The sequence below is a fragment of the Engystomops pustulosus genome, chromosome 2 (genome assembly GCF_040894005.1).
Source record: "Engystomops pustulosus chromosome 2, aEngPut4.maternal, whole genome shotgun sequence".
Classification (NCBI taxonomy): domain Eukaryota; kingdom Metazoa; phylum Chordata; class Amphibia; order Anura; family Leptodactylidae; genus Engystomops; species Engystomops pustulosus.
The window spans coordinates 69,644,451-69,716,539 of record NC_092412.1 but is presented as its reverse complement, the minus strand read 5'-3'; the positions used below and the strand labels follow the sequence as shown (position 1 = coordinate 69,716,539).

Sequence of the window (72,089 nt, the reverse complement as noted above, 5' to 3'; positions counted from 1 at the left end):
AGGCCACAAACAATGGGCTTTGTCCCATTGTCTACAACCCATCTGATAACGGTGGGGTGAGTGGTACTCATCTCGTAAATGTCCAGAGTAAGTGACTGTGCGGGATACAAAGACGGCAGGTCTTTCTCCTGTCGTCTTTGCATGTATGAGGAAGTTCTACAGCAGCTGAGGCTTGTGTGTAACAGTGTCTGTCCATGCTGTACTAGGCCACCACTGGACCACAACAATAAATAAAAACTAGATAATTTACATTGGAGCTTGGCATGCAGGACATCTCGCCCAGCACTCTGGCTTCTTCCTTCTTCTGTGCAGGCCTGAAAGCTGCATCTCTCATCATCAGGTGGGAAGGAGCCAGATCCAGGCAGCACATTAAAAAGAAGCCAGAGTGCTGGACAAGATGTTATGGATTGCATGCTTGCATGTAAATTATCTAGTTTTTATTTTACAGCTAATTACCATTGTTTCGGTCCAGTTGGGGCTTAGTACAGTGTCCCTTTAAACATATTGTACGGCTCTCGCCGAATTATGTTTTAAAATATGTGGCGCTTATGGCTCTCTCAGCCAAAAAGGTTCCTGACCCCTGCTCTACACCCTTTGTTGCACCTCTCTCACCTGAAGTAGAAGATGAACGCACAATTCCAACTATTGTGCAAATCATCTCCCTGTTGACAAAGAGAAGCCTTTTGAATAATTGGCTTGAGTCTCTCATGTCGACGACCCAATAGGTGCTGGCGCAAACTAAAGTATATCTAGAAATGGACAGGCTAGAAGGTTTTTTTAAGGGGGCTCTGCTGTGGACATTTCTTTAAAGGAAGGCTCTGCTGGGGAAATTTCATTAAAGGTGGGCTCTGCTCTGGAAATTTCATTGAAGAGGGACTCTGCTGTGGACATTTCAGTAAAGGAAACATAGCCACAAAAGCATACTTCTGCAAATGGTGGAGCTTCATTACTATTAAACTGATACAGCGCTGCAGACCTTCATGATGAGATACCACAATACGATATGGTATCACACAGAAAACATTAGAGGTACACTGCGGAGACTATGGGGCAGATTTACTTACCTGGTCCATTTGCGATCCAGCGGGGATCCACTAGGTGTTGCTGCTGCGCTGAAGTCCGCCGGAATTAACATTCTTCGCCCGGTGTATGTGAGTGCTTTTCTTGCGGCACAATTTTTTTTTAAATTCCGCAGTTTTTCTAAATCTGTGGGATTTTCTGATGGCCACGCCCCCCTGATTTTCACTACTATCAGATAGTATTTTTGCATCATATCTTATTTCATGTATAATGCCTTGAAATGCAAAACATATCTGTTATTCCTTGTGCATGTATTTCCCGTGGCTAATAAAAAAAATCATGTAGTGCGTGCAATGACCCCTGCTCATGACTGCACCTGTCCAGGTTCATTTGAAGTTACCCACTGACCATCTAGATCAGTGGTGGCGGACCTATGGCACGGGTGCCAGAGGTGGCACTCGGAGCACTCTGTGTGGGCACCCAGGCCATCACCCCAGCAAAGAGTTTCCACACAGAACTAAAAACCTCCTCCTGCCTTCCCTGGCCACCCAGGAAGTGCTGTGATAAGTGCAATTGTAAAGCATCCCAAGCTGCCTCGGACTACAGGAGGAGTAAGGAGGTGCAGACAAGGCTACGTTATTATTGGAGATCCTGCTCTGGGCTCCACCGTTTTTCCTGTTCAGGGGACCCTGGAAGGAAGCTACAATGATAATCTGAATATCTCCTCTTTCTTTCTTCAATTGCCATGTTGGCACTTTGCATTTAAATGAGCTTTGTTATAGTGTGGGCACTCGGTCTCTAAAAGGTTTGCCATCACTGATCTAGATGATACAGAGGAGGCATGAGATATGGTCATGTGACTAGATGAGACCATAATAGAACTTTTTAGTATCAACTCCACTTGCTGGGTTTGGAGGAAGAAGTTGGATGAGTACAGCCCTAAGAACACTGTCCCAAACGTGAAGCATGGGGGTGGAAATATGATACTTTGGGGGTGGTTTTCTGCAAAGGGTACAGGACGAGCGCATCGTATTCGTATTCCCTCTCTAAGTAGGAGTATTGAACATGGGTTGTGCTTGGGTCTTCCAGTATGACAATGTCTCAAAACACACATTAGGGCAACTAAGTAGCAGCTCAGTATGAAGCATTTCAAGGTCCAGTAGTTTTCTCCAGACCTGAACCCAATCAGAGATCTTTGGAGGGAGCTCAAACTCAATGTTGCCCAGATGTGGAGAAGATTTGTTTGGAGGACTGGGCCAAAATCCCTGCTGCAGTGTGTGCAAATTTGGTCATGAAATACAGGAAACATTTAACATCTGTAATTTGATTCTGTAGAAAATATTACTTTAAGGTTTTCTGTGGTATAAAATACTTATTTTGTGAAATAAATGCCTTTCTTTTTTCCCTTCTTGGTTAATTTATCAATGTTACTCTTTACTTGTGTTAAAAATTTTTCTCTTCAGACCTCTTTTATACACATTTGTTACAAAAGTTGCTAAAATTCGCCAAAAATGTCTCAAAAAAGTCTCTGTCTGTTTTGGTTAGTTTTTCTGTCTGCTTCTTTGGTACTTTATCAATGTACTAGTCTGTGCCTGTGGAGTGACTGATCTATGTCAAAATCTATGACAAATGTCATAAAAATGTTGCAAGTAACTTCTTTCCATTTTCTACGTTTTCCTTAAGTATGGTTTCGTCTGGCGTTTTTTGCGCCAAAAAATGTTGCTAATTTTAGACAATTTGAAATGATTAATGTCATTTGCGACATTCAGCACATCTGGAATAGACGAAAAACAAATGTCATTTCAAAATATCCCCAAAAAGGAGCAATTCACCAAAAAATGTATGAAAAAAGACAGAAAAAAACAGGAAGAAAAATGAATATACAGTACTGTGAGGAGAAAGGAAGAAGTAGAGCTGGCACTCACTGTTAAAATTCAAATCTTTATTCCACCATTTCCATAAAAACAGCGCTGCACGAGGGAAAACATGTAGCAGGAGCCCATTTATTGGACTTTTTTGAGCGTGTGTTTCGGATTGACGGATATAATCTGTTTGAGTTACACAGGTATAGTGCCCCGCTACCGTTCTTCTTTTCCGTTGGATAAATATACAGTAAATGACCCCCATAGACAGTCTTTGCAGCAGAAATTTTTAAAATTCCATTGTGGGCCAGACCAGAGATATAATATAATAAAATTCTAATTACCTTGCTCTAACTCTTGCATCACTACAGTAGTTCTGGTACAGGATCTAAAAATAATCCAGAAGAACACTATGGGGATTATTTACTAAGGGTCCGAGGATTGCATTTCTGTCGGACTTCCCAACGTTTTCGTGATTTTTGCCACTTTGACAGGTATGTAGAAGGACATTGTGTCGCACGCGATCAGATTTTGGCGCATCGGCTTCGGCTTTCATGCGACAGAAATAAGAGGAAGTGCCGTCGGACGATCAGACTGATTCGGACTGAGCGCGGGATTTAGGATTAAAATTGTGTTGCAAGACATGCACTTACATACACCGGGAAGAAGATGGTGAACTCCGTCAGACCTGAGTGGGGAAGCGACAGATGCAGGATGCACGATGTTAGTGATTCGCGGCACAGTGCATTGTTGTCGGACAATGCACTTTCGGTGAGCTCCTCCAGACGGATAAGTAAATGTGCCCCTATGTGTTGCAAAGACTTTTCCATGTATGATATACATATATTAAAAATCAGGATGATACATCTCGGTTATGACTGCTTGTACAATTTCTGGCAGTGAGTTGTCCTGTATATCAGCAATATAATAAAGCTGATGTTTCTAAAATATCTCTGGCCTCCTAGTATGTTGCAATAAAAACATCCTGATTAACGTAAAAAAATAACAGGAAGTCGGCAAAATCATGTATGTACAAATCTATGAGGAAAGTTAGTTTTTTCTTTCTTTATTTTTTTTACACAGTTAAACAGGGGAAATTATAAATATTCTATGGCACATTGTAATAATGTTTTAACAAGATATGCTAGGGTACAGTGTTCTTACCAGCTATTTCATGTGTGCCATAGGAAATAGTTAATAGACAATAGTTTCCTTGGTGTATTGTAGAATGCAGAGTTATTAAAGGGGTTACCTTTAATAATACCTATACTATTAAACATAACTGGTAGAGTGGAAGTCTAGTCTTTCTACAGATCCTGAAATACTGATGTTAAAGGGGTTGTTTTTAAAATTATGCAGAGGGGCTGGGGAGGGATTTAAAAAAAAAAACCCAAAGCTGTAGTCACTTCCTCTATCACTTCCGGTGTCCCGTCTGTTTGTTTACGCGGGCACAGAAGTGGCGCTGTGCCACGCCCCCCTGTCCCCATATCTCTGCTCCCGATACAGCGCTAGGTATAGGGAAAGATGGGTGTTTCCGGCCACCTCGGCTAAAAGCTGAACAGTTTCCGTGAACAGGGGCACGGAACGGCATGACGGTGATGTGGGACACCAGTACGTCTTTGTTTTTTAAATCCCTCCCCAGCCCGCCTGCAGAATTTTAAAAACAACCCCTTTAACACCACTATTTCAGGATCTGTAGAAAGACTAGACTTCCACTCTACCAGTTATGTTTAACCGGTTAAGGACCGAGCCCTTTCATGTTTTTTCATTTCCATTTTTCACTCCCCACCTTCAAAAATCTATAACTTTTTTATTTTTACACGTAAAGAGCTGTGTGATGGCTTGTTTTCTGCATAACAAATTGCACTTCATATTGATGGTATTAAATATTCCCTGCCATGTACTGAGAAGCAGGAAAAAAATTCCAAATACAGTGAAAAAAGTTAAAAAAACGCATTTGCTCCATGAAGCCCCGAGGCTACCATGGAGACTGATCGCCTGTGATCGTTGCCTAGACGATCCTAGGCAACATGGCAGCGCCCGTGCGCCGCCATCTTTTTGAGGCTGCCAGCAGCTTTGCCGGCAGCGATCGCTGTGATAACTCCCGCAATATGCAGCAAAGACTTAATGGCTATGGAGAGGGCTCAGCCCGTGAACGAGTTAATAGTAGGTAGGTGATTTTTTTTACTTTTTTGATTGCAAACACTCATTATGTAATTTATCCAGTGGTAATTCTGCAGCATGCAATAGAAACCAGCCAAAATTACTGTTACTCTATTACACTGCTAATTTTCATTATGCATACTATGCTTGGGCATCCTCAGCTTTTTTTTACAAGCGGCAAAATGTGCCCCCCTTCCACTCTGGAGATCAATACCTTTTAATGTCAATGGGGCACACTTTATAAAGGGTCCGCGGACTACATTTCCGTCGGGTGTCCTGACTATTTCCGATTTGCTCCGCAATTAACAGGGTTTTTGGCGCACGCGATCGGATTTTGGCGCAATCGCACTGTGCTTCATGCAACAGAAATCGGGGGGCATAGCTATCGGACCACCCGACTGATTCGGACTAAGCACGGAATTTATAATTCAAATTGTGTCGCAAGACATGCACTCACATACTGTACACCGGGAAGAAGATGGTGAACTCCGGCGGACCTCAGTGGGGAATCGACACATGCAGGATATTGGGCTCATGATCTTAGTGAATCACACCGGACTTAATCCTCGTCAGACAGACCGGATCGGGGATCGCGACAGGACCGGGTAAGTAAATGTGCCCCAATATGTCAGTATATAGTCAAGTAACTGAGGCTATAGATTTAGGGTTACTCCATTCAGACAAGACTAGATATTACTGGAGTGTAATCGCTTATCTGTGTATCTTTACAGTATAACAGCTATGTATGAACTGAGCTTCTGTATCTTAGCTTGTTAGAAAAGATGTATTATTGATATTCTATTTCCAAAATAGATATAGACTTTTATGGTGGGCAGGGGGTTTCTTTAGGCCTATTGCCCTCATTTTTTACAATCTTGGCATTTATCTATAGTACAAAAGAGATAGTATTTTAGACATGTGCTAACTGTAGAAAAAAATTTCCTCTTCACCCCTCAATAGCTGGTCAACGCTCACCTTCTGATTTTTCTCTCACAAAATCCAGCACTAGCAGCTGGTGCTATCATGGGTACAAGGAAATCTAGTTACCCGTATTTTCCGGACTATAAGGCGCACTTAAAAGCCTTGGATTTCCTTGGAAATCCAAAGTGCGCCTTATAGTCCGGTGCGCCCTATGTATGGCGCTGGGCAGTGGACCATACTTACATAGGTCCCCGCTACCGGAGACCGGAGACAGCAGATCTCCAGCGGGAACTGCAGACCACGCGGCACGAACAACTTCTGCCGCATGGTCTGCAGTTCCCGCTGGAGATCTGCTGTCTCCGGTAGCGGGGACATATGTAAGTATGGTCCGCTGCCCTCCTCCACCTCCCCCTCACCTTCCCCGCGTTGCCGCGTCTCTTCTCCGCGTCGCGTCCCGTCGGGTCTCCGCTCCGCCCCCGGACCTCCGCCACGCCCCCGGACCCCGCGCCTTATAGTCCGATGCGCCTTATATATGGAATTATTACATATATAAGGCGCATCGGACTAATGCGCCTTATATTCCGGTGCGCCTAATGACCCGGAAAATACGGTACTTGTTTAAACATGTCTCACCCATGTCTAAAATTTAGGTTAGGCGCAGGTCTTCTGGAGCTTACTACTTACCATTAGAAGACATGTAGATGTCATTAGTGTCCAATCATATCACTATTGGCTAATGTCAATAATAAAGTTATTTAAAAAAAATCTAGCCCCTTCCACTCCTTAGTAGCCGGCCATCTCACACCTTCTTCCCCAAACTTATGACAGCATTGTCATGGACTTGAGGAAGTTACCGGTAAAGCAGGGGCGTTGCTAGGGTCATAAAAAGTCCAGGGCAATGGGCCCTTATACATACAATAGGTACCAAATTCTCAGTAATGTCTACTTCTGTACAACCCCCACCCACATGTACTTCCTGCAATAGAAACAGTACTTATTATACACAGCTATAGGAAACACAGGCAAAATCCCTACCTATTGACTGAAAGTTACCCGCCCTGTACACATTTTGTAATAGCCCCCACACACAGTAATTGCCCCTACACACTTAGTTATACCCCCTCACACACTTTTAATAGTCCCCTTACACACTTGGTAATAGCCCCCACAGACGTATTAATAGCTCCCACACACTAAGTAAAAGACCCCACACAGACTTAGTAATTATCCCCCACACTTATATTAGTAGCCCCCACACACTTATAATGATAGACCACACATACTTATAGTAATAGCCCCCACATACTTATAGTAATAGCCCCCACACACTAGTAAGGTTCCCACAAACTCATAATAAAACCCCCTCCCACACACTTAGGTACAGCCCACACACACACTCATTCATAGCCTTAGGAATGTCCCAAGACCCCCATACATACACTGTATAATTAAAAAAATTAATTAATACTCTCCTCTCTTCACTCAACATCATCCTCTTCTTCTGTCTGCAGGACGAGGCGCAGTGATGTTATAACATTGTGCCTCCTGCTCTCGGCAGCTTAAAGCAGGAGACGTGATGTTGGGATGTCATTGCCTCCTGTTGATCTTACATCCACGCTGTATATAGCTGCCTAGTGAAGCACAGAGCTTTCATCTTCATGCGGCCCTACAGTAAGCATCCCATTAGGATGATGCGGTGCAGCAGGATGAGTGACCCCCCTGTCACTTGACATTCAGGGCTTAGGCAAAAGATTAGGAGCATGGACCCCAGATGATTTGACCTAAAGACGCCCCTGCTGTAAAGTATCATATACTATAGCCAGAGTATCAGTCTATCTATTGTACAATAAAGATGGTATTATAGACGGTACTAGTGTTAAAAAAAATCTGGCCTTCTCTTCACCCCTTTATAGCTGTTTTATCACTCATACAACACAGCACTAGCACCTGCTGCTATCATGGATACAAGGAAATCTAGTTACCGGTATAAAAAAAAAATGTCTCACCCAATGTCTCTCTATTTTATAGGGCAGCATGGTGGCTCAGTGGTTAGCACTACAGCTTTGTAGAGCTGGGGTCCTGGGTTTGAAGAGTAACTGTAAAGGTTTTTTTTCACAAATCAATAGCTCTTGGGATGTAAAACAAGTTTTCCTATTATTGTTGTTACCTAAATGCAGCAGTTTCTTTGCTATCCCCCTCAGATTACCTCAGTGCTGCAATGGCTGCCTCCTTTCCATGTGCCAATAAGCCCTATGAGTCCGTAGTTTCTTTACTATAAGTTTCCCCGAATGGTTTTATGGGAGAGAAAGAGCTGCTGTGCACAGAGGAGGAGTCCATACATTATAGTTATGGGAATTACGGCTCTTCTTAGTGAGCTGGCTCAATAGGCTCCGCTCACTAAGAGGAAATGGCTCTTCTGGATCCTGAACAGCTCCCTATTAAATATATAATAGAGAGTCGCAGGCCAGTCAAACGCCCCACACCACTCTACTTTTAACCTGATTGTATGTAAAAATAAAGGGAAAAAATAAAGGAATTTTTGGGTCAATACAATTCAGTTATGTTATTGTAACGGGTGCCACTGCGATCCCTGTCTCGGGTCACAGGCGCACCCATGTACATCTGTGTGGCCCGCTGCGCTACTCATCTCCCCGGGTTCGTCTCTCGGGGCTGCAAGGCAGTGAGGACGCGCGCGTGCCAGTTCTATTATATTTAAAGGGCAAGCGCACCTGCTCCGTCCCAGACCCTGAACCATTGCCGCCTGTATTGACCTATCGCCTGTCCCCGACCATGAGATTGCCTGCTGATTCTGTACCTCAATCTTGGCTGCCACCGCGGACAAGTCACGCCTGTGGAACGACCTGGTGGCACCACGCCGCAGCAAGTCTAACCCACTTTGCGGCGGGCTCTGGTGAAAACCGGGTGCCATTTAGACTATGGTCCCAGGTGTCGGCTTGTGTCATCGTCCGCGTTGGTCCAGGGGTTTTCACTACCCCAAAAGCCTGACAGTGATTATACCATAAAAATACAAAAGCATTCCACAAAAAAGCCTTACCTTTCCATATTCTGACAACAGTATCTTTTTTATATATATAGACCTGGGTATGGTGCTTTCATTGGTACAATTTTGACAACGATATGATCTTTTGATAACATTTTCTTAAATTTTTATGTGTGACAAAATCATTTTTTTGATTTTGATTTTTTTTTGGAGTTCCTCTTTATAATATGCCCAGTCCCTCACTTTGTCTAAAACCGGACCTGCTCTCATGAACATAGGTAAATACCTATACTAATAATGTCAACATGGGTTTTTGGAGATGTATGAATGCTATAAACTTGTGATAAAAATTAAAGTATTAAATCAGATTGTATTTTTTCTCCTTAGTTATAGAACCTCCGTGTTCCAACCAACAAGCTGTTACATACCTTTTCCTCTAAAAATCCTGTTCTGGCCAGTGAGACACACAATTAAACCTTTAAAATTTACTAAGGGACACTGCTACCTGTTTCTGACATATTTTATGTCACATCTATTTATCTAATGTAACGGTCACACAGACAACTGGAAGGTACCTGGGAGTAGCCGGGAGAAAAGTCTCTATGGGAAGAGTCCAGAGGGAGGAGTCTGTGGACCAGTGGACCCTTTGGACCACCATGGGAGATGGTATGAGGCCCGCGGTAGCAGCCAAGGTAGAGGGTATGCAGGAAACAGTCCAAGCCTGGGATGACAGCAGGAACACAGAGGAACACTGGTAACGCTGGCACCGACTGAAGACACCGCTGGACTGGAGCCCTGGAAGGCACAGAAGGAAGCGTATGGGAATGCTGGAGACAGGAGACACGGATGCGTCTGGAAACGCTGGAAGACAGGATACATTAGTAGCGTATGGGAACCCTGGAGACAGGAGACGTGGAGGTGTCTGGAAACGCTGGAAGAACACGGCGACGTCTGGAAACGCTGGAAGACAGGAGCATCTGGGAAGGCTGGTGGGCAATCACTTCAACAGGAACCACTGTGGGAAGCGAGGTGTGCAAACCTTGGAATTTCCAATAGAATGCTGAAGATCCAGCCAGGAAAGAAGGGAGGTTCCGGATTAAAAAGGCTGAGCCGGATTAGCCAGCGCCAATCAGGAGGACGCTGGCCCTTTAAGTCCTGAGAAGTCGGGGCTTGCGTGCCCTATCAGCGGGAATACACAGCCAGGAGCCAGGAGAGGTAAGTCCGGGCAGGGGGACGGGGACAGGCATAAAGCGGAGCATGGGTGTACCCGCGATCCGCGACATGGATCGCGGGAGCACCCGTGACATCTATATTCAAATGAGAAAAGAGTTCCTACTCAGATAAATTTTCTGTGTTTGTTACACCCAATACTTTCAAAAGTCTAATTTTAACCCATTAAGAGGACAGCTATTTTGTGGCTTAAAGGGAACCTGTCACCAGGAGACCCATTTTTAGCACTCCCCCAGTCCCCACAGAGCATAGTACATACGCTGCCAAAGTGTTTTTGTATTAAAAATTGGTTTTACAGAAAAAAAAGATATGTTATATAGTACTTTTCATTAGCATCTGCTGTGTGACTAGGCAGTTGGGCTGGAAAGGAGCAGTTTCCCCCCACCCTTGGGAAATTGCTTCTCCATGTGACCTTTTCAAATATATGAAAACACCCATCACTGGGCTTAGCAAAGCCCCCTGCTCCTCTACAGCCAATCCCGAGTGTTGGGAGTTATTCATATATTTGAAAAGGTCACATGTTTCCCAAGGGTGGGGGGGGACTGCTCCTTTCCAACCCCTCCTAATTGGCAACTGCCTAGTCACACAGCAGATGCTAATGAAAGGTACAATATAACATATCTTTTTTTCTGTAAAGCCTATTTTTTATACAAAAACACTTTGGCAGTGTATGTACTATGCTCTGTGGGTGCTTGGAGATGTAGGGGTTTCACACTCGTTGTCGGAGAATGTCCGATTAGTGTGTGGTGGTGGGAGAGAAGAGAAGAAACAGCGCTACCTCGTGAAGAAAGTAATGCCACGGGGGAAAGGGTATGGGTGGATAGGTCACTCACCTATTCACATATGCAATTAGCACATGTAGGATGCAATTCCAGCAGCCAGTGGTCTCCAGTGGATCGACAGTGCCCGGGCCAGATCCCGGGGCTGAAGAGAATCAATGTGCAAAACCCAGGGGAGGACAGGAGTATCGGCGCTCAGAAAATCCTCACGAATCCAATGGAGTTAGCTCATTCAGAGTGATGAATTTATTTCTTACAAATTTAAAAAACAAAAAACAGTTAAAATGCTACGCGTTCCTGCTCCATACCGGAGCATTCGTCAGGCATGACCTGCATTAGTGAGAGGCTTCTTTATATAGTGACTACTTAACAGATACGCCCGGTATGACCCGGAACACAAATAGATGTCATTCGTTGCTAAAAGACAATTAAATTAAAGAATGATTAATATAACACTATTTCATATCAAATACATCCACTTTATAAAAACCTTGGAGGAATATATAAATAAGTAAAAACAGATAAAATAGAGAATAATCCATACGCTAAAAACCGGAAAACCCGGAAGTATATACATGTCTTGTGACGGGGAAATTTATGAATGACCGGCGGCAGACCGGCTCACGGTGTGTGAGGTTGCATAACAGGGTTGTGAGTGTGTGGTTGCTAGGAGATGGACTCACGCTGATCGCTCAAGAAGAAAACTACGGAAGCCTAAGAGGGACAAAATAGTAGCTTGATCAACCTCGTTGTTTGAGTTGCTTGCAAGAGATGTAGGCGGAGGGTTGCAAGGAGATGAGAGAAGCTGACCGCTATGGCTAAAAACTACAGGAACCTGGACGAGAACAAAGCTGGGCTTTGTGGGTAATTATATGCCGGGCATCGGAGGGTAATGCATATAGACGTGAAAAAACCTTGGTTATGTGAGTAATTATATGCTGGGCATCGGAGGATAATAATACATATCAAGAGATACCACAGTAGGCACGATAAGCACACAGAGTCGGCGAAATGAGAAATAAATGTGAAGGGTTTTAGTTAGATGGATTCTAGAACAGCATTGAGATCGTTTGGGTGCAATGTTCCCAGCTTGAAAATCCAATAGGATTCACGTCTATTGAGGGTTTTTACCCTATTATTACTATTTTCAGGGATTTGTTCTATTGGCGTAAGCGTGAGGTTTTCAAAGGTACAGTTTTTCTCGATGGTAAGGTGCTTCGAAAGGCTCTGCTTCAAAAACCCGTTTTTTGCCTTATGTGTATGGCCATTCATTCTGACTCTAAGTGTTTGGATCGTACGTCCCACATATTGTAGTCCACAAGAACAATTAATTAGACATACAACAAAATCGGAGGCGCACGATAGTTCTTGCTTTATTCGAAATGTTTCCCCTGTACTAGAGGATTTAAAAGATGAGCAGCCAGGATTCAGCATTTTGCAACAAAGGCATTTCTTGTGGGCACATCTCCTAATTCCTTTTTTCTGAATAGTGTTTTTATTCGGGGGGTCGAGCGAGGATGTTTTTAAGAGTTGTCGCTCTCTGAAAAGTTATTTTAATTTTTTTGGGGATAATTCCTTTAAGATGAGGGTCCTTTAGAAGGATACCCCAATGCTTATTCAGAGCTTCCCGAATCTCCTTGTTGCCTTTATCAAATGTGGTGATAAAGCTAAGTGTGTAATCTTTTCTTGGCGTTGGCAATTCGTTATTTCCACTTGTTTTCTCGGTTCTTTCGTCTCTATTTCTCAAACAATCATTCTGTTCCCGTCCCAAGTTTCTCTTAAAGGCTTCTTCAATTAAAGTCTTGGGATACTTTTTGTCTAGGAATCGTTTCTTTAGGATGGTAGATTGTTCTATATAATCTTGAGAGGTAGTGCAGTTCTTTCTAATTCTGTGATATTGGCTAAATGGGATGTTTCTCAGACATTTTTGATAGTGTGCGCTACGGTAATCCAAAAAACTGTTGCTGTCGACCAGTTTGAAGTGAGTTTTAGTGATGATTTGGTTGTCATTATTGTGAGAGAGCAACAGATCCAGAAACATGATGCTTGTTTTTTCTAGATTCATCGTAAATGAAATTCCCCAGTCATTACTATTAAGATAGTCAACAAATTTAAGGGCTTCCTATTCTTCTCCGTCCCATTTAAGGAACAGGTTGTCTATGTACCTTTTATAGTATTTAATATTAGAAGACCAGTTATGTTGAGATGAAATGTATAGGTACTCGAACCTCCCCATAAACAAGTTTGCGTAACTTGGGGCGGCCCGAGTCCCCATAGCCGTACCCCTTGTTTGGAGGTAAAGCTCTTCATTAAAAGTGAACAAATTATGTTCTAAAATGAATTTCATACTTTCAACTAGAAATTAAGTTTGGGAAAGTGGTTTGGTTTGTTAAATACCAGTGTATCGCTTCAAGGCCAAGGCAGTGCTGGATATTTGAATATAACGATGTGATATCCAAGGTGAGAAACCAAAAACTTTCTTTCCATTGGAAGCATTGTAAATCCTTAATAAGGGCCGTAGAGACACGTAGATAGGATGGTAACTCAGTGACTAATGGCTGAAGGTATAAATCCACGAAATGTGATAAGTTACAGGTAAGTGAATTTCGCCGACTCTGTGTGCTTATCGTGCCTTCTGTGGTATCTCTTGATATGTATCATTATCCCCTGATGCCCGTTTTTTGGATTCTGACTTGAGGTGCTTTATATGGTTAGAACATTTGAACACAAAATTTGCCATTTTCGAAATTTAAAATCATTTCCCACATGTCTACTTTACATTTTCATAATTTTTGAAATGTCTTGATAATTTATTTTGATGTCACGTGGCTTACAAATCAAATATCGCTTTTCCGGATTTTCAGAATTGACTATTTTGGGGATATACATAGTTTTGGAGGAAATTTTACATATTTAACATCAAAACCTCCTATATAACCAACCCATTTTCCAATCTGCACCCCTTAAACTATCAGAAACAGCATTTAGGAAGATTGTTAACCTCTTGAGATCTTCATAGTAATTGAATCAAAATGGAGGTGAAATTTAGAAAAATTTTGACGGTTATACGTTCATTTAGCCCTAAAATGTATACATTTCCAAAAGATAAAAAGAGAAAACCCATCTTACAATTTGTTCTGCAATTTCTCACAAGTAACAGAGACCCCCCACATGTGGCCGTTACTTGTTTTATGGGCCCCTTTTGTCGTCTATAAAATTTTTGCTTTTTCGTTATTGGGGCCATGTGACAGATTTTTTTTTTTTTCCGGGATGAGATCCTTTTTCCAGTGTTACCATTTTGGGGTTGGTATCCCCTATTGTTTGAGTGCAGGTGTAGAAAAGCATTAATTCTGTACTGGATTTTTTAACTTTTTATTTTTGGTGTTCACCGTATAGCCTAATAATTTTACTAAATTTGTCAAATAAAAATGTGGGAAAAATCTATCATTTTTGCATTGCTGTCTTCCAAGTGGCATAACATTGTTACTTTTTTGGCTACGGAGCTTGTTGATGGCTTGTTTTTTTGTGGGACATGTTGTACTTTGCACTAGTATCATTCTGGAGTACAATGTTTTTTTGATCACTTTTTATAGCATTTTTTGTGGGATTGAATAGGTAAAAATATTTTGGAGGGTTTATAGCAGTTTTTTTTATCAAATTCATCGTATGGGTTCAATAATTATTTACTGTTATTCTACGGGCTGTTACGGACGTGGTGATACTGTACATGTGGGGTTTGTGTTATGATTTAGACTTTTTTTGTGTCATATGTCTCTTTTTATTGATTTCTTACATTATTTTTTATTGAATAACCTTTTTTTTTTAACTTTTTTACTGTTTCCACCATGAGACATGAACAAGCAATCATCTGATTGTATTGCAGGGTATTACACAGGCACTGACACTGTGCCTTTAAGATGACGTCAAAGACGCTATGTTTCAGGCAGTTCTTACAGGCAGCTCTGGGGTCCAAGGGGGGGGGCGATCGTGGGGAAAAGACACCCCAAAGGCAAGTCAAATGCCGTGGTCGCACTGACCGCGGCATTTAACAGGTTAAACACTGGATTGTCGGCTGTCAGTCACAGCCGACACCCCATGTTTCCCAATGTTGGTTCAGCTCAGATCTTGAGCTGAACCGGCATCAGCTCTGTGTCTGATATATCGGATGCTGAGTGCTAAGTCACTGCGCTCAGCGTCCAATATATCGGACACAGAGCGCTAAGGGGTTAAGCTCAATTGTTCGTGCATCTGTGCTTCTGATTTCTGCGATTTTGTCTCTTGAAAACTATCTCTGTTGTGAACTGTTCTACTGACCTTCATTTTGTGTTATTTGTTTGTTTGTGTTATTTTGTGTCTTCAATTAGGATGGTGTAGAAAGGGACTATCATTGTGGTTGACCCATATTGAGGCAGAACTGTTGGGGGCAGAAGTTTTAGGGTTCACTGTCTGGTCTTGCGCCCCTGAGTCCAGTGTTTCTATTACATTGTTACACAGAAAACAACCCCTAATACTGCTCTCTACAAAGAAAAGTTATGGCGTTTTGATGAAAAATGGAAACACAAAAACAAAGCACAGGTAATTAAGGGGTTAATAATCCCAGCACTGTTACACACAAGCTGGAATTACTAAGAGATGTTGGTCTCTTAGTAATTCTGGCATGTGATTGTGATTGCGTATCCAACCTGTCCTCCATCCATTTTTTCAAAAATGTAGCGTACTGGGTATAAAACTGGAAAAAGTCACCATTACTAGTTGTACACCAGGAATTGTGACTTTTTCCACTTTGTATACCAGAAGACTTGCATACAAGCCATGATAAATGCCCCTCATTGTGCACAGACGGCCTTGAGATATTCAAAACAGACCTAGAATCAACCTTTACCCTTTATCTAATTCAATATGCAAAGTAACAACCATTATTGTTGTGTTGATCAGAAAAATTATATTCCTCTTGTGTTTAATGCTCTGGAACCTCATTCTGTACGAATACAAAATTGAAAAAAAGAAATGTATGAGCTTGTCAGACAGCTCCAACACAAAGATGATATTGATAGTTACATGAAGTAATATGTAATAATTAAACAATTATTTAGGTTTTTTCTTGACAGATCGGATCCTTGACCTGCCCCTACACCTGCTGCAAGTAGATTACACAGTGATGATTATCCATTACACTGGGACAACATGAACAGGTTGAGCTGTAACCAGGGACCACACAAGTATGCTATCTCTGAGCAAACACACAATGTAGAGTTAATGTACAATGGATCTGGTGACTTTCCATCAAAGAGACACCATAAGCACTGACTAGAAAGTGTCCTTCCTACCATCACCTGCCACCAGAATTTACCTTTGATGACATTATTACAAAATGAGATCATCACTATGCAAGCAAAGTAAGTGATTTCTTAAGGAAGCAAACACTTAACTAAACATCTAAACTGCACTACAAGATTGTGAAATACAACATTGCTAGTCTAAAGCAAAAAACACAAGACAAGGTTTCCAATCTGGTATTGTGGTCTCCTAACCTGCCTACAGGGACATAACTACAGAGGTGCAGGGCTGGATTAAGGGTGGAGGTCCCTGGGGGCAAATTGGTGGGAGCCCTCCCCACAATTTTTTTCACTAAAGTAAATGTTGCTAGTAATAAATATATACAGCCGCCCCAGTAATACATACATTCACATTTCGCCCTGTAATAAATATATATACAGCCCACTGTGATAAATATATCCAGCAAGTATCTGTAATATGGGACTGTAGGAGAATTCTGTTGGAGATAGACAGATGATAGGTAGATTGATGATAGAAGATAAATATAAAAGATAATATAGATTTATAGATAAATGTATAGATGCATTAATCTAAAGTAGATCACATGCAGGGGGCCCCTTTAGGACATCGGACAACCTGATTGATTCGGACAAACCGCGGAATTTAAAAATCAGATTGTGTCGCAAGATCAGCACTCACATGCATCGGGAAGAAGAAGGTGAACTCCGGCGGACCTCAGCGGGGAAGCGACAAATGCAGGAATTTGGACGCACGATCTTAGTGAATCGCAGCAGCTCCAAATCCTTGTCGGACATTCCGGATTGGCGCCGTCAACGGGACGGGTAAGTAAATGTGCCCCAATGTTTTCTCCTCATGTTGCATCTATTTTGTAAAGTGCACCAGTCCCTTCAGCTGCAAAACAACCCCACAACATGATGCTGCCCCCCCCCCTCACAGTTGGGATGGTGATTTAAGGCATGCAAACTTCTCCATTTTTCCTCCTAGCATAATGATAGTCATTACGGCCAAATAGTTCAATTTTAGGACTCTTTCACATTGGCGTTGTTTTTCACAGTTTTCAGTGTTGTGAAACTAAATCCCTCTCCCTGCCATAGAACTTCTGATCAACTCACAAGTGGTCTCAAGTGCTGGGTAATGGTAATGCAGCTGATAATTCTCTGCATGTGAAGGAATACTAATAAAGTAGTCCAATAAAATGTGTTGTAAGATTTGTTATGCCAGGAGAGAGCTGGTTGGATAAGAGAGCTCGCCACCTCGCAAGGGTTTATAAAACCCTTTGTAGCTGGACAATTCCAGGAGAATCCTCCCTAGGAGGAGAAGAATTCAGTGCAAAGGTCTTTTGCTACAGAGGTCAGTCCAGGAGGAGGAGAGCACCAGGCCCCAAGCAGACCTCCACCACCGCCTTACATTGCTGCTGAAGCAGCCAAGGATTCCCTCCAGCCTGAAGCTACCTTACCAGGCTGAGAGTGCTACTGCTTTGCTGCTGTTGTGGCTGATGCCCAGTTCCTATAAAGGAATGTAAGTTGAATGTTTTACCAACGTTGCCTCTGAGTGATCCCTGAGCCAGAATGCATACCACCAGAGGCGCACCATCCTCCATCATCAGGGATCTCCATGAGCGCCCCAAGAAAAAACCTACACCTTCAGCCTCTCCCTCCGTTTTCTTGTACATACCACCTGCCTGAGACCTTCTGTGGACATTGCCTCTGCTCCCTGATACCAAGCACCATGACCACCGACAAGCACTAGGCCGTGCTAGTCAGCCACGCAGGTATTCAGGGCCCAGGCTTCCTCCTGCCATGAAATGGATAGGCTCTGGTGAGGGATGCTGCACTTTAACCACCCCCAAATATCACAAAGTCAACATAGTCATCAGCATCATCACTCTGCACTACCCGGCACACGTAGCTGTTTGGCTCTGCTCGGCACATGGAACACAGCCTGATCTTGAGATATCACACTGTGCTCCAACCCGAAACCGGCAGAGTGTGAGTTGTGCCTCAATAAACCCCCTGCAATGAGCATTGTGTGCACCAGTAAGCATTGTGTTCTTCAGTAACCCAGACCCCCTGACAACGAGCACGGTGTGCCTCGGTAACCCCAATGGTAATGAGCCTTGTTTGCCCCCAATAACCCCAATGGCAAAGAGACTTTTGTGCCTCCCAACCCCCTTGCCGATGAGCCTTCTTTTCCTCAGTAGCCCCCAACCTCCCTGGCAATAAGCAAAATTAGGCATATAAATAAATGAGTGTAAGTGACCCCAAAGAGCTCACACCTTCATCTCTTAGAGTTCGGTGAGAGCTGAAATGAAAAAGGGGGGAGGGGATATGAGGTAGTGAGGGATACTCGTCCTCAGTCGGGTAGGATGAGTAAAAGAGAGTTAGAGCTTATTGAGCAAAAAAGACTGTCCAGGAGCCGACAGGAGCTCTGTATGTTATCGTCTTACCGCTAAAGTCCTGGCTTTATGTGGTGAATAACAAAAGAGAAAAAATTGTAGGTGAGTATAATCTAGTGGGGGAGAGGGGGATATTAACTTGAGGAGTTAGTGAAAGAATAAGTTGTGGAATACTAAATATCTGAAAACGTGTATTAAATTAAAATTAAAATTAAATTTATTAGACAACTGAAGCTTCTTGGAACTGACCGGAGGGGAAGGGGGCCGGGGGGTGGAAGCCAAGTGCACACTTAAAGGGACATGATATCTTAAGGCATATTTGAAATCGGGTTTAAAGGGAACCTGTCATAAGAACGGGAGAAACCTTCAAAATAAAGACTTTCATCAACTGTGCATCAGACTTCGTATTCTCCCTTCTCCAGTGTCCATGCTCTTTACAATATGTGGGCCGCACTTCATAGACCCTCCGTGACCGAAAGAATACCCATTGCAGTAAAACAAAACCTGGGTATCTACTACACAGCATCTAGCGGCACTTCAGTTCCCACCATGACTGTGATTTTGGAAGAGTATCATCTGTCCCTATAGAACAGATCTCGAGGTCACAACCCAATAGACTCAAACAGTTAATCAAAAGAGAGAACTATTGAAAATTTTAGTTAAACACCAGGAACTAAACTATAGAACGAGTCTAAACACAGGAGTGCATTTATCATTCACACTAGCTCCCCCACCTCTCATTCCCCTTATACCCTTATTTCTTTTGTTTAAACCCAATTTCCCATATCTCTCCAAGAAGCTTCAGCTGTCTAATAGATATAACCCATCCAACAAGCGTTTTCAGATACAGACGGTCCCCTACTTTAGGACACTCGACTTACAGACAACCCATAGTTAAAGACGGACCCCTCTGCCCCCTGTGACCTCCAGTGAAGCTCTCTGGAAGCTTTACTATAGTCCCAGACTGCAATGATCAGCTGTAAGGTGTCTGTAATGAAGCTTTATTGATAATCCTTGGTCCAATTACTGCAAAGAATTTTGAAACTCCAATTGTCACTGGGGCAAAAAAAAATTTGGTCTGGATCTACAATTATAAAATATACAGTTTCGACTTACATACAAATTCAACTTAAGTACAAACCTACGGACCCTATCTTGTATGTAACCCGGGGACTGCCTGTATATAGTTCAGTATTCGACAACTTATTCTTTCACTACTCCTCTATAATTATGATTCCTCAAGTTACTATTCCCCTTACCCATTTGACTGGTACTACTCAATCCCCCCCTCTCCCCCACTATATTATACTCAGTATTATATACTTACACTTATTTATTTTTGTGCCTAATTCTGTATGTACCTATACCAACATTTAAAAAAAAAGACTTTATTGAGAGACTTTTTTACTGTATTTAACCTGATTTTTGATATCATTATGTGACGAACAATCTATTTATACAGGCAGTCCCCGGGTTACATACAAGATAGGGTATTTAGGTTTGTTCTTAAGTTGAATTTGTATGTAAGTCGGAACTGTATATTTTATCATTGTAATCCCAGCCAGAACTTTTTTGGTAACAAAACACATGGAGCGTGTTGCTCACTCACGTGAACCTTGCTGAGCCGCAGGAAACACTAGTGTAGTCCGGTGCACGAATCCAAAGGACTTGTCGGAACGTCCCAACGTAGTAGAGAAAACGAAAATAAAGGTGAGGATCGGCACTCCAGGCTGTCTAAAACATGGTACTTCTTTATTCAAAATTCCTTAAAATCCATAAAGAGGTCATAGTGCATAGTCCATAGTCTATGGACTATGCACTATGACCTCTTTATGGATTTTAAGGAATTTTGAATAAAGAAGTACCATGTTTTAGACAGCCTGGAGTGCCGATCCTCACCTTTATTTTCGTTTTCAGAACTTTTTTGGTGCCTGTGACAATTGGATTTAAAAAATGTTGGGTTGTCATAAGAATCAGGATTAACAATAAATCTTCATTTCAGACACAGTTGATAACTGTAACAGCTGTTTATTGTAGCCTAGGACTAAAGTACAATAAATTACCAATATCCAGTGGTCCGTTTGTAACTAGGGGTCGTATGTAAGTCGGGTGTTCTTAAGTCGGGGACCGCCTGTATCTCTATTTATATTTATCCATTTTAAACATTACTGTTGTATTTATTTTATGATCATGAACTTCTGGCAACTGCTATTATTAACCCCTTAAATATTTATTTATTTATGTTAATGACTTTTATTATTTGTATGAATACTGATCATGGTTCCTCATCTCAAATGTTTACATATGTTTATTTATAATCCATAGTATATCCCCATCCCTGTTTCTATCCATTGGACCTGACGAAGGGGGCGATCCGTCCCAAAAGCGCGTTGTCCTATTTTGAAAACCCTAATTAAAAGAATTCAATTTACTCCTATGAATCCTTCTTGTTGGTAACAGCGCATACCTGAATTTTTTTTTATACTTCCTCAATTTGCAATAAAATCTAATCATTCTTGTTCTATACTACATGTATGGTGTCCCCATTTCTTTGCTTTAGACCATCCTGCTTTCTGCTTTCCCTGGAGGATGTTTCTACCGTCATCTTCTATTCAATTCATTCAGTTCAGAATCCAGGTCTAGGCCCCCATCTCTGTAGTTTTGCTATATTACATCTAGCAGAGAGTTAATGGATTTGCTGAACAGTGCACATAACATGCTGTGTTGCAAAATGTGTGAAGGCAAATAGTGGTGTCATAGAGCAGATAAAGAACAGTGTGTACCTGGCTTATTAAGAGGTAAAAGGCAGGAAAGAAGACTACATCATATCAACATCATGAGTGATGCAAGTGAAATTCAGGTACTGTATTACCGAATGATCAGCATCTGCTGCAAGGACTCCAAATTAGAATTCTCACATGGAATAGCAGTGGAACAGTCCAATGACTGTTTTCAAGTTCAATGACTACATGGAAGAATAGACTTTTGGGGGGACATTTTTTGGCGTACAAGCCCTGAAATAATCGCAAATTACTAGCGAAATACCAGTAATTATGATTATTTTGTTCATCACGCCAACTCCACGGCAAGAGTTCACTGGTGAATGTTTGCAGGTTTTTGCGCAAATCCTATTCCTCCGAAGGTCGAAGCCTCCTGATTTAACTACCGCGGCAGGGAAGACGGGTACAGCTGGTGCACAGAGTGCTGGCATATAAATTCCCTACACTATCGCTATGATTCTCATAGCCCTGCCATGGACACAATGATTGAGCCTCATATTTCAAGACAGAAAAGAAAAATATTAATTCCAACAAGGACATTTACACTGCACAGGTCCCTGGATGTAGGTGTCACCAGCCTCATTGAAACCCATATGACAAAGCACATCCAAAAGAGAAAGGATGAACGTACTACTTGTCGAAACAAAACAGTGCTGTCTACAGTTGGGAGTCTGTTCCTTATGGAATAGATATACTGGTTTGGCTTAATCCCACATCATGTTTTTAGACTTCTTGTAGGTCATACTTGATGTTAAGGGGGCTGCCTTTCAAGGTAGCAAAAGGAGGTATTGTTTTCCATTTAACACCTTGGAAAACTTATTTGCATTCTTCTGAGGGTGGTATGACACAGTCAGTGATTAAGTTATTGCAACTGCATGCATTTTTTACCATATGCCCAAGCAGAAGCAGCTGGGCTATCGCCAGCACCTGAAAATTACTTATTTTAGCTTATAGCAGAATTAAGCAAAAGGTTTTATACTTTACAGTTGTGCTTTAAACAGCTTCGGACAGCCCATTTGATGATGTTATGTCTCTGGAGACTAATGTTTATTGGCAACAGTTAGAGATACACCTGTGGATTATTTTAAGGCATTCCTGAAAAACACTGGTGGAGATTTATCAGTGCTTGAAGCGCTGAAATTCTTGCGCATTTCAAGAGTTTGTGATTATTATCGCGACTACGCCACCTCCACGCTATGTGGGTGTGGAGAGAGTGTGAATGGGCGTGGCTTCCAGCAGTGTGGGCCCCAAAGACTCAATTAAAATACATGATGTTTATCAAGTTTCAGAATTTATCTATTGATATGGTCGCAACACAATTGTGGCACAAACACATAAACACAAACGTAAACTTAGACAAAAAACTGGCACAGACAGTTACTAAGGCTTGTGGTGTGCACTTTAGTCGGACTGTGCACCTTTTTCGGGGATTGCACGTCTTGGACAGGTATTACAGGTGTCTGTGCTGGGATTGTGTCACACATCAGCTGCGTTGGCTTCCATGCGACACAAATTGGAGGGTATGCCGTCAGACGATCAGACTGATTCGGACTGAGCGCAGGATTTAATTTTAAAATTGTGTCGCAGGCCAAGCACTTAGATGCACCACAAAAAAGAAGGTGAACTCTGCTGGACCTGAGTGGGGAAGCAAAACATGCACAATATTGGGTGTACAATCTCAGTGAAACATGCGACAGTGCATTGCAGTCAGACAATGCACTTTCTGGGAACTCCGGGGACGGGGTAAGTAAATGTGCCCCAATATCTGGGCCATAGTATAAACCAGCACCAAACTAAAAAAGGGGGATATTGCACATATGCCCACAAGATGGCAATATAACATTAGTTAAACAGAAACACAAGCAAAAAACAAGAAAATAGAAACCACTTGATGTCTGATAGCTAAATGGGCAGCATCTCGTATAAAAGGTTTAGAGCAAAAAAAGAGTGGGCTATTGCACAAATTAAAGTAAAAACTTTTGCCTATCTCTGCACTAAGCAAAAATAAGCAATTCTGTAATGTACTATAATGAACTATCTTCAGGTGTTTAGCAGCCAGCTGAGGTTTAACCTTGCCCCCCAGGATAATCTCCATTTGCCATGTTTTCTGGTTGCCATGGGTATGGTATAGCCAGAGGCTTGTTGATAAAAGCTGTAGGACCGTTAGTGATGTCACAAGCATGTGACTCATCACATGCTTCAAGTTGTCCAATTAAAAATAAGTTGTCCTGCAGCAATTGAAAGTACTTAATGTGATGGCAAGGATTTTATGTGTAGATCAGCCAATTACAAACTTGTTCTGGTTTGGCTTCATAGCCCTGAGCTGATGTCTCAACCTAGAAGTGCTCACCCATATCAGTAATAGCTGAATCTAAGGTTTTCCCACAAACAAAAGTTAGGCACTATCCACAAGATAGGGCCTAACTTGCCGATCAATTGGGGTCTCAGACAGCCGTGCATGACCCTTCTGCTCCATTAACCCCTTAACGCCGCAGCCCTTTTTCGTTTTTGCGCTTTCATTTTTCATTCCCCACCTTCAAAAATCTGTAACTTTTTTATTTTTCCATGTACAGAGCTGTGTGACAGGTTATTTTCTGCGGAACAAATAACACTTCAAAATGTTGGTATTTAATATTCCATGCCGTCTACTGGGAAGCGGGAAAATAATTCCAAATGCAGTGAAATTGGTAAAAAAAACGCATTTGTGCCGTATTCTTGTCGGCTTGGATTTTACGGATTTCACTATATGCCCCAAATGACATGTCTACTTTATTCTTTGGGTTGGTAAGATTACGGGGATAACAAATTTATATAGGTTTTATAATGTTTTCATACATTTAAAAAAAATTAAAACCTCCTGCACAAAATTTTTTTGGGGGGATTTTGCCATCTTCTGCCACTAATAACTTTTTTATACTTTGGTGTATCAGCAGGAAAACACCCACGATCGGTGCTGGAACCGATCGCGGGTGTTACCGGTAAGCCTTTGCCTCTCCATGCAACGGGACCCGGTATGTGACGTAATACTATGTGACATGTTGGTAAGGGGTTAATCTCGGTCAGCTCCATAGATATTAATGGAGCAGAACAGTCATGCGCGGCTGTCTGCTCCATTAGTCTGACGGAGCGACGCCGGCTCTAGTGTGGATCTGTACCCTGTGCCTCGAAGCACATTTCTCTTCATCCTTGGGTACATTTTCCAGATACTTGATGGCGCTTTGTTCATCTGTACAAACAATTATACACAAGTACAAACAAGATGGGAATGTCCAGCCATCATACAATGAGCGTCCTATAATCCGAAATGTGCATATCAACCCAAGAACAAAAGCAAAACACCTTGTGAAAATGCTTTGGGGCCCAGCCTCTTCTAGTTAGGCACCTGATCAGATGTCCCTCAATTCTCTATAGAAAACTCCCACATTTAACCTCAGCGTCTACTGGACTTTGCAGCCATGTACTTTACTAAAAGCAACATATTTTGCTATTTTGTTACTATTCCTTATGAAGCGAAACACATACTAGAGAAGTATGTCCTCATGTGTATTCCACATTAGCCACTTTTGCAAAAATTTGTAATTGTGATCAGCTTTAAGCCCCTTCTACACTGGCGTTTTTCACGCGCGAGTTCTGTGCGTGCATTTGACGCGCAGAACTTGCATTGCACTCTGTCCCATTGTATTCAATGGCTCTTTCTTCATTAGCGTTGTTTTTCACGCGCGTCAAAATCGCGGCGTGCTCTATTTTTGCGTTTCACGCATATTTTTCACGCCCCATTCAAGTCTATGGGGACGTATCAAAAACGCATTGCACTCGCGAACATTGCAAGTGCAATGCGAGTGCAATGCGTTTTAAACGTAAGGGTTGCTAGGTGACCAGAATAACAGTATTTCCCCTGCTCGCGAACGATCATTTAATTAAAAAAACACAATGAAGAACAGTGAAGAATAGAATAAAAACAGTGAACACAGTGAACACAGGATCATTTAAGAGAAAAACACAGTGCAGAACACAGTGCAGAATAGATTACAGATGTTCGGCACATGTGCTTACTTGTCGGGAGATACGGCCGGAACGGTGCGCCCAAAATAGCATGTGAAGAACAATATATATGTGTGAAGAACACATTGCAGATGTATTTAAACATCTGCAATTTGTTCTTCACACACATATATATTGTTCTTCACATGCTATTTTGGGTGCACCGTTCTGCGCGTATCTCCCGACAAGTAAGCAGATGTGCCGAACATCTGTAATCTATTCTGCACTGTGTTCTGCACTGTGTTTTTCTCTTAAATGATCCTGTGTTCACTGTGTTCACTGTTTTTATTCTATTCTTCACTGTTCTACACATCTGCTAACTTGTCGGGAGATAATATACACGGGGAACAGTGAAGAATAGATCGCAGATGTTTGCAACTTATCAGAAGACATTATTTTTCAATTAAATAACCCATTTTAATCCCAAACCATGGTCCCTTTGAAAAATGCTCGATTCTCCCATTGACTCGCGCTTGAAAAATGCGCCGAAAACGCGAAAAAAACACTAACAACACGCGCGTGAAAAACGCAAAAACGCTAATTACTCCAAGGAAAAATGGAACAAAAACGCAGCCAAAAACGTCAGTTTTTCACGCATTGCACCCTGACGTGAAACGCAACGCTAGTGTGGAAGAGGCCTTAGGTTTGTTCTACCCAACTGGAAATGAGGATGTGATTACTCCGTTCCCGCTGAGGTCCTTTTTCCATATAAAGAGCTGTAAGAGAAAAGTAGTGATGGTATTTAATATTCCAAATGCAGTGAAATAGGTAAAAAACTCATTTGCACCATTTTCTTTTGGGCTTGGTTTTTACAGTATTCACTGTGCAACCCAAATGACATGTCTCCTTTATTATTTATGGGTTGGTACAATCACAGAGATACTACATTTATATTAATGTGTTCAGATATTTGGTCACAATTTTCTGTTATGGGGTTAAACACCAGTAATAATTGTTATTATATTTTCATAGACTGGACATTTTGGGATGCAGCGATACTTCACATGTTTATGATTTTTACAGCATATTTTTATCAGTTCTAGGGAAATGGGGGTGATTTAAATTTTTATAAATTTATTTATTATATTGCATCACAAATCGCAACTTGGGCCTGATGATGTCATGGGGAGCAATGATCTAAGCCAAGATGGTGGCGCATGGCTATTTCCTGAACCAAGGGGTAACAATCCATTCTCAACGCAGCAGCCAGGCTTGCAGCCTCCAGTCTGTGCTAGTCACTGCACTGGTTGCATGTCTCCGTCCGAATACAGTTTAAAATAATAACCCTCATCCACAAAGTTCTGCATAATGCTGCACCTCCTTACCTCTCCTTTCTTATCTCAGTCCAGTGCTCTTCGATCCACCAGCGATGTTAGATTATTCTGTCTTTAATTCAAACCTCCCATTCACATCTCCAGGACTCAAGACTCTGGAATGCCCTACCCCGATCTATCAGACTAATACTCAACCCCAATGATTCATACATACTCTTAAAACCTATTTATTTAGGCAGGCCTTTCACACTCACTGCATGCAACTTTCTGGGAAAATACCAGGTACCAAGCTCCAGGCTTCTCTGCATTCCCACTGACTTTGGTCGTGGTATATAGGATGGCTGGTTCAAGTAGCATAATTTTTATTTATTAAATTATGTTATACTGTTCCCTTATAAAATGGCTGGACCATTATAAAAACTATTTTACTTCTTGTGTCACCCCCTACCTTATGCTCTTGCCCTCCCTCCTATTGTTTCATATGACTCTGCTCTGTAATGTCTTATTTTATTTGTATACGTAATTTGATGGCCCTATATAAATAAAGATTATTAGTATTGTTAGATTATTTTGCATTAGGAAGCCTAGATCTCCCAGTTTCTGTTGTGCTGACAAAAAACTACAAAAATATTTATATAATATAGATTCGTTTCTTATAAATCAACATCTGTCTACATCAGGGGTGCACAACCTTTATCAGTTCAAGGGCCAAATTGTCTTACCGCTCAACTTCTAGGGGCCGCACCAGCAACCCAGATGCACCAAAAACACAGTACTAATGTCATCCTAGATACCAAATATTGCATATGTAAGAAAAACTAATACACCCTATAGCAGACTAAAAAATACAGTGCTCAAACCATATAATAATATTTCTAGAGGCTACCCCTGAGCAGATGTATATGCAACACCCTCCAACGCAGTGCAAACCTAGTATTGCAAAATCAACTTAGGGAGACCTCCAGTGTCTGGAAATGGTATTGCAGCTGGTAAATATATGCCTAAGAAGGAAGCTGTAATTCTTTCCAGCAATGAGATGTACTGTTATTGTTAAATTGTACAGCGGCGCTGTTCGATGGTCCACCTGAGGTGGACACTCCCAAAGGTTATGTTACTGCTGTTGTGGCCAATGCCGAGCTCCAAATAAACAAACTATAAGTTGAATGCTTTACATTCACTGCCTCCAAGTGATCCCTGTGTAAGGCTGTTACCACCATTGGCGCCCCATTCACCACCACCAGGGATCCCTACATCTACATTGGGGTTGCCTGAGGGAGAAACATTCGATTCTTTCAGCCTCTCACTCCTTTTGTGTGCTTCCACCTGCCAGAGAGCTACCAGGCAGTGGACAAGGCATCTGGATGATCATAATAACTACATTTCTCTATAGCTGTAAATATATGGTTATGAAAGGACAAACATTCAGAGTATATTTTTCATTTCCTATGTACACTTGGCATAAATGAACAAAAGTTCCCCTCTATCCATGGAGATTTATTCCTGTTGTGTCTAATATTAATCATTTGCATTGCACCAACTTTATTTTTGTAAGGTTTACCATTTGCAAGGAACCAAAAAAATAATATATTTAATATTTTATTGAATAAATAATGCATAGAAACACATTTATGAAAACTATCCTAAGAGAAAAACTGGGCTTGTTGTCTGTATTAACCCCATGATGGATATGTAACTATGTAACCAATCCCAGCTCAGTTTTAATTTCAGTAGTTGCTTCGGAAAAATAAAAAATCCTACAGTGATTAGTTAACTATAACAATAATCTTTATATAGAGTCATCATTTTGCGTAGCACTTTAAAATTAATAGGGGATTTATACAAATAAAATACAACATTTCAGAGTACAAACAGTCATATGGAACAATATGAGTGAGGGCCCTGCTCACAAGAGCTTATAGGGAGCTTACATAACACATTTTTTGTGCTGAAAAACTTGGCTTATATCCGAGTATATACGGTACATTAATTTTACGTGATTTGTCCCAGAATTGTGTCTCTTTGTGTTCTTCAATCTCCAATGTGGATCTAACCAGTTTTACCAGATGGTCTGTGTCTTCCACAGGTAACAAGGGTCTTTCTGCATCCTCTTGTTCTGAATCTGACAAAGAACTACCAGTAGAGACATTCAAATCACTTTAGAAGTTCCAGGAGAGGAAAAACTAGATGACTTCCTTGACATTGTCATAGAACTAAGGACCTCATCTCTCATAAAGGTATGCATGGATTCAAACATAGCTAAAGATTCCTGTGCAATTAAACCCTGAACACATTATTCACAAGCAGATTTCTCATCACGAGAGTGGTAAGAGTAATTCTCAGGCCTTATTTTTAGACTTTCTAGTAAGTTTTCTACTAGTAGCCCCTCTCTCAAATGTTCATCGCCAGAATCCACCGGATTTCTCTTATCCGCTCCTTCTGAACTCATCTTGCAGAAAAGTGGAATAAATCAGCGACCCAATAACGTCTCTCAACGGAGAAAGCCGGAGTAGCAATCCCGAGATCTGCTAGGAACGTGGACAGCCCACAAAACTGTGAGCTAAGCCTTAAAAGATTCAAAATTTGCCGGTTTCTGCCGGAAGTGGGGCATTGACGCGGCCGCCGGGTCCGAGCAGAGCTTTGCTCATAAAAGCATAGAGGTAGAGCGCAGTATAGAAGAGGACCTCCCCAGCTCCCAATCCAGCACAATTTGAGTGCCCATCCGGCTCGGCTCCCAACAGCCCCCCAATTGGTGGGGCACACAACCATGATCAGGGAACTGAAGCCCTCAGCTCTGGGTCCCCTAAATGGTTCTGCCACACGCACCATGACGTCAGCAAGCAGCTGATGTCATGAGCAGGGGGCGTTGGAAGGCGAGTAGACATTTTGTTTTTTGTGTTTTAGACTCGAGTTAGGTTTTTCAGCACATTTTGTGTGCTTAAACACTTGGCTTATACTCTAGTATTTACGGTACACTTAATATTCCCATGTAGCAGTAGGTAGCCCCCCCCCCCTAAAATCAAGATCACTGGTGGGTCCTTGGTCCCCCAGTCCGACCCTGCCTTTGACTTTGTTTTGAGTGGAAAATGTCACTCTGCACTTTCCAAAATACACTTTGTAACCTGTCGACAAAATACAGGAGTCATTGCCTGTTGTGGCAGTTAGCCTGGATAGCAACCAATCACAGCTCAGCTTATATTGTTGGTTGCTATAGGCAACAAAAGGATATTCCTAATCCACAGCTGCAGTCTCATCCTTACACTTTGCCATAATTGTTTTAGAGGCATTCGAGCATCTCTGATGCCCCAGTCCCATTCTGAGATGCAATAATCTATCTAGTGTTATAGGATCTCAAGATGACTGCAGCTATGGAGGTCAATTTTTCTGGATGCCGTCACATTCAGAACTGCAGTCTTATCCTTTCCATCATAACATCCGATTCTCCAGTAACATACAGAGCAGCAGTATTATATCGGCCATTAGATCATCTCTGATACTCTAGTCACATCCAGAGTTGCAATCATCTATTGTTATATAGTCTAAGATGACTGTAGCTCTGTATGTGACTGGAGTATCAATCTGCCATTAGATCTAACACTCCAGTCACATCCAGAGCTGCAGTCTGATATCTGCAAGTACTTGAATTCTCTACCAAAAACCCTTCTTCTAAGTGATGAGAAGATGGTTTTTTTGAATTCTATTTTCTTATAGCTAACGCCGGGGGCTACAGCTGGTATATAATATAGACACAATGGGTCACATTTACTTACAGGGTCACCAGAGTTCACTGAGAGTGCATTGTCCGTCCAGAATGCAGCGATCAGCGATTCACCTGCAATCATGAATGTGTCACTTCCCCGCTCAGGTCTGACAGAGTTCACCATCTTTTTTGTGGGGCATCTTTAACATAGGGCGTGCAGAACAATTTAAAAAGTTAAATACCATGCGAATTAGACAGATTGTCCAATGCCCCCCCCCCCCTAATTTGCGTTGCATGGAAGCCAGAGCAGCTGCTCTACAAAAGGGTCATGTGCGACACAATGGCAGCTCACACGCTTCTTAAAGGGAACCTGTCACCAGGAGACCCATTTTTAGCACTCCCCCAGTCCCCACAGAGCATAGTACATACGCTGCCAAAGTGTTTTTGTATTAAAAATTGTTTTTTTACAGAAAAAAAAAAGATATGTTATATTGTACCTTTCATTAGCATCTGCTGTGTGACTAGGCAGTTGCCTATTGGGAGTGGCTGGAAAGGAGCAGTCCCCCCCCCACCCTTGGGAAACAGCTTCTCCATGTGTCCTTTTCAAATATATGAACACACCCATCACTGGGCTTAGCGACGCCCCCTGCTTCTCTCCAGACAATCCCGAGTGTGGGGAGTTATTCATATATTTGAAAAGGTCACATGTTTCCCAAGGATGGGGGGGAATTGCTCCTTTCCAGCCCCTCCCAATTGGCAACTGCCTAGTCACACAGCAGATGCTAATGAAAGGTACAATATAACATAACATATCTTTTTTTCTGTAAAACCTATTTTTTTAATACAAAAACACTTTGTCAGTGTATGTACTATGCTCTGTGGGGACTGGGGGAGTGCTAAAAATGGGTCTCCTGGTGACAGGTTCCCTTTAAATACCTGTGCAAGCTGTTTTAGCCTCGAAAAAGGTGCACAGTCTGACAAAAGTGTGTGTGCAACCCTTAAAAGAGCCCAATTATAAATGAGGCAAAAGAGAATAATCCAGATATATCTAGATTGCCATAACTTTCCAAAAAAAAAAGATCACAACTTTTGCATCATTCTCAAGTGCCAGAATGACTGTTGCTACGTGTTATTGTCCTAAATGAGCACCCACTTTATTCCAAATCAGAGTGACAAGTATGCTACCTAATAAAATAACAGCTTCTCCTCTAAATCTGATGACAATGGCTCCCTCTTGTGGTGACCCAAGATACAGCTTCCAGGGTGGTCAAATCCAGCCCAAGGCCTTGTGTTATTTGGCCTGGCTTGTGTCCCTGCCTCTATGCTGCACTCGTCAAGGGCGCAGAATAGAGACAGGACCCAATACTCACCTTTAATTGCCCCCCCCCCCCCCCCGAAGCAGCGATCCCTGCTGTATGCATCAGCTCTGATGCTGGCACGTACAGCAGGGAGTGCTGAAGCAAGATGACCGTTGCTGGCCCTGCTTTTTGAAAGTTATGAAAGTAGAGTAAAACCTCCCCCCCCCCCCCAATTGGAGAGTGTTATGCCTCTGCCCTAAACTATCTACAATGTACAGTGTCAAATAATGTTAGCTGGGTGATTATATGTAAGGCGTTTAATCCCTTTTACACATTGACTTCTAAGCCTGTACTCGATCTTGCAGTAATATAAGTACGACTCCTAAAATCACTGAACAGGACCTCCCATATCAGAAAAACTCAGCAGTAATACCAATCATATAGAGATTCTTAGAAATTAAAAATTTTACATATCACAGACAGGCAAAGCATATTCTAAATACGTTTGATTAATAAAAGAGAACATCCATAAGTTGAACATTTTATTAAAGATTTAACTTCTTTATAATACTGGAAACTTATGTAAACAGTTGTATGAACATTCCCTGTTAAGGTTTCTGTTCGTTGACAGTAAAATTCAAATTGTTTAAAAAAACAAACAAAAAAAAAAAACACACGAAATGTTAAAAAACAATTGCATAATTACAATAAAAAACAGGGTTTTCTTTAAACTCTGTTATAACACTTTTGGTGAAAAGTTAAAAATCAGATGATTGCACGTCGCTCCATATTTATAATATCAGTCACTAAAACAATGACGCAAACCTTTAAGAGCTGCGTCATGCTGTTCCCCCAGGCCATCAGGACATTGCTTTAAGTTAAGGCACAAAATCTATTGACAAACTAAGTAAACCTTAAAAAAAAACTAAAGCATTTAATAAAATGCTTCCTGGTAATTTTACATTCAATAAAACTTTACAAGATCAAAGCAAATCTACATGCTAATAAATAGAACACTGCAATACAAAAATGTACAAGGTAAAATTTACAGATCGCTCATTCTTGCACTTGGGATGTTGAGCTCGAATCCTCTTCACAACTGGATGTGAATTCAAGGTCATTGTACAGGGCTTCCCTCGCCTTGATCCTCAAGCATTTGGGACAGTCAGTCTTGAAGCATTCCTTGTGATAGCAGGCTTTACAGGCTAGGACGTAGAGGAAACAGTAGGATATATTACCCAGTGACCAGAACAAGAGCAGAATATTTGTACCCCACTTTACCCTAATCTACAATGCATGCTTAGATAAAACTGAACCCCAGCCCAATGCATTACATAACATCGTAGGCATTTAATAGGGAAAGTCTGAATACATCCCTAGAGCTACACAACGTCAAAATAAACCTTCAGCACTTCTCAATCCAATGGTATCAGAACCAAGACCAGAGCATTATTTACTATACATACCTTCACATCTTCTACAAAGGTCAGTCTGGAACGGAAAGATCACACTGGAATTCTGGCAAAATTCACAGATAAAACCTTTGGCTATGCACAACTAAAGGAAAAAAAAGCAAAATTATAAAGGTTTTTCTTTAATTTCATAGTGTTTAAAATAATATATATACATTTAGATATTATCAAGAGAGTCATTTGTTACAGCCACCGCCAGGTGGCACAATTCCTTACTAGCCTAACTGTACATCTGCTGCGGTAAAGACAGTAAAATATATACCTTCTCATATACAGGCAGTCCCCGGGTTACATACAAGAAAGGTTCTGCAAGTTTGTTCTTAAGTTGAATTTGTATGCAAGTTGGAACCAAATACTTTATCACTGTAACCCCAGTCAAAATATTTTTGGCCTCTGACAGTTGGATTTTGAAAAAGTTGGGTTGTCACAAGAACAAGGATTATCAATAAATCTTAGTTACAGACACCTGTTATGGCTGATCATTCTGGCCTAGGGCTCAAAATGCAGAGGTCCGTTTGTAACTAGGGGTCGTCTAAGTCGGGGGTCCTTAAGTAGGGGGCCACCTGTATAGCAATCACTATAAGTAATCAGATTTCTCACACTACAAAATAGTTAGCAGCTAATACCATTTTACAAAATGAAAAAAAGTATGGTATTTAAATCCAACATATGAAGCACTGGATAATAAATTATTTATATAATGCACACAGATTCTGCAGCGCTGCACAAAGTTTGCCAAATCAGTCCAAACTGGTGCTGGTTCGTAAGATAAAAATATAAAAATACCAATTTCTCTCTATTTTTGTATTTTTACTGTAATATGTACCATCTTAATCCACATCCCTTTTCATCCAAGACTTGTTGAGCTAGTTGGAAAATTTGGTTGAAACTAGAAATGTCATTTTGCACCATAAATATGCACACAATACCAGAAAATGAAAACGCTACTAGACATCCCACTGGTGCATGAATACAGTCAGTCTGAGACACTGTAAGTTACAAGCTGCCTCAGGCTCCGATAGTCTTATGAAATTACAGTTAGCTGAAAACTAAGGCCACGGTATAAGGGAAGTGAAGGAAAGTGTCATGTATTACTGCAGTCATGTGATATTAATAAACAGGGAGACAGCAGAATAAGGAAACCTCCACACACATTTTCTTGTGCTTATATTTGGATGCAAAGCTGACAAAAAAAAAAAAAATCTTCAAGTTTGAAAATCTAAAAATAACAAATCTATTTTTGGTGCTGAAGTCATATGACCAACATGTCTGAGTCACGGCACTCTCTCTCCTTCACCCTCCCCCTCATTCCCCCTTTTAGAGGTTTAACCTTTACCCTACTAAGGTTAGTTCCTACTTTTAGTGCTGTTGGTCAAAATAAATAACTAATTATTAGACAGACAGACGGATACTCAGTGGTGAATAATGCACTGGAGGTTCTATCAAATAAACATTTTTGTGGAGCAAAATTGTCATACACACACACACAATTGCAGGTGGTGCTTGTGTAGGATTCATGGCACACACCGTTGGATACATTTTCTTTTATTTGCATAAATATTTCCATGAATGAAAAATTATGCACCTTCACCGCAGTACATGAACAAATAGTATCACATAGAAAGCAGATCAATGCAGAGCTATTGATGAAAAATGTTCAGAGCCATTAACCAACATTACCCGGTACAAAAGAACTGCCTCATTTGGATAGACATGGATTATAGTCATTAATCTAAAAAGTCCCTACAACACCCACAAAACCACATTGCTTTAAAGTGGACATTGATCCTACAGATGCAACTCATGATAGACCAAATATAATATAGACTAAATAATATCTATGTATCATTCTCATCCCTCTGTGGCCATAGTTGGTTCCAGTCATACACATGGCCCGTACATCCCTACTAAAAGACAAGATGAAAAGTCTTCATACCTCACATTGTTCCACATGGTCCACAGCCTGCACCAGGAGCTCCCGGAGACAGGGCAAAAGGGTCTTCTGCTTGACTTTATACAAATCATCACATGTGAAAAGATGCAGCTCCTGGGTCAGGTGGTCAGGAACATCTTCAAAGGCTTTTATTATTCTGTAATTGAAAAAGGAGATTCTGCTTAGATCACATCACTTCTTGTACACATTAAGTTTCAAAGCCTTGTTTTAATATAAAGATTTTTTTTCATGGAGAACATGATGTCATATATCCGGTCCGGATGATATAATCAATTAATCCCCTGGAATTAGTGTGCATAGCGCTGTGACACAGTTGATCCTGTACTGTGACAGTGGGCTCCTATCAGTGTGACAGCCTGATCCTGCCCATGACACCACACAGGTGTTTCTAGGATATTTGGTTCACAGAGGCTTACAATGAGGCACACACACGGACATCGGCAAGGTGAATGCCGCTCATAAACACATGGAATACATATGAGACACGGATACTGCAGACAGAAAAACACACATACACAGTACTGCTCTCTGTGCTGTATCCAGGCAGACATGAGATAGAGCCCCTCCCCTATCCTCACACAGTCGGCAGCTGCAGGAGAGGGTGAGACACAGCTCCAGCAGCTTGTGAGGCTCCTTACCGGCTGACTTTAAGACAAGTTGGCTTCTCTACTTTCCAGTTGGTTAGCTAAAGCTATGGCCAACCTCATCAGTAGCAGAATTATCCATGTGATGATTGTCCATTCAAGATAAGTTTACTTTGGAACAGGCCCTCCTCTACCCACCTAGAATCAGGAGTCATATGCATAAATGACACCAAGACTCACTAGAAACAAAGAGTGCAGCCAACAAGGAGCGTTAGGGGTATGGCCACAAAAAGAGCATAATGGAACAAACGAAGGATATATATTTTTAACCACAGATTAAAGTGACAAACAGACCCACGTCTACACTGGTCAGGGTTCTGGTTTCTAGACGAGTAAGAAAATGCTTAATTTAAGTTCCCTTTTTGCAATTAGAATATGATTTAAATAAAAAGTGGAAGTGAAACACAAAAAGGGAACAATCCTTTAACTGCAAATGATAAATACACTGAATGTTTGTGCTCATAGCATTAGATCATTTTATTGTGGAACATCAACACTATGTTCCATCAACTGATTTTAAAGGATGATCTTTGTTCTTTGTTAGTGGGTCGATTACCGAAGGAAGTGGTCAGTGGTGCACACACCCTAAAGCATAACATGTGGCTAATGAGAAAAGTAATCTGTGCACAAGGGGAGTTGCCACCAGGCTGATATTCTACTGGTCTGACCATTAGAAGACTGTATTTTTTCTATATACCTAGTCAATTATTCAGATATTTTTCCTGTTCTTATAATACACACTGGACTCACACGTCACAGATTTGCAATAAAGAGGAAACCATCTCATCACTCTACATGCTACAAACCAAGAAGTGATCCTTACCCGTCAGCAAAACGACAAGTGGTCACCAGCGTCCTGATGTGAATTAGCTGTTGCTGCACTTCCTAGAAGAAAAATAAAAAATAATAATAATAAAGATTTTTTTTACAAAGACTCTTCTATCTTATCTTGTAAAGGCCAGGGTTACAGATAATTGTAATGCTGCAGTCATATAACATTACTTTCAGGAACCATAAGCAAGGGTATTCTGTGTGAGACTTTGCAGGCTTTTTTTTAAGAAGAGCAGAAAAAGGTGTGTGTTCCCTTCTGCCTAATACACTGCTTTGGGAACCAGATCACCACAACAACAAGTATTCAGTTAAAAGATTACAACTATTTTGATAGACCATTACTACAATTCTCTCTTTATGCAGTTTGCCTCTTCTCCCCAGAAATACAAGTACTCGTATTAACAGCCATGTTTTTCCAGATACAAGGTCTTCAAAACGTACTAAATCCAATGGAACATGGCACATTTCTATGGATTTCGATAAGCTTTATTCAAGAGTTTACTTTCAGAGGGTTAGTCCCCAAATTCTAAGGACAATAAGGTATGAGGACATTACTAACCTTGACTCTGTTCAGATCCTTTACTTTTTTGTACAGATCTGGGTTTTCACTCTCTATGTTGAACGTATGGCTGTCCCATATTTTATCCAGAATGTTTTTAGAGAAGTTACTGACGTAATATTTACTGAAGTTCCATTTCAAGAGAATGCGGCCAGGAATGGAGCTCTCCGAGTAATGGTGACAGCAATCGCAGAAGTACTTGCCGAGGTAATCACAGTAGCGCAGTCTGCTGGAGTACCCTGTATACAGAACAATGCATGTGGTTTCATTCATAAAATAGACCATGTTCCACCAGAGCAGCTCAAGAATGAACACAGGAATGTATAAAAGCGATTCATTCGCCTGTCATAGCTATGCGCCATTGATTTTATCATACAGAATACAGGGATTTAGCATTTCTAGTCAATAGCATATGAGGTTAAAAGGAAATCTCAAAATCATACAGAATTTATGTATGCACTTATGTTTTCTCTGTGCCTGTCTTTATATTCCTTTCTTATGCCTTCTTTTGTCCAAAGGTCAACTTTTAATATTATATAAAATGAGGCTGAATGGCGTCCTGGAGCACTTCTTACCCACCTCCTTCATCCTCAGGAACATTCTCACAGCACAAGATGTCAGCAATTCAAATTTCAGACATCTGCAATGCCATCTTCAATTTGCAGCCTCACTGAAGCCGGAAGTGGCTTCAGACAAAGAGCAGACAGCCTACAAAATGAAGATAGTATCGCGCATGCCCAAGATTTGGATAGCTGAGCCTGACATCACAGGTTCTTGGGAGATTCCAGAGGAAGCCGGGGGGCAGATATGAAGTGCACCGATGACCAGGTTTTAGCCTGTGAGATTGGAGGGGCTCTGGTGACACCCCATAGCCCATCAGCTTCATTTACATATTTGTAAAAGTTGATTTTTGGACAAATGCATGAGAAAGTTATATAAAGACAGATACTTGGTGCTCAGAGGGACACACAAGTGACAATGCTTTATCAGGTATGATCATTATGAACGATTTACTTTAACGATGCATGGGAGGCAATAACCTATACTATAATCCAAAGCATCATAAAACCAAGTAACGAAACCCATAGTTATATGAGTGCATATTTAAATGAAGAGAAGAAGTACTACTGAGAAATTTTCAAATCTGTCCATCTGCCATTTTGGATTATTGAATACCAGGTTAAAGAAAAAATTACTGTAAAGAGTCAAAACACAGTTTTCTCAAATTTTCAACACTTGTATGTGAAAATAAACAAAAATAACTCATTTACTTACTTGACTCTACTTTCGTTCCACAGCCAACACATAAATAATTTTGTGATGCCATAATTTTATCCCTCCTGGAAGACAAAATGACAACTTTTTAAAAGAAAAATACTACAGTAATTTAGAATACCAAATCATATTAGAGTTATATGGACAGTATCCTTCATACAGAGGTCACACTGGATAAGTGCTGAATAGGGAAAGGAGGTTTGTGTCACCTAATGAAAATTCCCACACATTCTAGATAACAGAATTAGAGTATAGCTCTGTTATGTGACTAGGTAGGACTACATGGACAATATCAGCAGACATCATTGATAAGGGACACTGTTCACACAGTGACTCGGTCATTCATTTGCAGCACCCACTCCCCTATATAATCTACATATCTTATCTCACTCAGCATTCACTTTTCTAAGAAAACTTGTCCCTAGAAAAGTCAATATAACACATGACTGCAGGAGACAAAAATGTGCCAATTTTGCAGTACGTGTACATGTATCCTCTGACTTGTTTCTCACCATGTCAAAACAATGCCATAAAGCGTCCCATATCACAAATTCAATAAGTGCAAAGTGCACAGCCGCTATTTGGGAAAGTTTGTTTCTCATAAAAGTTATAGTTCCAAGAACAACACAGAACAAGGTAGAGAAGTTTCTCTTTACTGCATACAGCCCCGTATGCAACGTTGTAAAGCAATGTCTCTTCGGTAGAAAACCAAGATAATAGGGTGTCGAATAAAGTAAACATATTATTAACCTGCAGATTCATGGAGGTCAGACCCATCCCTTAAAAAGAAATTACCATCAGGATGAAGGATTGTAAGCCAAGCACACTTAGATGCTGGTGTGTAGCCCCTCTGGAAGGATCCACTTTTCTTTAAAATTCTAATGCCCTTGTTTTTAGAATAAAATATTTAAATAAAATAAAAAATTTGCAAATTAGCCTCAAGGGCTCCATTAAAAACTGTGGAGCCTGGAGCCCCTCAGGCTCATTTGCATATTGAAATTTTAAAATCCTTTTTAAAATAAAACAAAAAATAAAAACAGGGAATAAGAAGCTTAAAAGAAGAGCATAACCTGCTAGAGGAGGCACACTCCAGTATGTCAGTGTGCTTGGTTTACAATACTTCATCCTGGTGGTAGATGTCCTTTAAGAATGGAGCCCTACGTCACTTTATTGCATTAATACTCCTTTCATCTGTATTTGGACTGCTTGAGATCCCATAGTAATTTGCTGGCCTATGGTTTGTGAAAACTTGTTTACCTAGTCTGCCCAATTTTCTTTATAATTTACACAAAATGTATAAAAAAAGATTAAAAATTGTCTGGGGTGCACAAATCTAAATTATATTACAGTGTTTTGCTGTAATATCGGTAAAGTGCAGTAGCTCAAGCACAGAGCTCAAGGACGTTAGATCATATAGCACTGTATCTATCGCCATTTCATGGATGAGACCGCTGCCTTAAAGGGCGTAGAGATTGGCCTAACAGTATTTGTACAGTACCATAAACGTTGCAATGAACTTGCTTATTGTAGCTTTCATCACGACTTTGCCAATTTAACACTATGTGGCTCAATTCGTTAAAGGGCCGGACAATAAAAAGGGGTGTATGAAAGCGTCTAGTGTACCACGTTCTTTTACCAGTGCAGGAATAGGTATGAGTAATTGCTATGGCCAAAGTTGCATAAGCCAATGAAGCACCAACTTTGGTTCATTTTAAAGCGTAAACAAAGTCAACTTATAGGAAAGACAATTAGACAAGATAATCTTATAATGCCACAGATCATCCATCATAAGTCATTGTGATAAATCTGCCACACTTTAAGGTCGGTAATAAGGTTAACATTGAATTAGCAATAATTCCTTTATTTATATAGCGCACAGATTACACAGCGCTACACAACTTACCAAATCAGTCAAATTCATTCATAACACATACAAGGTCTATCTCATCAAGGCAATATATAAAGAGAATAAGGATGGAGAGTACATACGTCATGTAGGGATGCAAAGTAGTAATAATCTGGAAGCGAGGAGGAGACCACTCTTCAAAATCCATCATTCTAAAGCGTTTAAACTCCTCGACCAGACTCACACTGGACTCGAGCTCTTCTGGGATGGCGTTTTTACGAGCGAGCTAGAAGAGAAGACAACATTATACCCTACAATTGACACCTTTACTACGAGCAAAGAATGGAGATCTCTTAGGAATATATATTCTTAGTCCCTATATATAAATGCCCCTTCCTCAAGCATAAGAGACTAGAATTTGTGTAAAGGGGGTCTGGTCACCAAGGACTGTGAAAGGAGAGGACTTAATGGCTTCACCATATCATAAAGGACTTCTACAGATGACAATTCATTCATGAAATGCCTTCTTCTAACCAGGTGCTCAAAGTGTCGTGAACTAATATGTGGTGTATACCCATTAATCCCCTGACAAAAGCAATGTGTTACACCCACAGTATATATAGCAGCAATACAGAGCCTGAGGCACTGATGGGTCCAGTCTACAAGGTAAAAATTCTTGTTTGTGGGAACACCTGATACATCTGATACATGATTTGTGAACATACCGGCTCTATAGAAGGTCTTGCAGGGGGTAGCACCTCTCCATCAACCTGAGTCCACTGCTGTCGGAAAGCTCTGTACAGATTTCTGGCCGTGTCTTCAGCAGAGTTTGATACTGGAAGATTGGATCTTAAAAAACACACAGCATGGTAAGTCATTCATCCCATGCCAATACATCCACAGATAGATCAAATTAGAATCTGATCATACCTTTCAGGCTCCTTTTTTGCGATCAGTTTCTCATAGTCTTCCATTTCTGTTGGGAAATATTTTGGTTACTGCTTCGCAGTGTAATAGTACTGTGCATGCCACAATTTTATATACATAGGTATATGTATGTATGTGGAATATTTTTTATTTACTGCTTAGCTTTAATTTTAAATTTTATTTTAAAAATTTTTTGAAAAACAAATACCTTTTCTGCAAAATTAAAGATGCTTCAAAAACCGTAAAACATATTTTTATACTCAAACTAATCCGGATTACATACCGCTGTGATTACTTGTAACAAGATTTGGTAGCCAACAAACTCCCTTTTATATGCTGTATAAATACCCCAATTCCTCTCCAAACAGGAAACACAGTCATTTCTCCCTTATTCTACTGTTGTATTAATACACGGATTCTAATTCAGTCAGTTTTTCAATATTCTGCATAAGAACTCATTTTACCTATTATTACAAAATCATCATCGGAGTCCTCATCGGATTCATCACTACTGGAGCATTTATTTTCGTCCTCTTCTAATATGGTTTCAACAGGGGAATTCTGCAGTGGGGCTAAAAATGTAATTGAAAGAATAAGTAATTAAATCTTCTCATTATTTACAGTAACAAATCTCATAAATTTTTGTATGACATTCTGGCCTGTTTGAATGGCATTCTGAAGATCTTACAAAGATGGCCATGGTGGCTTATACAACAACTGGGCAAACAGGTTTTTTTTAAATCAAGTCTTCATGTGTAGAGCTTACACCCACTGCCCAGTGCATACAGGCGGTCCCCTACTTAAGAACACTCGACTTACATACGACCCCTAGTTACAAACGGACCTCTGGAGATTGATAATTTATTGTACTTTAGTCCTAGGCTACAATAATCATCTATAACAGTTATCAAATGTGTCTGTAATGAAGCTTTATTGTTAATCCTGATTCTTATGACAACCCAACATTTTTAAAATCCAATTGTCACAGAGACCAAAAAAAGTTCTGTCTGGGATTACAATGATAAAATATACAGTTTCGACTTGCATACAAATTCAACTTAAGAACAAACCTACAGTCCCCATCTTGCATGTAACCCGGGGACTGCCTGTAATCCAAATGTCATATAACAGTGGTGGCGAACCTAAGGCACGGGTGCCAGAGGTGGCACTCAGAGCCATTTCTGTGGCCACTCAGGTTATCAACCCAGGACAGAGTTCACCAGGAACAAATTCACCAAATCTTCCTGCAGTCCCAGGCAACTTAAGAGATGCTGCTCACTAAAGCGACACTTTATTGGCTGTTTGGAACTGCAGGTAAAATTAGCAGGTGTGGACTGGGCTGCATTCTCTTTGGAGGTCCTACTGCTGGGCAAAACCATTCTTCCTCTACAGAGAGACCTTGAAGAGTAGCTACAATGAGAGTCTGAATTTGCCCTTCTTTCAACTGTATTGGTGGCCTCAGGGGCTGATACGATTGAAAGACGTGGAAGAACAGGTAACAATAAATTACTGCTTAAAATGCCATGTTGACACTTCCTGGTAAATAAGTGGATTTTGGTTGTAGCTTGGGCACTCGGTCTCTAAAAGGTTCGCCATCACTGTCATATAATATACCAAAGGTACACATAGTCCACCTCCGACCAGAATGACCTATAAAAACAGCGAAACTCAAATTATGGCCAAGTATCATATGTTTTATACTGAGAACTTAGAAGGGTCACTAGGTCTCAGTTTATACACAGAGGCTGATGGTGCGGTCCCAACCGCAGGCACAAGCGTTCTACTTCCTAATGATTCTGTTGAGTTATTACCTAGGCACCACACATCTACTATCGACCTTGGATTGGGGGGGGTGGGGGTGGGGGGGGACTTTTGCCAGGGCTCCTATTGGCTCCCAATGATGAAACTTATTCATACAATGTGGGCTTCAGCTAAGAAACTTTGTAGGTTTCACAGAATTTGCCCCTTTATGGAACAATGCTGCCTTGGTGTTTTTGAAGCTTGAGGATAGCTTGTACTGATGCTCTGTGGGCCTGTTTAAACTTTCACAAATGAGTGACAGACGTTGCAGGAGGATTTTTCACTGCCAGATTGGTGCTTCTACAGGTATTTTCAAATGCACCATTAGTTTGAGGCACAAAAACGACTGACTCCATTACACATCAAACCAGACCCACTTATTTGTTGAATAGCTACCACTACCAATTTACCTGGAATGGTATCTTTGCTGTATCGTCTTCTATTAGACAAATTTCGGGACCGTTTCCCTCTTAGGGTTAGGCAGAAATGGGAGAGAGATGGAGGGCCCATTACAGACAAACAAGGGTGGGGGCTTTACTAGAGGAGAATTATTAAGTGTCTATTAGGGAGTCTGTTGGAGGTCACAATTGTATATTCTACATTGAGTTTATCGTACACCCAAATTCATTCATGATATAGGTGTTTGGCCTGATGCTACATGTCCAAAGTGCGCGTCATCTCCTGCATGTATGGCTCATATGCTGCGGTCCAGCCCTCACTTGTCAACCTTTTGGTCTGGGGCACTTAACCTTCTGGAAAAGGTTTTCTCTATGCAACTTCCTAGAAATATACTAATCCGTGTGCTGGGTTGTGAAAGAGGTGCAGCTGAATAATAAAAATTGGCTATGAGTGGTCTTCTAATAGTGGTGAGAAAGACTATTGCAGCTCACTTGCTCCCAGCGGTGGTGTCACCAAATAAGTCAGTAGCGGAGTTCCTTGCTAAAAGGAATGTGTTGTTGCTGAACGAACAAGCAGTGATCCGGAAAAGGGGAAATTCTGACAAATTTGAGAAATTGTAAGGTTTGTTGTTGGATACACAAGGTCTGGCTTCTCAAACACTAAGAGGGACAGGATCAGGCTGGGAGGTAAGAGTCTCTGAGTAGAGGGATTAAGGATGCTTGAGAAAGCGCATGGACTTCTGGGGCATGGGTGCTATAACTAAGACAGTCTTTGATCTGCAGACAAGACGCAACCTAAGGCTAGATGCATTTAATGTGCTTCTACAGGCCAAAACCTGTTGTAGAAGGCGTGCAGCTGTGGAGAGGATGGACCAACGCCCTCTGTGAGCAAAAAGAGACCCAGCAGTGACAGGCGATGCCACGGGTGAATGGTCGCACCTGTAGAGGGGTGTGCAAGTGGTTTATAGTTTTATAGTCCCACCCCAACCGTATAACATTTTTATTAAATTCCTTTCCTAGTCCACTCTATCAAAATATATGACATATTTGGACATTAGAACGTGCCTATATTCAGTACTAGTCATTTGGAGACCAAAAAAACCATAACAGGTTTTACGTACTGTGTACATACATCCTAAAACAGGTTGTTTTGTCCATTAATGTAAGAAAACTTACAATACAAGTCAATCATATGCAAGCTAAACAAAACCGGGCACACAAAAGGGAAGTTTGGTGGTTGTGGGGTGGAAAAATAATCGTTCTTAATCAAGCTAGTAGCAGCAGCAGTATGTAGGTAACGGCGCTAGAGCAACAATCTGGGTCATCACATTGCTGGATACCAAATTTCCAAATACCTTGAATTCCCTTATCCAAGTACTCTATAATCTATAGGACAAAGATTAACCTATTCTTTGCCATGTGCAATATAATAGACATTCACATTGCCTATATTAGCTCTTCCCATTTATTACACACATGAATACCATATATATAGGAGAGGTATGTACCTTCATAACCACTATCAACAGAAGTGGCAGATTCAGATTTTGTTTTGCGTCTCCGGCAGCCGATGTTCACTGGATCTTTTTGGATCCATTGCAACCCTGGTTCTGTTTTCCACTGCTCATACTGCATACTGCTCTTCATCATCTCAACCAGGGATATATATAGGTCCGCTGCCAGAAAGTGTTCATTTTCCTGCACATAGGAAAATAAAGTGTCACTTAACACATGCAGCACAAAGATCACTCAACTTAAATTTTATATAAAATGTAAAAGGTTTGTAAGGAGGCTGAACAACATGGCTGCCATCTTCTGAAAACAGCGCCCCACCTGACCATGGCTAGTGCTGGTACTGCAGCTCAGATGTATAGCAGTGAATGGAGCTTAGCTGTAATACCACACATACCCATGGTCAGGCGAGTTTTTTTGGAAATAAGCCATGTTTTTCAGCCTCCAGACAACCCTTTAGTAAGGAGAAGTAGTTAAGTAGTAAGGAATATTATTACGATTAGGTATACAAGGTAGCTGACAAGTAGCTTAGAAGGTTCAAGACGACAATAGTGAAGGCATCATAGTAGCTAACAAATAACTATACATAACTAAAAGATTTATTGACAGCAACCAGTAACAATGGAAAGAGAAGCTTAACATAAGAAAGCAACATTTTTTTTTCATTGTCATCAGTGGATGACAATGTAACAATGTAAGGGCACATTCAAGCGAACGTATGGGGGAGGGTGGAAACATATGAACGGTGTATATACGCCCCCCATACATCGCTATGGCCTCATGGCGCCATACGGGAGTGGCACTGTACGGTTCTGTAGCTAAAATCTTTCCTCGAAATAAAGTCAGCACATCTTATCCAGGAGCAAATTGATTTTGGACTTAAAGGACCCTCTGGCAGGATCTGCAATTCTTTAAGCTTCTAACTGAACTCGTTTTTACAATTTTTTTTTCTCTCAAAAACAAGGGCATAATTAGCCTAAAGAAGAGCAAATCCTGCTAGAGGGGGCATACACCAGTATGTCAGTGTGCTGGGTTTACTTCAGTGTGCTTCATCCTAGTGGTAGATGTCCATTCATAATTTCTCCACTAATCTGCTCACCTGGCTGCCCATGCATTATTTCACAATTTTAATAAAAACTCCACCATTTCCATTTTATCCTGCAGCAATTTTAGCTTCAGAGAAATGTAATAAAGGTCAGAGCACAGAATGTCAAGGCATATAAGGAGGATAATTATTAACAGAGCTCTTACTTTCTCCACGCTTGCACTTGGTTCATGGAGGTTTTCCTCGGTGCTGTACACTGGGTCTGTGCTGGAGTTCGGAGAATTCTCAGATGCTACAACAGAAAACAATTACAGTCAATTCTAAGTCTTACCCTACATGCACAGAAACATGTGCTTTCTCTGGCCACAAACAAAGGACCCATAGTCCAATGTGTCCACTCGCATGCCCATGAATGTAGAAAAGGTTGTCCAAGCAGCAAACACGGGCACAAATAGGACCTGCTCCTAGCTTGCAGCTCAGGCAGTAGCCTCAGACACTGGACCGTGCAAACCACTGCTGTTTATAGGAGGCCATAGAAATGAATGTGCTATCCATTGAATTAAAGATCTTATTCAGATGGCCTAACACTGTACCTCTTATGAGGATTATATACATCCATTATTGGCTTTTCTGGCAATGCATAGTCCCAGTCTGCAGCTCATTGTATGGTATATAGAGAGTGTGGCTACACTGAACGATGCTAACCATGAACCACACACCATACTGGGTGAGCCAGGAGTCCTCCTATTATAAGTACCCCCCTCCCTCTGATTAAAGCCTCCATATAAGAGGCAGTCAGAGAATCAGCAACTGCAGGGTTCGGTTATCTGGCTGCTCGTGAATAAATCGGTGACTTCTTCCTTATCATGAACACACTAATAAAGTAACATTTCTTAAAAATTACAGGAGACATACACAGATTAGAGACATTGTATGCGACACTTTGTATGCTTGTGACAGATTATCCAAAATAGAGGTCACCCTGACATGTGACAAATGGAAGCAATATCATTAGCCTATGGATCCAAGGGAGACTTAGTGGGGAGACATGACCAGGTGACTGACCTGGGGGCTTATGTCAGACCTGGCCGATCATTGGAAAAAAAAAAAACAAAAAAACTTAATAATAATAATAATAATTACGCTTTAATTACGGTACCCTGAATTACGCTTTATTTGCAGGCTGGAGATATTCAAAACCTAAAATGTTGGAAGCTCATATACTAGGCTACAGAAGTTTCTGTACAGGAAAGAAGCTTGAGAAACCAGTTGGCTATAAAAGCTCCTATTGTCCAAGCATGCAACAACAACATTAAACAAACAAACAATGAGCATAGGCAACACACCCAGCCACTAATATGCATAAAAAAACTCCCATCAATTATAAAACCTTGTAATACTAATCCAGACTGACAGCTGACTTGCACACTGATTTACTGATGGTGTAAGTGGAGTCCAGTAACGTGAAACTAATGTGACTGCACCGGTTCTTCGGGAATTTACAACCCTGTACAACAGCTTAAGGTCAAACAATTACTCTTTACATAACCAACAGAAGGCTTTGTTTTGAAGTTCCAATATCAAAATTAAAACTCATTTTATAACCAAGCAAAAACATGGTTTCCAACTGTAATGGGCTGTGTGTTCCTGCACAAACCAGTCTTCTCCATATTGTCAACTTTCACTTTATAGGTGAAGAGAAGATTGTTGCTTCACCAAATGGCACAATGACTTTGGCCACCAACAGAGAAAAGTTTGTTCTCTTGCAGCACCCGACTGTAATGAGCAGGTTATGTAATTTTAGTGAACGGTGTTAAAGTGAAACCTTGAGGTTAAGTCATAAAAGATACAATTGATCACTGTTTAGGTCACAGTCATAGCAACTTTGGAGTCTCAATTTGTTTACATGAATTCAGATGTTGTAGGATTAACATGACAACCTAAATAGACCTCTGCTCATTGTTATTTGAGGTGATCCACTTTTCAGCACAGCATGGTCTACTACACTTTCCCATACAGCCAAAAGGAAAAATTAAATGCCTACCACCATGAAGGAGAGCAAGATGGAGCAAGGTGTTCACAAGAGTTAATGGAACACAGCAACAAAATGTTGTATCCAACCAGCTACTAAGCTAGAAAAGTCAGAGACCTCTTTGTAACACCCGAATCTGCAATATACATATTTACACAGAATCTGAGCATGTAAAGGAATGATGTCCCAAGTCCATGCATGTAAACAGTAACCGACAAGGGGAAAAACATTCCTCACGTGAAACGTGCGCACCACAATGTTAGTCAATCATTACATTCCAGAAAGCAGATACATCCGCTATAACAAATATCATGGTAAAAAAAAAAAATTTTAAAAGTTCAGAAGGTGTTCACAAGTTAATAATAATTGCACATTACCTTTAAAAAGATTTGTGTCAGACCATGATCTCTTCTTTAAGGACTTCTTGTCTTCTGCAGTGGAAATCTCATCATCTATTGAAGTCTCATCCATAAGCAAAGCAAATTGTTCTAAAGGGGGATCGTGTAGCTTTAATTTACCGGGTGCAATACTGGGTGAAGAAAAGCGTCGCTTCTCCTTCCGTGGGTTCACATTCCAGTCCATAGTGGAGACATCTTCAGGTTCAGGTAAAAATACTTCATCACATTTGATGCATTTAACGAAAGGTGTCATCTCCAGTTCAGGTACACTTGGCCGGTTTGTGATGGGTGCAGGGGGTGCAAATGCAAACAAGTTTGAGGGAGGAGTAATGGCAGCATCCAGCTGGGAATTATCCCAAGCTGCTTTGTGTCTAGAAAATCGGATGTCATTTTGTGAGCTTGGCGTTGAAAGAATACCATCAGAAACACTGTCTGGGCTGCTGTCTGAATTCACATTTTTGTCCCCTGTGTTGCTGCCCTCACACTTCTCCAAATCACTGTCCTGCAACCGGGTATTTGTAGGCGATTGTGTTTTAATACTGCTTGGTAAGTTTAACACAGAAGAAAGGATTTCTTTAATTGCCTTAGCACTTTCTGTATAAGACGCATAGTTGCTCCCAATTCCAATAACCGCAGGTCGAGGTGATTCAACTACAAGAGAAGAAAAAGTTACAATAAAAGAAATGTGTAGGCATGTTAGTCAATGGAAGACACCAAGCTGAAGTGTTCTACATATTTAATACAATTTATGTTCCCATCTTATTAGAGCTAAAACAAACAACCGTGGTTCGGCCTCCGTGTATCATAGTGATATATGAAGTCCCTGCTTCCCCACAGAACGACACATAATAACAAGGGAAGAAGGCATTCCATGTATCACTATAATGTACCGGATCTCATGCCTGGCACCGTGTATGGTCTATGAAATCTGATCATGGCAGGTATGTGATTCACGGACTGAACACAGTTGTCTGAAAAGGCCCTTATGATGTATTATAGGCTCCAAGACAAATGGCTGGAGCAGACTTATCTAGACAGTGGGGAACAGTATACTCTTGTTTAGTGCCAACATTAATTAATCCTTTAAAGGGGGTTGTCCAAATCTTAAAAATGAGGAGCCATGCTGGGGTGGGCTGTATCAGGTTCCAGGCTGCACAGAAGTTGTAAACATATAGGGACACAGCTCCGACAAACCGTGGAAACATCATTTAAAAAGCCCTCCCCAGCCCGGCACCTAAATATTAGTCAATATTTGACAATAAAATAATATTGTCAAATGTTATATTTGACAACCCCTTTAACTTTGTTTTGTATGTAAGAGATTAGGAGCTCTATCCTATATAAGGTTATACACAATAAATCAACACAAGACTTTGGAACAATTTGATAAAACAAAACAAAAAAAAAAGTATAGGACAATAGTTAAATTTCACATTATGGACCTAATAAAATATATTTTTAAAACATTTTTAATATCTTTGGGAGGAAGACATGGCTTATACTCGGAAGAAGGCAGCAACAAGTAAGTTTACACAACCCCATGGCATGACAATACCTTCTGGATATAGAATGGTAGGGAACCTTGGCGTCATGGTCATCGGAGATCTGGGAGAGTATGAAGGCCTATAGTCCCGATGTAGCTTATTATACTTTACCACCTAATAAATTGAAAATACAAATGTGTGAATAAAACTGTCCAGCAAATGCCAGTCTCACAATACCCAGCCATTGTGTGACATTAAGTTACCTTAGCCATCTACAAGCACCATTATTTACTGAGATGCAAGCAAGAACTAAAGCATATTCCAAGCAACACTGCAAACAACACACACAAAAGTAACAAAAAGATTTATTCTTTGTCAGCAACTTCCTTCAAACAAGCAGGTGTTAGAAATTGCCCATAGATACAGTCTCTCATACCTGTGTCGCTCTCGCACCATTATGACCTCTCCTTGTATTGTAGCTGGTCATCGTCAAGGTGTGTACAGACATGGCTGGGAATTTACAAGGTTTGTTGCCTGGAAATATACACAAACAGAAATCAATCATATACTAGGATAAGAATTGTAGAGATAAATAGACACAATTATAAATCTGCAGCTTCATCGGGATTATAGGCAGAAATAAAGAGTTAGAAGGGAAAAACTGGCTTCATTAAAACTAGACACATGGATGCAATTTATCAAAAAGGTTTCACAAAAGTATGGGACAGGTGACTCGAGTAACAGTTTACTGCTGTGCCTCAACATCCTACTTTATTATATGACCCTCTTTATGACTCCATTGCCCCTGGTTACATCAGTTTTCCTTCTTGTAGTTGTTGACCCCAGGAAAGATGGGGGTCGCAAGGCAATAGTTCCTTTGTTTTAGGTCTGTCTTGCCTTTTTTTAATTGCTGCTAATATTATCTTAGAATCCTACTGCCACAAAATGTTCTTGTAAGATACTGTACTTATGCAATATGGCTCTGTGGAGTGGACACCACTCACATTTGGGCCAAGCTCATTTATCAGTACCTTTTGGTCCTGTGTGACCAACCTGTACGAGCCTTTCTTTTAGCACGTTTTGTGATCGCTACAATAAAGTTTGTTAAATGAGGGGTACCCTGGGATCTGCTGAGGGAAGAGACCATAGACCTCACCGGACCACTGGGATTTTTAGCTCCTATAATGAACACTAACCAGCAAGCAGGCCTTGTGATACAGACATATGACATTATCATAATGTGGAGCCCAATGATACGTGATAAATTGTTAAAACTCAGAATGACCCTTTAACTTTGTACCTTTGTAATTTTTACAAAAATGTATTTCTATTTCGCTCATGACGCCATTTACCGATGCCACATTTTTACACACAAGATATGCTAGTCTTGGCACTGAAAACTAAATTCTCCAGGAGTTCTTCTTTAGATTTGTTTGAGAGAGTATATAAGCAAAATTGTTATCCACCACTGTGGAATATGTTGGTGCTATACAAGTAACGGGGGAAGTAATATGGTACATCATATATTCAGTAAGGTACCTCTACATACAATACATGCTCTGTTCTTCTCCCATACAAAAACACTTTGTTCATTCACAATTTTGTCCATGTGCTTGTTCTATCTCTATAATAATTAAATTACTTAATGTCCAAGGACGAAAATAAACAGTAAAATTATGTTCCTCTATTTGAGCACAAAAAATCCAGAAAACCATGCAGTCAGCTTCTGATAAATCTATTCGCTTTGTTCTCCATCAGGAACAGATGACATCAACCCACATGATCCAGGGGCCGCAGCGAGTTCATAGACCTTGAAATGTGATTTTACTACAGAGCTGAAGGGAATCCATTCATACACCTGTCCTACCCCATATAATCTAGAAACAGATCTTTAGAATAGAAATCCAGTCCCAATGAAGGCTTCTGGAGCCACAATGTGATTCTCAGAAATCAAAGGCTTGCATTAGCCATAGCATTTGAAAACAGATATAGCTAAAGCACATGGATGTGCAAATGGTATAATTGACCCCATCTATCCAATGAAAAAATTGGATCTTTTGGCAAAGGGCCCAATCACTTTGTTGCAAATGTAGGAGGTATACCTGAATATGCAGCACTTACTACCTCCCCAAAAGGGTCCAAGAAAAGAAAAAAAGTGAACAGAATTTGGCACCTAATCATTATTAATGATGTGGGCAGTGTTAGAGAGCCCATTTGATCAGATCCTAAAATGACCTACTGTAGCTCAAGTTACTAACAAACTAACAATGATGATGTCCAACAGTCAGGACCTTCACCGATCACTTAGATACTGGCCCTGTCAAATGCATCAACAGAGAGCAGAGCCAGGGCTTTAGATATAAAGTGTTTTTTTGCTCCTTATTGTAAACTCTGTTGGAGAAACAAAAAAAAAAATAAAAAAAAATATGGGTGGAGAGTTGCAAAAGCACAACATGACAACTTAAGAAGCCATCTTCTGGCTTCATACACCTGCCAATATCAAATGCTTGGTGTGGGACCGTGGTGTTGGACCCCTAGCAATCTTCAGTTATTGTCCATTAACGTTGAGAGCCAAAGAAACCTTGAAAAACATGTCAGTTTTCTTCCAAAAATAGTTACTCTTCTGACCATGGGTAGTGTGTGGTATTGCATCTGTGCCCCATTCACGTCTATACAACAGAACTGCAATACCAGCACAAACCATTTGTTATACAGAAACTACAAGCAAACAATCGCCAAATTAATCAAAGTTACCAAAATGTATATTCTACCTACTAGCCATTTAGTGGGCAATTTATACAGTGCTCCAGACTGATCATTCTCTACGACGTTAGGAGGAAGAAGATGGGTCAGGCAAGCCTTTATAAGCAACATATCAAAGAGAACCTGGTCAATAAAAGCCTGAGTCATTAATAAAGATTAATATAAAGATTGCATTATAATAAAAACCTACCATTACTAACCTGAGAGATCAGCAGAAAACTCCCCATAGTAACAGAAATTGGATAATGCATAATACAGTATAAGGAAAAGAAGATGCATAGGAGATCTAAGAAGAACTCAACTCTGCACAAAAAGAGTAAAATCTTTAAAAGTCATCTTTTTTTGCAATTATAAGGAAGTTGATGTGGTCTGGTCAATGGTGAGTGAGGATTTTTTTTACTCTGGCACAGACAAAGGGAAACGAGGAACTCGATGGTTTCTAGAACAGCAACTGCTGTGTTCATCAGAAAGCTGATAAAGTCACAAAACCTGAATTTCTGATGTTTTTACTTGTTGCATTCTATAAATATACATTTTTAATGTTCAATTGATGCAAACGTATGAGGGTCTGCTTTTTATGGGACGTTATTTTCCAAAGAAAAGATTGGAAACACACACCACAGTAAACTACTGTGTCCATAAATCCACAAATAACTCCTATATACCAACAACCTCCATACTCGGTCCTCCCTCACTTGAAGGAAGTTACACCTCATCTCCTCTTACTGTGTCTAGAGATTTGATCTTCCAAAATGACATATCACCAAAGAACCAAAAACTTCCATCCTCAGCCATCAGTAACTTCTAACACAGATGCCAGAGATGACAATCGGAGCCGTCTCGGTGGGCAGCCAGGCCAACACCCAAGAGACTGCCAGACATAGCTCAAGGCCTCCTACTGCAGTCCTCGACAGCCCAGGAAATGCTGCAGTCATCCTGAGCTACCTGGGACTACAAAAGAAGCAAGAAGGTCTGGACAGACCTGGGTTATCCTGCGAGCTCCTGCTCCAGGCCCTGTGATTCTTCTTGTTCAGGAGGTTTGGTTAGGAGGTGCTGATGATTCACATTTCTTTTCCCCCTTTCTACTTTATTGGTGCCCTCAGAACAGCGATGTGATTAAAAGTTGTGACAGAGCAGGGACTGTTAATGCTTAAATTGCCAAGCTGTCACCTTACGATAAATAACTGGGTTTTGGTTGAAGTTTGGGAACTAGGTCTCTAGAAAGTTCACCATCACTGCCCTATGTTATAAGCATCCAGAGAACATCTACAGCTCTGTGTGATACAGATCCACAATGTATCATAACTTACAATTTTTACTTTTATTTCCGTTCACATGTGGACATGAAAGAATTCTTGTCAGAAAATAAACATAATCAAGAGGTACTTGTCTTTTGCAATCTCCATCTTTAAGTATCATCCTTAATTCTAACCGGTTAGACGACAATAAGTAGAACTCGCCTTAACAAGTTTTACTGGAATCCGGGCACTGTAACTTAGGAATAATTACAGGATTTGAGTATTCAGGTCACATCAGATTTTTGGAAGAAGACACCAAGGAACAATGTCCTGAAGTTCTTTTAGTCATGGATTCATGTGAGCATCTGTATTTTCCTGACAACCGTTATATAGTGACTGGACATACTGTACAGTCAAAATTAATGGTTTGACTCACTTTGTTTGATCATCTCGGTAGTTGAAGAAGTTGACTTATATTACATTATGTTAAGCAAATAAGTATTTAGCATTTTCCTTTTTTTACATCAAAAATTGCTCTTGGTTAGAACGTGTTCGTCTTCTTAAGTTCCCCTTATCTTCAGTTTCTTGGAACGTGCTGCTTGAAATCTTTTTATTGCCTTTTCCTGCTATTTGAGAGCAATCCATCTCTAGAGTGTGCCTCCCCCATATGGGCCCCTTTGGCCAAGTTCTAAAGGAATATGCACCTTTTTTTGTGTAGACAAGTGTAGAGAACTATACTACTGATTTACCAAAAAAATAAATTAAAAAAAGCATGATGCTTGTAGGAGATTTTTCATACAGGTGACAAAGTGTGATTTTACACCGAGCCGAATACTGAAATGTGCAAATTAATAGACAGCATTAGAAAATGTGATCCTCATTTTTGTGGCATTTTCTTCGGAAATTCTTATGACGCAAGTAAAAGTTAAAAGCCAAGAGCATTCGGATACTTGCAAACAGCTTTGAACCAAAGAATGCATGGTAAGTGCACACCGGGAGGCAGCATATTGCAGAAAAAGAGACTTGCAAAATACCCAGTGTATTTAGCAAATAGCAGTTTTAGAGCCAACGCCAAAGGTGTATTGAAAAGGAAATGGTAATATTTAGTTGTACATCAGCTCAATGCATCAGCTTGGAGTTCCATCCTGCGCAGCGTGGTCGGTTTTCGAAACCTGGCCACTGCATGGTACAGGATTCACAGACCAACCACAGCCATCTGAGAGAGCCCCTAGGCTTAATACTCCCCCACCCCCACCCTGCAACCAGGAAATCTGAAGGTGTATTTCACTCCACCAGGTCAGACCTGTTTGACATTTCAGATATAATCTCCATCGGTTTTCTGGTGGAGACTATAGCGAATAAGTTAGAACAGTAAATACAGCTCCTCTCCCTGCCATACGCCACGCTCCAATTCCCCCTTTTGTTTTGTGTTTCAGTCGCTTTTACTATATATTCGGTCAATTACAATATGGTGAAAACAATTGTATCAAATGGAGAAACACTCAAAGGAATAATCAAGGCGCAGTTCCAATGGCAAAGTGGTTTCTTTATTCCATAAAATCGCCTGTGTACAATGCGTTTTGACTGCATATCATAATGGGAAGATAACAACAATACCAATACAATGGAATTGTCGTTATCCTCCGATTGTACCTGATGAAGGCTGCGATACGTGGCCAAAACATGTTGTACACAAGAGATTTTATGAAATAAAACCCACTTTGCCATTGGAACTGCACCAGGATTGCTCCCTCAATCTGTGGTCATTTTTCCCTTTGATCCCATTGTTTCCATTGTGTGAGGTCCGCCTGCTGTAGGACGACACCACAAACCTGAACATTGGGACCAGGCTTCGCTCCTCAGTTTTTGATATGGTTTTCCCCTCTATTATCTTAGGTTAGCATTTAGGGGATAACACACCCACGTTGATAACTTTTGCACTGCACCCTACATTTTTTCAGGTTTCCTTTCAAACTGCACAGCAAATCCTTTGGATGACACACAAGTCTACACCTTTTCAAGTCCAAATCCATTGCAAAAAAATTTTGTTAACGAATAAACGGTTTATTCTTTGTAAGACTACACGTTGCAAGTCACTATATGGGAGCTGTACATTTAGGGACTAAAGCAGCATCAAAACTGCCTAAAAGGTACAAAGTGTGAAATTATGTAGATACACTAGACAAAGGCTGGCACCTGCATTTTCTTATAAAAGAACTTGTTGAGATTCACACTTTTTGGAAAGAACAGCAAACAACTTTGGTAACCACTAAAGGTCACAGCTTCCTATTTTAGGCGCTCTTTCTGCAGCGATGTTACAGACCACAGCACGTAAAGGAGAAGCATGACCACAAACACAGAATATATGCTATTTCTCATCTCTAGTAACTGTGTACAGGCAGTCCCCGGGTTACATACTAGATAGGTTCCTTGGGTTTTTACTCAATTAGAATTTGTATGCAAGTCGAAAGTGTATATTTTATAACTGTAGATCCAGACAAAAACGTTATACATCTCATTCCAGCAGGTTCAAATTACTTTGAGCTGGCCGTAGAGCAAATGTATGTTGGCTGAACCAAGCCATTATTCAAAACTATCATGTCCTGGACAAGTCTTTCTAGTCCACTGCCATGAGCATATACAGTCTATGGAATATAGACCATATGTCAGGCATATTTCCCACACTGTCTGCTGCCCTGGGACCTGTAAACCAAGGTCTCCACCCCCCATGTTGGACTACTGACCATGGTTAACCATGGATGGGAGGACCCTCCATTGACTTTGCTGATTCTGCAGAGTCTTCTGAAAATCTGCCACTTTTGCTCACATTAAGGAGAGTGCATTTCCGACTCAGCTGCTTTGGGAAGTAGGATGACAGACAGGATGCAGTGCTGGATTACCAGGAAGTTTATGTTTCCTCCTTATTGCTGTCTTATTCTTTATTGAGCAGTACTGGTGGGCAAGTTTTCTTTACCGTAATGCATTAAACTAGTTCACATTTACTTGAGTAATCTCTGATGCCAATTCCAGTAAAAATAAAAAACAACGTTTACATGTTCGGTGTAGTTTTATGGGGGGCATTAATCATTAAGCTAGTGTTATTTATCAAAAATCTGCGGGTTTAGGGACATCTGTACAATTTTTTTTGCACATCCATGAAAAGTCAGTAAAATGTTTGTCTGCTTGTTTTTATCACTCTACTAGTCTAGTGCTTCTGTGCAATTTCCAATTGGAGAAAAATAATAAATGTGTTGGGACATTTGATTCTAAATCAGCCACTCTCTCTTTCCTCAACAAAAAAAGAGAATTGGTGAAGTCAGAAATTTGAGAAAGGCCTATAATAAATAACCAATAGAGGTAGAATATAATAAGCCATATGTAGGAGCACCTCTCTTTGTGATATCTCTTGAACAGAAATCAGGCCTGGGATCATGAGGATTGGCCATCCCCTAAGAGGAGAGCACAACTGATAAATCAATACCATCTCCCATATTAATTAAAGTGGGGTAGAAGCCGTTCACACTGCTAGTAGCAAATGTTGTTCATTTACATTCAATACAATTGTGGCAAGATTAAACAAAATAATATACCAATACTCATCTATACTACTAATCTATATACTACACATGCAGCATTTGTGTTGCATTTTGAAGAGTAATGCAAAGGCCATGAGCGAGGGACTTACCTGGTCGCATATACGTTTCCACTGAAATGTTTGTGATCTGGATCAAGCTCCTTGTGTTTTCCCATATTTACAATGCAAAATCCTTATTAGCAAGTGTTTTGATGGCTTTGTGTTTTTGGCCCCCCTCGAAGCCTTTGCATCACTTTTTAAAATGCAACACAAATGTTCCATGAGAGCGCAGCCTTATGCTGCCTAGTTTTGATTCAGCAGTGTTGTCAAGTTGCAACATTTTTGGTTGGATTCTGCCTTCTGTGGTAGAGGGATTCAGTATTTTTGTTCCAAGCCCACAGTAATATAATAATATTTAAAAAACTACCATTATCAACAGAATCTGTAATGGAGACAAACAAAAAAAAAAAAAAAACTTTGCCTTTTTTTGAAAATCAAGTTTTCAAAGGTCCAGAACAGGCATATATTTCTATTGGTGTCTTATTACCAGTTTATTAGGAGTAAACCCATGGAAATCTACAGGTCTGTGCTTTACTTTGTGCAGATGTTCATTTAATATATCTCACACACACACACTATACCAAGGGACTAGTATATAGGGGAGAACATAGTTCATGTTTTTGATTTGACTCTCAGCGGGTAAAATTTTCATATCTAGGTTTATGAGCAAAATCAATAGGTAGACAGTAAACATGGGGCATATAGGCTTAAACTGAAAAATGAGGGAGGTAAGGGTTAAATGGGCTAAAAGTAAAGTTCATTTGCATATGAATGCATCCCTCCCAGATGACAGAGGAAGAATGTAAGCAGCAACACATGGGTCAGCAGCTGCCTGCAGGACTGCCAGGAGCCCCCTACCATCCCAGCCAGCAGAGGGGGAGGGGGCCCAAACTGAACAAGTTCTTATATGTAAGAAGCTATGCTAAATCCTTGATGTGAGCCCTCCAGATGTGGTCAGGAGGGGGGGGATGGTACAAGGCTGGCATATCAATACTTCACTTCTGGATGAAGATGTGCCAGGCACAAGATTTCTGCTCCAGATATTAAAAATAAATGGGATATTCACACACAGCAGAAGGAAAGTCGCTTCCCTTCATGTGAATGTTTTGGCAGCTGATAAATGGTTTTCAGCAAATTCCATTCAAATGAAGGAGACATATTTGTTACAGATCAGCTGTGTGTGAACACAACCCAGACATCAGAAGCCAAAACACAGACACAGGGGGATCCACATCACCCATATTCCCCAACAACCTGTAGGATTTAAAAGTTACTCCCTTGTGTATGTCATTAGAAGAGATAGTTTCCATGATTTTAGCATCAGTTGTAGCATGGGGATCTGTGGCTCTAATGCTCAGTCCCCGACCCCCATGAGAAACCCCCTGATACCATGACATTACAGAGGGTGATCCCCCTCTACAGATCCTGCACAGGAGAAGCGGAGCTGTTACTAAAGTTATGCCTGACTTTTAGCAGACTTAGTCAGGAGCCATCACTATCAGTCACTTATGTGAGGTCCCAGAGCAGTGGGAAACAATAGCGCACTGTGTCCATCACAGAGCTGGATATAATGTTCTATAGATCATAGCCGCGGCATGCACTGCCTCTTACCTTAGCTCCGCGTATATACAGTAATAATCCAGGCCGGCAGCGGCGCACTGTAGATTGTCTCATATAGAGCACGGGAGGCGGGAATCACATCTAATCTCCCCTCAGCGCTGCTCTGTAACGTGCTGGCCTGCCCCGCCCACAACAACTCTCTGGCCCCGCCCACGGCTCGTGCACCTCACCCAGAAGTCACTAACCCTAATCTCAGGGTCATGTGAGTGCAGGGGGTGGTTGCAGCTCAGCTATATGGCTGATGTGATGTATGCAGCGCTAGGATAGCTACTGCTGGTAGAGGAACTTTCTTTTCCTAATACTTCATATGTTATAAAGTTTGCGAGACTTCCAGGGATTGCTGAAAAAATGGAAAATAGTTGTGATCCTTAAAGACTCCAAAAAAGGCAAAGTTCACATGACCATCAGATATTTGTTTGATTCCACTAGCCCTTCCATTTACCATCCATTACCATTGAAAAGTACAGCAGGGTCCCTGTCTCTGTCATGCTTCAGTCATTAAAAAAAAAATAACAATGCAGCCCCCGTTATTTTTATAGGCGGGAAAGAGCAAATTTATACTTAAAGGGCTTGTCCTGGATTAGCAATTCCCCTCTTTTGTATGAGATCTCGCCCGTTTACCTTTAAACAATATCTCTTTCTGGTCATATGCTAGTGAGGAGAGAAGGGTCATCTTTGCCTGTGATGAGTCAAGTTTAGTGTCTGCAGGGGGAATCACTTCAGAAGCCCCTATTTTGTGATCTATAGTATCTATAGACATGGGGGGAGATTGATCACTGCTTCTATGGCTGTTTCCTGCCATGTGGGCGTAGAGTGGCGTGGCATCCAGCGGAGTAGGTGGGCACAGGGCGCCCACCGTGCCTGTGTAATTTTGAAAAAGCTGTGAACTTCAGTTTGCAGGTTTTTCCGCAAAACTATGCCAGGTCGGACCTGCCGTAATTTTTCCGGCCGGTAAATCCCCACCCCCCCAATGATGTCAAAGATAAGCTTCTCATGTTTCAGATCACCATAGGCTTATGCTCAGGGGCATAACTGCAGCGTCAACAGCCATAGCAGCTTCTATGGGACCAGCAGGGTGAGGGGGCCCCATCAATATACCTGTCACACTAAAGAATGGAGGATGTGCACCATTATATAAATATTTTGCTGCACATTGTACAGCATAATATGTATATAACATATATGTCATGTTAATGTGCTGTATAAGACTGTATATCTGTGATGTGAATATGCTATATGTGTATATACTTTATGTTGCTGTATATTTGTAAATGTACTGTATGCATGTGTACAGGTATATGGGGGAAATTTCTCATTAGTCCTATGTAGCTTCTTGGCGTATAATTGTTGCAACACTGTGCAACACCACATTTATCAACTGAGAATTTTCAAAAGAACGCAAATTTAATCACAAAACGACACCACATAGGAGGTGGTGTATGTGGCTCCATTGCTACTACAGGGGGGAGATTTATCTCAAACTTGCTCAATTTTATGTTTTGAGATATCTGAGAATTTCCTGTGCAAAAACATTGCAAAAAGGCAGAAATTGACTTTCCGGCAGCTATTTTTCCTTCGCTGCCCTGTGTGCCATACTTATGAAGTGTTGAAACCACAATATTTTCAGACACTCACAACTTTTTTTTTGGTCACTCAATTTGGGTGCAACTTATGAATCACAACACTTTTCCTGTGCTTCTAGGTTCCCGACACTATTTTTGGTATAGTTTGTGGCGCACAAACATAGGAGCTAAAAGTTAGTCTATCGAGTTCTATTTCACCTTCATGATTGTGAAGATGGTTCACAACCTTTTTTTCAAGTGCCAATTCACTAACCCCTTGAGCCACAATGCAACGTCCCGGCTTTAACTACCGCACACTTTGTGCACCAAAAACATGCACCCTGCACCACAATTGATTAATGCCGCCTATGTCTTTTACTGCCTGTATCTCTGGTTCTGTAGATCACAGAACCACAATCCTGATGTGCATCCAGGTAGTATTGAGTCCAAGATAGGGTGTCTGAAGTGACCCTACATCAGCCTCTAAACCTGATGTGTGAAATAACCACTACCCACCCATCTTCCATGCATATTTCAGATCAAGCTTTTAAAAAAGGTCTATTTAGGACCGATATGTTGCCTTACATGATATGTCATCAGTCCATTAACAAATTCATATGTGGTGAAGCAATGTAATGTTTGAAATATATTAATTCCACTCTGAATAATAAACACCCTGCAAATGATTTAGGTGTGTGCCGCCTTCACACGGAGGTCTCTCTATGCACATGATCGGTTAAGCGCCCTTTGGCTCCCTGCACATAAATGTAGTTTTTGTCCATGTGCTATCTTTTTATTTATCTGATTTCTCACAAAAACATTTTAATGGCCTCATACACACAACTGTGGTTTCCATGGCCCATGTGTACCTGCTTCCCATTAGCTCAAATGCTAGATACATATTGGGGGGGCATTTACCAACTTGCAGGATGGCGCTGGAAGCGTGCTATGATTTTCATTGGGATGTAAATTTGGGCCACAAGGGATTAATGATTTGGCGCACAAACATTAAAGGAAATATACCATTTGTTTTTATGCATTGTGGACCAAACATACCTCGAGAATGCTGTAGCTACACTGATGCAGATACATATCTTGTTTAATCCCTGATCCAAGTGGTTTTGCTCAAAAACCACTATAAAATTCAGGGCCTTGGGAAAGCTGGGTAAAGACTGCCTGCCATGCATAATCACATTACACGAAGTTTCCTGAACTGTCCAGACAGAACTAATCAACCTGAGCTGGATGACTCATACACAGCAGCTGGGGGATGGTGCAGCAACTTTTTTGCTTCTACCTGTTGGGAACAATACAGTGATTACATCATTCTCTGGTGGAGTGCATAATTAGGGTAAGAGGAGAAGCACTGAGCAGCCACAGGATTTCATAAGTTTATAATGTTTTTCTTTCAGCAAAACCACTCAGTTCAGGGATTAAACAAGATATGTTTCTGCATCAGTGTAGTTACAGCGTTCTCAAGGTATGTTTTGTTCATAATGGATAAAAGCAAATGGTAGATTTTCTTTAAGGTTTAGATCTGTCTCCCCATGAAGGTGAAATAGAACTCCCTTTTGGCTACTATAATTATACACCAAAAAAATGGGCCACAAAAAGAGTCGGAAAAATAGAATTTTCAGAAAAGTGTCAGATTCACAAGCTGTACCATAATTTTGTGCCCAAAAAAAGAACAACCCGGAAAAGCAACAATAACCTCTCCATTACAAAAAGGTTTAAGAGGCGCAGCAAGTGAGAAAAAAATACACCAGTTTTCCGTTTGAAAATCTTTAATAAATGCCCCCCATTGTTCTTCAAGACAACAGTATTAAAAATAGAATGAGGCTCGAGTATGAGCCTTGAGTATCATGGCTGAAATAAATTAGCCTGGTTTCCCTTACAGCAGTGATGGCAAACCTTTTAGAGACCGAGTGCCCAAACTACAACAAAGACCCACTTATTTATCGCAAAGTGCCAACACAATAATTTAATTTGTGATTTATACTCCCTTCTCTGTCACAGTTTAATTGATACCAGCACCCTGAGGACACCAATAAAGCAGAAAATAGTCCCAGGTACAGCTGTCACTTTAAAATAGCTCTGTGCAAGTCTGGGACTGCAGGAAGATACCTGGAGTCATCTCTGGTGATGGCCTGAGTGCCCACAGAAAGGGCTCTGAGTGCCACCTCTGGCACCAGTGCCATAGGTTAGCCATCACTGCCTTACAGCCTCTTTCATTTTCCCTCAGAAGTGTAAGAAATGTAGGACATATCCACAGAGAGGTAGCTGGGGAGAGGGTCTAGGCAGGGTGTAGGGTCACTGAGGACACTCATGTGGGTAGTAGGATAAGCCAAAAAGAGGAGCTCAGAGACCTATTTTTCTTCTGTCCTTGGGTCAACAGAAGAGAGCAAACAATTTTAGGAGATTAAAAGTGTTTGGAGATTGACCGATTATTTCCTGATGGATATTGTTCATTTCACCTTTGAAATCAGGTGCTCCTGTGATCTGCACTTTGGGAGTAAGGTGGGAGTGGAAAGTAATAAAAGCCATTGTGGATATCTTTATTATGACCTGTTTTTTCTCTTCTTTTTGCAGATTTTTGGGTGCATTTTTGCGACTATGCCTGGGTCTTAAGAAGTGAGTTGGGGTTGTGGCAGTGTTGCTAAATGTATCTTTCCGAGACAGATGTTTTATTTGTTTTGTAACTTTTTTTAGAGCAATATTTTGGTGCAAAACAAAGTACAACCGACCCTATGCTTAGTTCCATAAATGCACCTAAAAAGTTGTAACAAATAAAAAAACCTGCAGAGACAAAGAAAAAAAAGATACGTAGCACTGCTAAAATATCCCGGCTTCAGCCAACTTTAAAAAGGCCCAAAAGAATACAAGTAATACATGTGCCCCATTGACTATCATTGGATAGTGAGGAGATTAAATAGGTTTACAAACAATCAGGACCCATTCAGAATACCAGTAATGATTCTCCCATCCATGCAACAATCCAAATCTTCAGAAATTTAATTGGAATGGAAATGGTGTAATTACCTAATAATATGTACATGAGTATTAGTAGATCATTTAGATACTACAAGAGGCTGCGACATGGGTGAAGAATTCATGGGATAAAATCATTGACTGTTGCGTTGCAAATGTGCTACAAGCAGCTACCCGGACAAGAAGGACTCTTTGAGGACATTTTTATGATTCCAATAGAAATGGAGTCACAATAAATTCTGCATGAAATAAGTTTGGAGAGTTATAGGGATGTTAGAGAAGTTTATTTTTTTTTGTTCAACAATAAATGTGAATTTTTATTTATGGAAAAATAAGACCTCCCCTGAAAATAAGACCTAGCGTCTCTTTAGGAGCAAAAATTAATACAGAGTGACAGTATACAGTCTTATTTTCGGGAAAACGCCATGTATATGATGGACATGAGTTGACTGAACAATGATATAATATCTGTGACAGGCTTACGATGAAGATGTGCTAATGCTTCTGAATATTCCTGTATGCTAAAATCGGGAAGGAAATAGGGCAAGGTTTCACAATGAAGAGTGTCATACAAATTATGATGATAAGGATTTACAGTACATTATATGCTCTGTATTTCACGTAACATTGTATTGCAAAGTACTGCTTGCAAAGTTTTTTAACCCCTTAAGGACGCAGCCATTTTACAGCTTAAGGCTCAGTCCCATTTTTTGGATTCTGACTTGCGTCTCTTTATATGGTTATAACTTTTGAACACTTTTACTTATCAAAGCGATTCTGAGATTGTTTTTTCCCCACATGTTGTACTTCATTTTAGTGGTAAATTTTGGCTGATAAGTTTACAAAAAAAAGAAAAAAATGATGATTTTTTAGAAAAATTTGCCTTTTTCGAAATTCAAAATCACCACGTTTTCAGGCAGATCAATTTACCACCTAAATAACTTGCCGAATAACATTTCCCATTTGCCTACTTTACATTTTTATAAATTTTGAAATGTTTGGATAATTTATTTTGACGTCACGCGGCCTACAAATCGAATAGCGATTTTCCGTATTTTCAGAATTGACTATTTTGGGTATAAATACTGTTTGAAATAAAATTTTACATATTTAGCATCAAAAACCCCCTATATAACCAACCCATTTTCAAATCTGCACCCCACAAACTATCAGAAACAGCATTTACAAAGATTGTTAACCCCTTGAGATGTTCATAGTAATGGCGGTGAAATTTAGAATGGTCAAATTTTGTCGGTTATACGTTCATTTAGCCCTAAAATTTTATACATTTCCAAAAGATAAAAAGAGAAAACCCACCATAAAATTTGTTCTACAATTTCTCCTAAGTGCAGCGACCCCCCACATGTGGACATTACTTGTGTTATGGGGGCACAGCGAGGCGCAGAAGGGAAGGAGCACCCTGCAGCTGCCAGGATTTTAGTTTTCTCGTTGCCCCCTTTTGAAGGCTATAAAATTTTCGCTTTTCCGTTATTTGGGCCATGTGACGGCATTGCGCGATGAGATGCTTTTTACAGTGTTACCATTTTGGGGTTGGTATCACCTATTGTTGAAAATTTAGGAACTTTTTTTGAGCATTAATTCTGTACTGGATTTTTTACTTTTTTTTTTTTTCGTGTTCACCGTATATCCTAATAATCCTGTTATCTTTATTCTATGGGTCGATACAATTACGGGGATACCAGACATGAATATTTTTTCTTATGTTTTACTAAATTTGCCAAATAAAACCCTAATGTGGGGAAAAATCTATCATTTTTGCATCACCGTCTTCCAAGTGGCATAACATTGTTACGTTTTTGGCTACAGAGCTGGTTTATGGCTTGTATTTTCGGGACATGTTGTTCTTCATTCTGGAGTACATATGTTTTGTTGATCACTTTTTATTGCATTTTTAGTGGGATACAATAGGTAAAAATCATCATTTTTGGTGGGTTTTTAACGTTTTTTTTTTACGGCGTTCATCATATGGGTTCAATAGTTTTCGTTTTATTCTATGGATTGTTACGGACGCGGTGATACTATATATGTGGGGTTTGTGTTATGATTTAGACTATTTTGAGCGTTATATGTCTCTTTATATGTTTTGGGGATTATGGGCATTTGTAGTGATTTATAAAGTTATTTTTTATTGAAAAACTTTTTTTTTTACATTTTTTACTTGATCCACCATGGGATATGAACAAGCAATCATCAGATGCATAGGCTGACACTTTGCCTTTAAGATGACGTCACAGACGCCATCTTAAAGGCACTGCCTTCAGGCTTCTCTGGGGTCCCGATCGGACCCCAGAGGTGCCATAACAGCGATCGCCCCCCCCCCCGAAAACGGCGGGGGGGGGGGTTGGCGATCATGGGGTAAAGACCCCCGGAAGGCATGTTAAATGCCGCGGTCGCGTTGACCCGGCATTTAACGGGTTAAACGCCCAAGATCGGAGGCCACTCCGACCGCGGGTGTTAGCCGGGGATGTCAGCGGTAGTTTACCGTTGAAATCCTGCGGCTAACGATGCCGGTTCGGCTGCTATGCAGCGCTGAACCGGCATCGTCTCTGTGCAGTAGCTGTACTGCGCTGAGCGCCAATAGTGGGAAGCTGCGCAGTACAGCTACGGCGCAGAGCGCTAAGGGGTTAAAGGACATCTACTATCAGATTACCTGATGATAGATGAATATTACGTACCTCCCTGTCCCTTCCCAGTGTGTCCCAAGCTTCATTTCTTATATAATTTCTAATATCTGCAATTGTCTTTGCATGGGCGCATTTCTGTAAAAAATGCAGAGCACCATCAGGCTCCATCATAATATAATGCAAACCGCATTCTGAGAGCCGTTCTCTTTTCAAATCTCACCGGCTTGCATTATATTACAGTGAAGCGTGATGGTGCTCTGCAGAGCACCAAAGGCTAATTTGCATATCTTCTAAACTTTTTTTTTACAGAAATCCTGAATCTGGCACAATCTGCCCTATACACAGGCAAACTGAACATAGTGCAGTTTGCGCTGTTCTTAGTAAATGTGCCCCACTGAGTTCAGACTATACTTACAGAAGCATAAGACTAGAAGAACAGAAGGACAATACCAGATGTTAAACTTTCAGTGTGTGTCTTTTTTAACAACTTTTTGTTTGAACAATTAATGTTTGCATATTTTTTTCTCAGCACCTGTTCTTTTCCGACCCTTAGGGCCAAAGTCTGAAATAACACAGACTGCATACTTTCTCTCACTGATGTACACATACAACCATAACAAAACCTCCTACTTCTATGTGCACCTGGACTTTATCTCCCTTATCCATTTTAAAGCCTGACAAATATATGTATCCTGTGCATAAGAGTATTTATGCACTAAATATTTCTTAGATCAATGGATGCTGGATTGTCCACTATTTGCCAGAATGTGGTTCTTGTGTCCCCCATCTTCTTAACATCATGGCCAATAGGTGTTTAATGGGGTTGTGGTTGCTCAGCTAACTCTGGCATCTCCATAATGTTGAATGGTGTGCTTGCACCACTGCTACTCTATGAATAGTAATAAAAATAATAATCTTTATGTATATAGTGCATTCATATTCTGTAGCACTTTACAACTCATAGGGGACATATACAAGAGCTCACAAGAGCTTACAGTATATGAGAATGAGGGGTGACACAAGAGGTATAAGAGCTTCTATAATGGTCCAGCCATTCTTTATAGGAGAACAGAATTGAATAATTTAATAAATAACAGTTATGCTGCTTGAACCAGCAATGAGAGTCCAAGGTGAAAGTGACTGCAGAGAAGCCTGGAGCTTGGTATATGTTTTGTGTTTGCCGGATAACAGACGGGAGGAGGACATAGGATGGATTAGTAAAGAGAGAGGTGACATTTCATGCAGTTGGCGAGTGTGATAGGCTTGCATAAAGAGATGGGTTTTAAGAGCACGTTTGAAACTTTGGAGGTTGAATATTAGTCTGATAGTCTGGGGAAAATCATCCCAAACAATTGGTGCAGCTTGGCAGAAGTCTCGGAGATGTGCGAGAGATTTGAATTAAGGTAGAGATTAATCTAAGATCACTGGCAGATCGAAGATCATGGGTTGGGATATAGACTGAGAGGCGCAGCATCATGCAGAGCTTTGTGGATGAGGGTTATTATTTTACGCTGCATACGAAAGGAGACCAGTGCAGTGACTGGCACAGACTGGAGGCATCGGGTCTGAAAGACAAGTTTGGCTGCTGCATTATGGAGAGGTTTCTGAGATGTATGCGGCAAGACCGAGCAAGACATTGAATATGCAGTGCAAAGGAGAAGTCGGAGTCCAGCACAACCCCAAAACAGCGAGCCTGCTGCCTCGGTGCTATAGTAATCCTACAGACCAAGATGGAGAGGTCAGGGTTGGATCGGTTAGTAGATAGCGGAAAGACCAAGTTCAGGCTTAGAAAGATTAAGTTTCAAGAAGAGAAAGGACATGATGCCAGAGATAGCAGAGAGAAATTCACTAGTATTCTAGAATAAGGCAGGGGTGATGTTACGCGCAGAAGTATATAATTGATTGTCATTAGCATAAAGACGATACTGGAAAACAAATTATGTTGATGATTTGTCCAATGGGAGCTGTATAGAGGGAAAAGAGAAGGGGACCTAGGACTGAGCCCTGAGGAACCCTGACAGTGAGGGGAAGATGAGAAGAGAGAGATGCGGAAAAGGAGACACTGAAAGTGCTGTCTATTTGGCTCCTTATGACTCCGGGTTTACCACCTGGAAGGAATAACAGACAAAAAGTGACCCTCATTTTGCCAATCACTGGGGTCTGAAAAATGCCTTATCATGCAGGCAGAGCCCTTATGACCGTACATAGAGCTCATAAGGCTGCCACGTAACCATACAGTCTGAATGCAATTCAGTACAGGCTTCACGGAGTGCTAAATACACAAAAACATATTCTCCCCTTGAAGCAATGCACCCAATGAGGAATGCCTGCATACGTTCAGGCTCCAATGGAGTCAATTTCGTAAATTGTCTGGAATCTGTAAGAAAAAAAAAACAAACATTCAAAAATAACAATGCACTAGAGATTTCACCAACAGAAGAGCATTTACATTTGTTGTACAATTTCTGTACTAATGGGTGTGCCTTTTCATGACTATTTGTTGAGTCTCAGTCTGTTGGATTCGGATGTTAATGACATTACACATAGCAGTCAATTGAAGCGGACACAATATACAGAGCTTTCTGGGGACACACAAAAGGGAGTAGTCCTGGTTGTGTAATTTGTCATCTATTGTAAAAACAATTTTATAGTACAAGCCCAAATTTTTCAAATTAAAACAAAAGATTTCATCTTCATATGAAAATGCTTGGTTTGTCTAGCATACACCTAATATAGCACCCGACCTGACTACAGAATATCACAGTGATCTTACCATGAAATGTCTAAATGTAGTTCTAGATTTTGGTCTTTTTCATATGTGTTCATATAGGACAACATATTTTCTTCCAGTGGATTCTACAGCTTGGACTCCATCTCCACCACAACAAGACATGAGATCCCACCATCATGACTGAGTTGAGTGAACTATGCGGCATGGAAATATTTAATAAGATGGGAAATGACCCTAGGTTTTCATTTAAGTACATGAGATTGGTTTTAATTCAGGTGGAAATGTGTCTCCTGTAATTCGTGAAAGCCATGAGTTGAAAGGCACCAGAACACATAAAGAATCCTACGTAGTTTGTTAAGTTTAGCAATGTTAATTTGGCTATCCATGAGAATGCCGTCTAGTCCCAAACCTTCATGTCCTTCACCAGTTGTATGATAAGGGGTGGGTTGTTCTGTATGTATAATGTTTTTAAAGTGGGGGTTATCCTTTCTCCTAAATGTGTTAAAGGGACTCTAGGTTAGGATTAACCAGCTTTTACATTACTAGGCTAACAAAACTCATATGTAGTGTATGACATATACTTTCTTTTACCATTTACCATAAAATATTGCCTTCATTATTATATGCATGTGATGGATAAAGATTAATTATGTGCATCATATGAAGTATTGGTTACTTTACTTATTCAGTGCTATTGAGGTTTATTTTTGTTAAATATTGGGCTCTATTTAGCCCCTTACTATTTGTATTATCAATTCCTTGTGGTTGATATTTTTCTGGTACCATAAAATATTGCCTTCAAAATTATATGCAATTGAGTCAAGTTGAGGGGAGTCATTTTTGTCTGAAATGAGTACTCTTTAGAGGTTAAAGGCAGAGCTTCACTTTAGATGCCCATATTTTGGGGTTTCTGATGTCATTGCAAAGATGATAATCTTAAAGGGGTATTCCAGGAATCATCATAATTCATATGCAAATGGGTACTTAAAATATAATGTAATTAGTTGTTATTTATAATTTTGCTCCTATTAGCAGAAAAATGCTGGTGACATAGACTGTAATGGAGAATTAAAATGCTACTGGCCCTTTAATCAGTCCGTTAATTTTCTCCGCGCGGTTCGTTGTGGAGCAGACACTGGACAGAAGATGGCCGCTGGTCACATGTCCACATCACATGTCCTGCACCTGCCTGGGCATGTCATGTGATCACCATTACTTTTGGCTGCAGTTGGTTGGTTGCACTGCATCCAGTATGGCCAGTGTTTTGGTGATGGCAGTTACACATCATTACTATGGTAACAGAGCAGGACAGTCTGTTAGATCATCACTGGGAGCAGAGCATAAGACAGAGGAGGAGTTACTGAGAACTAAAGGATCATGGGACTTGTAGTTTCCAGAGGTGGCCATCTTTGTGATAACTGCATACTTTAGAGAGGCCATAAAATTTTGTGAATCATAAAATCAAACTATTTAAGCTCCATTTTGTGACTAATGACATTGAGTTTTGTTACATTCATTTATTTATAGGATTATAGGTTTTTGTATCAGACGTTCATATTCCCAGAATACCCCTTTAAGCTTTTTAAATGCATCAATATTTCCATACATATATCAATACTGGAGAGAAAGGGGAGGGGTAAGGCTATATAGAGTGATGGTCTGGGAGAAAAATCAATGACCCTTGTGCATGAACTAACTCATTTATCTTCAAAGTCTTTTTTTGCCAAAAAAGTAAATGATTCTTGAAACAAAAAAAAATGTTGTGAATGTGAATAAGGGACTCAATAACACTGTGTCATCAGATAATCTCTTTGGTGGGTGTGTACAGTTTTTCAGGTAGCAAATGGCACTTTTGTTCCATTCCTTTGTACACAGGTTGTTTTACAAGCAGTTTTACATATTGGCTTATCAGCAGATGCTTATCACATTCCTGTATCTAAACAAAGTCAGCACCCTTGGTATAGACATTTTCAGGTGATGAAAACATCTGGAAGTTTCTTTAACTCAGGATTCCCCAGAATGTATTTATTGATAACCTATGTTTAGGTTAGCTGATGAATATCTGATTGGAAAGGGTCCAACAACTGGCATCCCTACAATCAATAGTTTGACTGCAGCATTTGGACAAGTGAACTTCTCTTCGCAACTTACCAACCACAGTGCTGAGCCAGGTTCTGCTTGCTATTGGAGTCCAAAATCATTCACTTAAAGGGATTATCCAATGACATATAGGTTAGCCCATATAACCTGCTGATTGGTGGGGTTCTCAGTGATGGGACTCCACAGATCACGAGAACAGGGATCCTTTGTACTCCTGTCATACCCCAAGATGAAGAGAGCATGTCATACTTTATTCAACCCTATTTTGCTGACAGATAGCTGAGCGCTGTACTTGCCAATCTCTATAATTGACATAGAGATGAATAGAGCAGGCGGCACATACATGACCAGCTGCTCTCTTCATCTTGGTGTATGTCCAGGGTACAATGGACCCCAGTTCTCATACGTCCCTTTACTGACACCCCCACTGATCAGAAAGTTAGCCCTTACCCTGTGAATCCTTGAATGTCACTGGAAATATGAGGCAGGTATTGTGACTGAGCCTTGAAGGGAAGGTTAAGCTCATTGGAAAGCAACTGCCAGCTATCTGATATTTATGATATATTCTATCTGACATTGATGATCTATCCTAAAAAGCTCCATAAAATATACGAATATTTTATTCACCCATACGTGGGCAATGGCTTTTAAGAGTTTTTTTTTAAGAGGATTGAATGACTTCTCAACTGGCAATAGTAAAATATGGGCTGTAGCATTTGGCAATTGGCAGCCTGGTGTTAGAACAAAGGGCTGAAGTATATCATTCATAAAAACAAATTTGTGTTTAAATTTGATGAACCCTTTAGGGGTCACATCTGTATTTCTAGTGCTGCATTTCATAAGTAAACTGGAATCTGTGAAATTTTAAAAAA

The 72,089-nt window shown here is 40.7% G+C and overlaps 1 protein-coding gene across 3 annotated transcripts; it reads right to left on the bottom strand.

Moving 5' to 3' along the window:
- Positions 1-32,286: 32,286 nt before the first annotated feature.
- RUBCNL (rubicon like autophagy enhancer) lies at positions 32,287-59,337 on the bottom strand. 3 transcript variants are annotated; one of them, XM_072135229.1, is made up of 16 exons: positions 59,183-59,337; positions 50,373-50,470; positions 50,008-50,110; positions 48,432-49,103; positions 46,229-46,314; positions 44,974-45,163; positions 41,732-41,839; positions 41,271-41,316; positions 41,066-41,189; positions 40,484-40,626; positions 38,495-38,559; positions 37,220-37,458; positions 36,653-36,714; positions 35,168-35,321; positions 33,226-33,316; positions 32,287-32,964 (listed from the first exon to the last, which is right to left on the bottom strand). In XM_072135229.1, exons 2-16 carry the CDS (start codon positions 50,442-50,444, stop codon positions 32,816-32,818), a joined length of 2,304 nt encoding a protein of 767 aa, XP_071991330.1. In that variant the 5' UTR covers positions 50,445-50,470; positions 59,183-59,337; the 3' UTR covers positions 32,287-32,815. The 3 variants fall into 3 exon arrangements, with proteins under 3 accessions (XP_071991330.1, XP_071991328.1, XP_071991329.1); XM_072135227.1 differs by lacking the exon at positions 59,183-59,337 and adding an exon at positions 52,900-53,026; XM_072135228.1 differs by lacking the exon at positions 59,183-59,337 and adding an exon at positions 52,890-52,941.
- Positions 59,338-72,089: the final 12,752 nt, after the last annotated feature.

Excerpts from the sequence above, each read along its gene's own strand:
- RUBCNL (XM_072135227.1), bottom strand. The coding sequence starts at position 52,978 with ATGCATCTTCTTTTCCTTATACTGTATTATGCATTATCCAATTTCTGT. Across the intron at positions 38,560-40,483 it reads ACTTTGCATCCCTACATGAC|GAGGGATAAAATTATGGCAT; the intron begins GTATGTACTCTC and ends TTTGTCTTCCAG. Across the intron at positions 35,322-36,652 it reads ACTTGTCGTTTTGCTGACGG|AATAATAAAAGCCTTTGAAG; the intron begins GTAAGGATCACT and ends TTTCAATTACAG.